Source organism: Mastigoproctus giganteus, chromosome 8, assembly GCF_048544385.1.
Source record: "Mastigoproctus giganteus isolate SK-2022 chromosome 8, ASM4854438v1, whole genome shotgun sequence".
In the NCBI taxonomy this organism is placed as follows: Eukaryota; Metazoa; Arthropoda; class Arachnida; order Uropygi; family Thelyphonidae; genus Mastigoproctus; species Mastigoproctus giganteus.
The window spans coordinates 24,459,552-24,529,747 of NC_143582.1; the positions used below are offsets into that span (position 1 = coordinate 24,459,552).

General features: G+C 36.5%; 1 protein-coding gene across 1 annotated transcript; it reads left to right on the forward strand.

The window, feature by feature from the left end:
• Window positions 1-719: 719 nt before the first annotated feature.
• RpS30 (ribosomal protein S30) lies at window positions 720-33,690 on the forward strand. The gene is made up of 5 exons (XM_090379741.1): window positions 720-782; window positions 17,985-18,064; window positions 22,122-22,263; window positions 28,966-29,021; window positions 33,521-33,690. Exons 2-5 carry the CDS (start codon window positions 17,990-17,992, stop codon window positions 33,647-33,649), a joined length of 402 nt encoding a protein of 133 aa, XP_090235867.1. The 5' UTR covers window positions 720-782; window positions 17,985-17,989; the 3' UTR covers window positions 33,650-33,690.
• Window positions 33,691-70,196: the final 36,506 nt, after the last annotated feature.

The window sequence follows — 70,196 nt, forward strand, 5'->3', positions numbered from 1 at the left end:
GTTATTCCGTGTATCCCTCAAGCAAGTTTTTCGGTTCGCTTATCACTGCCTCAATAGCAATAAATCACAACTCGGTTGTCTCTCTTTATACAGTATCTCTGGGTAACTATCAGCTCACTGATGAGAAGTCAAATAACTTCGAACAGTGTTGTCTGAGTGGTGGAGTGGTATTCAACAGAATGGTAGTCTTCTATAATGGGAAAGCGTTACTTATTTGAAGTATAAGGGGGGAAACTTCTTGTGAAGGATTTCACAATGAGATATTACAGTAATGATGCCAACGTACAAACTTGGTTTTGTCTAAAAAAATTGAACTATGTAGTAATAATGAAAATGCACTAACGAAAGTCAATTAAAACCCTACGATTTCACTATCATGCACTACACCATGATTTTGTTACGTACGCACTAAGGCACAAATTTAAAACAACCAGTGTTAGAATCTTATAAATTGCCTTGTCAGTTATGGATGCGTTTATTTCTGGAAACTTAGGGTTTTGCCCAATAACACTTATGCGGTTTTGCATATGCAGTATTTATGACGGTACGTTGCAATTTTGGCTGAAATTTTTTTGGTAAGTGATTATTACTATTGTACTGCAATCCAAGAAAGGCAAACATTAATATTTTTTGCGGGGCTATTTTATAATTCATTTTTCAATTTTCCAGTAAATTGAAACATTCCAACTGGAGCGCCACATAGTAGTGGTTCACTCTATTTAATGTCGTGTGTGCGCCATTGTTGTATTTAATTTAGTTGGTGAATTCTGTGATTTTAACAGGTAAATTTTATTTTGATTTCTGTACGTTTCTTGTTAATCATGGCTGGGAAATTAATTTTTGTTATGTTTTTAAAGTTTTAGATATAAGACTATTGTTTTATAAGCGTGCTATGATTTATTTTGAATACTGTACTAAATCTCATCAGTAGGGTTATGAATTCGTATACTGCATGGCCGTCTTCTGATAAACGACCTTATCACTTGCACGTAGCCATTACAAATACGCACATCGTAGTTATGCAATATGATTTCTGCTGTACCAATTCAATTTAGTTCATTTCTCCTTACTGGAGAATTGTTGTCCGTAATTGCTAGCTTATCTTTCACGTTATGACCTCCGAATCATTCTAGTGATATTTCTATAACTTATAAAACATACGATGACGTCCTTCAGCACTCGATTTGCGGACATATTGTGTATCACAATTACTTATTTACCAATTATGATACTTTGAGTTAATAAGAATCACATTGACGTGAAATCATGTGGTGGCCTATAGTACTATTTTTGCACATTACAGCATCGTTCAGCGGATCTGTTTGGGTTCCATTCTCATGACAATAATGCACCATGTTCTATGCGAGGTTTTTCAGTGTATAGGTTGAGATAATTAAAAGCAAGTTTCACTGCTTATTTAAGGTCATCGATGATTTTGTACTGCTGTTCTTTCTTATGAACAGTCTCTCTTATGAAGTCCCAAAGGCAATTATCCCAAGTTAATAGGTTTGGATTTTTGAGGTGGTAGTCAAATACAACAGATAGCATGGAAAATTGATTGTCCAACATTTTAGGAAAACTTTGCTAAGCCAGATCTCATTTAAGTACGCTCAGCACCAGGCAACAACTTTATGGCCTTATAATTAAAGTGAACAGTACTATTTTCTGAAAATAGTATACTGACTTTTTCTTATTGTTAAAATATTTTAAAAATGTGAAGTATTATTAATGGAAATGTATTGGACTCTTTTTGTAACTCTTGCAGCAGCAAATTTTGGTAGTTTTTTTAGGTAGTTTTCCAAGGTTTCTTATATCATAGAGCAGAGTCGGTCTTTAGCTTGTCTTGATTTGTAGTTACCCTTCAAAGTATTTTTTAAAATTATTATTATTATTTATTTTAAATAAACAGTGACTTTTTGGCTTTGCCAGCAGAGACTGGTTTGTGTCAGGTAAGGGCTGTCTCACTGACAAACATGCTGCAGAAAATGCCCAATGGGTATGTGCACATGTAGATAGCAAAAGTGCTTGTGAATTATATCCAGATACACAGTTGGAGACCTGCACTAATTCAACACCTGTGTATATGCTTTAAAAAAATATTACTATCATTCCAAAGAACTAAAAATAAAATTAAAGATGGAAATGAGGTTCCTGTGTGCATTAACACTAATTCTTAATGTAGCTTATTAACTACTTTTAGTATTCTGGTTCAGGCTGAATAATTTCTCATGATTTATGTTGCTATCAGAAATACTCCTTTCTGCCACAATATCTAATGTAGGTACAGTATTGGGAGAAAGGTTTCCAGCCTCCTGACTGCATGTCTTTTTGAATGGTCTGATTGCTGGAGTGCTTGCTACCAACTTTAATGTGAATGTAAAAATGAGGATGATTTTGTCTGTGACTAGTTCCATGTGGTGAAAGGGGGAAAAATTTAAATTGTGGATGGTTGATATTAATGTAGTAGCATTTTACTTAAGACTTTGCCAATAAAATGGTTATTTTGCATTTCAAATGGCTCAGTTTTTAGCAAATAATTAGTTGGAGTCCTAAAACAGTGAAATAGGAAAGAAACGTTTAGTAGATTGCTAAGCACAATTTTTTTTCTCGTGATTTATGCCACTGTCAGAAATTGCTTTCTGTCACAGTGCATATCTGATGTAGGTACATTAGAATTTTTTAGTTCATATTTAGTTCATATCATATATAAGATATGACACTCATTCAACTAGAAAAGTAAAAACAAACCACCCATCAAAAGTTTTATTATACAGGTTTGTGTAATAGAAATCAAATTGTATTGGGGGGGGGGGATATGCTAAAAGCAGATGTTCTTTCCATTTGATGATTTTGTACATTTTTATGTATGTCTTTTAGTGAAATGTGAGAAATACTGCAATTTATGTATGGTTATTCTGTTGAACAAAATAAATAGAATAATTTCTGTTACAGTTCATAATAGCTACAATTACACTCTAGTGTGTAGTTTGCTGTTAATAGCAACCTTAAATTAATGTAATTTTCAGTTATATTAGGATATCTAAATACGATAAAGAATTTAGTAAAACTTACTGGGACCACAGAAATAGGTATACATGAGACATTCATTTAATATGGCTATCTGTCTGCTCAAAGCCCTTGAGGAAAGTGGAGTGATGGCCATATGCATTATTGCAATTTTATTGAGCATTTACAGCTCTGCTTCATACCGTCTAATTCCTAATTTTCCAATTTGTTACTTTTTTTTCTCCTCCTTAACTAACTTTTATTCTTTAATAAGTTTACATTTCCTCTAAACTTTTATATTCATTTTATGCTCATTTAAAAATACTTCTTATATTCCTTTTTAACTTTTTTTTTTTTCATTTTAATTTTTCCAACATATGTCTATAGGCGAACCAACATCTGCTAGCACACTAAATTGCTAGACAGCACAGTTAGGTGTTATGCCTCCCATATATATGTGTATATGCACACTGAATTATGACCACCCCTGTGAAAACAATGCGATCCATTGACCACTTGAGGTATGAGAGTGCGGAGTTAGTTGACTCCGCACTCTCAAAATTCTGAGCGTGATGGGTAAAAGGATCTATCAGACTTTGATAAAAGACAGATTGTGGGTGCTCAACAAGCTGATACCTCGATTTCCCAAACGGCTGAACTAGTGGGGTGTTCGAGAGCTGCCGTAGTTAAAGGGTCCCAGGACTGGCTTCAGAATTGTCAAACAACCCGACAGCAAAACTGCAAAGGTCAGCAAAAGGCTGATGTTAGAGGTGAACGCCAGGTCCAATGACTCGAACAGGTGCTGAAGAGTTGACTACCCAATACAACATGGGCCAACCCAGAATAATATCTGGCATGACCATGCGTCACATGCTCGCACGTATGGGCTATACTAGCAGACGACCCCTACAGCATCCTATCCTAACCAAGGTTCATTGGTGTAAAGAGCATGTAAGTTGGACATTAGTAGACTGGAAGAATGTGTGCTGTCAGATGAGTTGCGTTATTTATTCCACACTGTGGATGGTCGTGTATGGATTTGGCATCTACAACATGAGGCTCTTCATCCATCATGCAATGTATCAAAAGTGCAGGCGGTTGTATGGTGTGGGGCATGTTTCACTGGTAGGAACTTGGACCCCTGGTTCATGTGGAACAGTGTTGTCAGTGGTCTCTGCTATTGTCAACTGCTTGCTGACACTGTAACACTGTTGCACTTTTCCTGAATGGTGTCTTCCAAAATGACAATGCACTGAGCCATCAGTCACTTGTTGTGCAGGAATGGGTTTGAGGAACACAGTTATGACTTCCAGCATATCGATTGGCTTCCGAACTTCCCCGATATCAATCTCATAGAGCACTTGTGGGACACTATGGAAAGGCATATCAGGCATCTGGATACACCAATCACCTCCATACCTACATTGCTGATTGCATTACGCACAGCTTGGTTGGCCATACCTCCCAAACGCTTCCGACATATTGTTGAATCAGCGCCACGTCAGATAGCTGCTGTACTGAGGGCAAAAGGAGGACCTACGAAGTATTAGGTAGGTGGTCATAATACAGTGATCACTCAGTGTGTGTGTGTGTGTGTGTGTGTGTGTGTATATATAAATAAAAATAAAATATGCATAAAGTAAATTCCTTCTTATAGCACTATCTCACTTCAATTTTTTTTTTTTTTTTTTTTTTTTCTTCCCTGGTTCCATGTAATAAACTTCTATTTATAACACTGCAGTTTACAGTGCAGTAGGGCCATCCTCTTTATTTATAATTGCTACAATCAAGATTAATAAACATTTTTGTCATGCAAATTGTTATTATATTTATTTTTTTGTGTTCAAAAAATAAAATAATGGGACAAATTTACCACACACATTTTGTCACATGTGGTGAATGGCAATGGGGTTGGACAGTGCAGCTCTAGGGTCTGTCCCTTTGAAAGTGCTATAGTGAAAGTTTATATCGGTAGTGTATAATTTATCACGTTCTAGTGATAAATGTAAGTTCTTGTATTGGTTTAGAAACATGGAGATTTTAACTAGTTATTACTAATTTTCATCTTGTTTTTTGAATAGACAGCGTGTGGGTACAAGAGAATACTGTATGTGAGGAGTGTTTGGAAAATGGTTGCAAGAGTGTGATTGATTGGTGTATGAAGGCAAAATTGATAGCATCCTAATGCAGTAGAACTTTGTCTGTCACCCTATTTACTGTCAGTCTCTATTAACCGTCACTTAATCCCACTACGGCGTAATGCATTGTGATATTGGTGCCATGTGTCACTCAGTCTTTGTTTACAACTCACTGTATACGCTTGTACTTTAACCTCTTGTTTCATATTTTAATAATTTTTATTTAGTAAACGCATTGAAATGACAGAAATGTAAGCGAGTAGTGTTGGGATTATCACAAAAAATTGAAATATCAATCGTCTAAGAAAAGGTGAAAGTGCTACAAGTATATCATCGGTTTATGGAATGGGAAGAACAACAGTAAATGATATGAAGCTTAATGCAGACAAGATTGAAAACCATGTGTTGAAAATGGAAACCACTGACAGTAATGTTAAAAGTCATAAACAATTAAGCTTGCTAAAAATGAACAATTGGATACTGCAATGTTTTAATAGTTTGCTCAAACATGTAGCCAAGGAATTCCATTGTAAGGACCTGTAATAATCCATTGAAATCAATAAAAAAAACTAGGCCAAAGATCCTTCATTCAAGGCTAGCATCAGATGGTTGGACAAAATTTAAGTTTCACTGTGGTATTCGACAGTTGTCGATCCAGGGTGAGAAGCTAGGTGCAGATAGCACATCAGTTTCTGTTTATCATAAAAAACTACAGAAGGAAATAGCCGAATGAAGTTTGGTTAAAGACCAAATATACAACTGTGTGGCTGGCCTTAACTGGAAGGCACTATCTCAAAAGACACTGGCCTCAATGACTGAGCATATGGCACTGGGATATGATACAAAAAAGTTGCATCACTAAAATGGTATGTAAATAATGCCAGCAGTAGTCATAAGTTGCCTTTGGTTGTTATAGGAAAACCAAAAAAGCCTAGATAAATTTAAAAATATTAATTTAAATGCTTTGTCAGTTAAATATTTCCAACAAAATGTGTGGATGAGCCAAGATATATTTCATGATTGGTTTCATAAAATATTTGTACCGTGTGTCAGGTCATATTTGGCACCAAAAGGTTTACCACAATATGCAATGCTACTGATGGATAATGCACCTACTCATCCCATACATGCGTGATTTAAAAAGTCATGATGGCAAAATATCATGCACTTTCTGCCAGCAAACATGACATCAATTAACCAAGGGATGATTGAGAGTATGAAGCATTGTTATTGCAAAATGTTCATTCAAAAACTTGTTTCGGCTGAAAATAAATTAGATGTGATAGTGTTTTGGAAAATCTGTACTATAAAAGATGCAATTTTCGATGTCACTGATTGATGCCTGGAATGATGTTCCGGTTGAAACAATACAAAGAAGCTGGAATAAGTTGTGGCCAGAAATATATTCAACTGATACAGAAACTATTCCAAAAGAGAATTTTTCAGTTATGTTCCTGGTTTTAAAAATATTTTTATGGGGGAAGTAAATGATTGGCTGGATATGGAGAAAATGGATGTCAGATGCAAAATTTTAGACAATGATGAAATTATGCAGAGCGATGACAATTTCGGATGATTCTGAAACTGAAGAAAAGACTGGTCCCGATGGAACAACAAACATAATTAGCCACTGTGAAGCTGAAACTATGTTGTCCAAGTGTATTGAGTGGGTCAGGTACAAGAAGCAGATGCTATGCAAGTGTTATTTTTGTGCAAAATTCGTAACATTGCCTCCCAAAAGGCTTGAGGGGTAATGAAACAAAAATTCAATTATGTAATATTATTTTCTTTTAAATTTCTTTAATGACATTAGAACAATATTTTATGTATGTAATATTGTTTTCTTTTAATTTTTTGACATTACTAGACCAATGTAAGTCAAAATATTAAAAATAGATATGTATATAGATCTGTATCTGGGGCTTAGAGGGGAACAGGTATCCTGTGTGTTATCAGACACTCAGCCTAAAACACTGATGGATCCAATATCTCTCTATTACAGAAAATTTAGAAGTCCGGTTGGCCTGCCTCCCTAAAATCCACTCATGCACACCTTCTCGATGGTAAGCCCTGTTACGTCAATTAGGTGGCAACGAACGTGTAGTGATTCTCTTCAAGACACCTGGTCAGCGTGAAGAGGAAAAGACCAAACCCTCCAGCATATGACAGCACGACAAAATAGATGGCCCTCAGTCCCCAGCAGCTTTCACTCTCCCTCTTACAGTCCAATGTCAACAAATATCTTCTTTCGTCTTCTCAACCTCCAACCCAAGCACAGTACTAAGTACTATAGGTTCTAATACCTCTCGTGTTTGGGGTTCACATAAAAAAAAAAAAAAAAACTCTCCCTCTTACAGCAGTGAGAGGATCAGAGTGGAAGCAGAGGGTGCTAAGAATCTGTGGGTACGACCAGGCTGCCATGCACTGAAACTGAACTTGGCCTGTGGTAACGTAAGATCACTCATCGGTGAAGACAGGATATTAGAGCTGGAAAAGGAATTAGAAAATGCGAATTGGAATATGATCGGTTTGGCTGAAACAAGAAGAAGAAATGAATCACTTATAAGTTTATGAAGTGGAAATCTGCTGTACACCAATGGAAACAGTGAAAGGAGTGAAGGTGGAGTTGGGTTTCTGGTCCATAAAGATTTTAAAAACATTTTGGAATTCAAAAGTACATCACCAAGGATGTCAAGACTAATACTCAAGATTTCTAAGAGGTACAAGCTAAAGATTATAATGATTTATGCACCAACATTGAGCCATGATGATGAAGAGGTTGAAGAAATGTATACTAAAATTGAGTCTTCTAGATGAGCAGAAAACCCACTACACTATTATGGGAGACTTCAATGCTAAGGTGGGAAAAAGACAAAACAGCACAGAAAGGGGAACTATAGGAAATTTTGGAATTGGTGAAAGACTTGTGGAATTTGCAGAATCTCAAGGACTGTCAGTAATGAACACTTTTTTTTTTTTCAAGAAAAGGGTGAACAGAAAGTGGACATGGAAGAGTCCAAATGGATTAACTACTAATGAAATCAACTTCATCCTCACTAACAGAAGATATATTGTGAGTGTTACCGTCCTGAATAAGGTAAATGTTGGAAGTGATCACAGAATGGTAAGATGTACACTTGATGTAGGAAAGGAAAAAACTGACTCGAGTAAATAATACAAAGATCTGAGATAACAGAAGAGGAGAAAAAGCAGTATGTACTGGAAATTAAGAACAAGTTTGAGCTTCTGCAGACTGCTCAGGACCAAGATATCGACGAGGAATATTACAACTTTCTGAAAGTGATAAAGCCCAAGAAACCTATAGGAAAAAAGAAATCCAAAAAAGAAAAAATTAGTCAAGAAACACTTGTCATGATGAACCGAAGACGACAAATGAAAAGCAAGAAAAACACTGAGAGGGAGAAAATTGAGTATACTGAGTTATGCAAAGCCATTAGAAAGAGACTCAGAGAGGACATAAGAAGATTTAACACAAGAAAAGTAGAACAAGCATTACGGGAAAACAAAGGATTTAAATCAGCAGCCATCAGCAGTAATACAGAAAGACAAATGATACTGAAACTGAAGAATGGCGATGGTTTACTTATAAACAGCAGAGAAGGCATAATTCAAATAGCAGAAGACTACTATAGAGAATTATACAATGAGCAGGGGAATGATTCCAGCAGTAGGGAAGATGGATTGCAAAGTAGCAACACATATGACATACCCGATATTCTTCCTGATGAGGTAGAACATGCATTGAAGAAAATGAAGAATGAGAAAGCCCCGGGGGAAGATGAAGTTAATGTAGAGTTGTTAAAATTGGGAGGAAGAGACAACACAAAAACTGGCAAGGCTCTTCACAAAGTGCATTAGAAAAGGTGTGATGCCTAAGGAGTGGAATAATGCAATCATAGTTTTGCTGCATAAGAAAGGAGATAAATCAGAAATTGGAAATTATAGACCAATTAGCTTGTTATCCCACATCTACAAGTTGTTCACAAGGGTCAATACTAACAGATTAGAAAGAATACTTGATGAGAATCAACTGAAAGAGCAAGCTGACTTTAGGACAGGATTCTCAACTATGGATCACCTTCACGTAATATCACAGCTAATGGAGAAAGCAAATGAATATAAAACACCATTATGCCTGGCATTTGTGGATTATGAAAAGGCATTTGACTCCATACAGCATAAGGCAATGTTTTGGGCACTGGAAAGAAAAGGTATAGATACCCCATATATATTATGATTTTGAAGAAAATATGAGAGTGCTACCTCCTTTATTAGACTAAACAAAGACAGTAGGAAATTTAAAATTAAGAAAGGAGTTCGACAAGGAGACACATCTCCAAAGCTGTTTACTGCTGCCCTTGAGGAAGCTTTCAGAAGATTAGAATGGTCGCAGAAAGGAGTCAATGTGAACTGATTTGCAGATGACATTGTGGTCATACGCCAAAGATCCCAAAGAATTAGAGGAAAATCTTAATCAGTTATGCACAGTTAGTAAGGATTTTGGACTAAAGATGAATATGGCTAAAACAAAAGTAATGATGAACAAGTATGCCACAGAAAGGGAAATAATGATTGAAGGAGCAGTAATTGAAAAGGTGGAGTCATATACTTATCTGGGACAAGTTATTAGCTGTAATAATGATAAATGGCTGGAAGTCAAGAGAAGAATAAATTTTGGATGGATAGCATTCAGGAAATATAGTCACATAGTGAAGAGCAATATCCCAGTTTCTCTGAAACGTAAAATAATGAACCAATGTATACTCCCCACCATGACTTATGGAAGTGAAACTTGGGCACTCACCAAAAGAATGGAAGAGAAGCTGAGAACTACACAGCGAAGAATGGAACGAATCATATTGGGAATCAGACTGTTAGATAAGAAGAGAAACAGATGGATTAGGCAGCAAACTCAAGTAAAGGACATTCTTATCAAAACTGAAGAACTAAAATGGTCTTGGGCAGGACACATAGCTTGAAGACATGATGACAAATGGACTAAGAAAATAACAGAATGGTATCCAAGAGGAGCTAGAAGAAAACCTGGAAGACAAAGGCGGAGATGGATAGATGAAATTCATGAGTTTGTGGGTAGTAAATGGATGGCCAGTGCTCAAAACAGAAGGAACTGGAAAGTTGCTTGAGAGGCCTTCATCCTGCAGTGGATTGAAAATGGCTGATGATGATAGATCTGTACTATGATTTTTTTTGATGACCTGATAAAAAAATAAATAATTAAAAGTTTGATTAAATGCCACTTGGTTATATATTATGTAATAAAATAAACAAGTTAGATGATCCAGTCTATTGTATGTATAATGTACATATTCTATTATCCATCTATTTGATTATCCATCATGTTCTTTGTCCCATACCCTAATGGATAATTGAAGTTCTACTGTATGAGTGTTTTCAGTGTTGAAGTATGATGAACTTCTCCCATCACAAGTATCGTATGGATGGTTTTGAGTGGATGCATCTCGCCGATTAGGTGAGCTTTTTGTGTGTGTTTTTTTTTTTTTTTTTTTTTCAACAGCAGTAATTGTACTATTCGTTTCCCCCACCTCTCAGTGCTGGTTTAAAACCGTTGGTCAATCGCTGCCTTCTTCCTTTTCTTATATAATATTGTCTAGTAATGTATGGGTGAGAAGAATCAGTGGTTGTATGTGGTGTTAATTTTTGTTAGTTTTACAAAAAAATTGGCATTTATTTTTCATTTCAGCTCGACATCCTTCCAGTAACGTGCAGGTGAGAAGAGGGGAAAGTAATGGGTGAGCAGAGTCTCCACCCGTCAATCACTGCTTCACCCTCTTCTTGCTGCCATTTTGGAGGGTGCACCCATAACTGAATCTTTACTGGAATTTTTTGTACATGACTATACAAACTATAATATGAACACTGGCCAATTTGTTATTTTCTAATGAATGTTAAATCAGCCATTCACCATAAGGAATATATGGTGAGTGGTACTACAATTCAAGTTCTGAATTGTAGTACCCACAATCCTGTAACAACTTTGTGTTGGATTTTTAAATATAGTTTTTTGAAAGCTCTAGTCTCATTTTGCACTTTAGCAGGATAAATGTAAAAAAATCTGTGCAGTGCATGCTGGAGTAATTTTATAAACCATTGCTCTCCATCTTTTTGGCTGACGTATATTCTTAGTTGGAAGCTGCTCCCAAAAATTTGGGGCTTATTTACCAAAAATAAGCATATATATATATAATGTGCATCACTGCATGTGTTATTTTCTGTTTTGTATGGTCATGTGATTAGTTATACAGTAAAATGTGCAGTTATCCTAGAATTTTCTCCAAATATATATTTTCAGACGAGATGCTTGTTAGTTTGTGGGTGCCACGTTCTGTTGCCCAGTATAGGTTGCATGAAATTACATTGCCGATAGTTCTGTGTAAACAGTGAATTGGCAGGTTTTTTTTTTTTTTTTTGGTACTTTGTTTTGAATAGTATTGCAAATGTTGCTGCAAAACACTAAAAGTATTGAAATATTGTGACAGTTTATAGTGTAAACTTTGTGAATTGGAACATTTATGCATTTTTTCATTACATTACCATTAATGTCTTCATTTGTTGTAATTTTTCAATTTCTGCTCTACACTTTTTTTTCTCTCCCCCCATGGGTTCTACAGGCCCAACCTGTACAGTCATGGGAGTTCTCACCCAGTTGCCCAAGGGTTAAATTAAATTCAGCATAAAACAATGAGATAGACCTGGTGGTTTTAATTGAAATATCTTGTATATGTGGTATTCATGTGTATATGATTAGTTTCTATTATTGGGACTTTGGTTTTTTGCTAGGCAAAGCATACATTTGCATGAGAATGCTGATTATGATAGGGGGTTTTAACTCTGTGTCCCTTACTTGTATTATGCAGATAAAGTAAGGTAGTTACTATTAACCTATCATCAACAATTTTCAATCCACTGCAGGATGAAGGCCTCTCCAGCAACTTTCCAGTTTCTTTTGTTTTGTGCAATGGCCATTTACTACCATGAACTCGTGAATTTCATCTGTCCATCTTCGTCGTTGTCTTACAGGTTTTCTTTTAGCTCCTCTTGGGTACAATTTTGTTATTTTCTTAGTCCATCTGTCATGTCTTCGAGCTATGTTTCCCTGCCCAAGTCCATTTCAATTCTTTAGTTTTGATAAGGATGTCCTTTACTTGAGTTTGCTGCCTAATCCATGTTTCTCTTATCTAACAGTCTGATTCTTAATATAATTCTTTCCATTCTTCGCTGTGTAGTTTTCAGCTTCTTCCATTCTTTTGGTGAGTGTCCAAGTTTCACTTCCGTAAGTCATAGTGGGGAGTGTACATTGGTTCATTATATTATATTTCAGACAAATTGAGATATTGCTCCTCAGTATGTGACTTTCCTGAATGCTATCCATCTGAAATTTATCCTTCTCTTGACTTTCAGCCATTTATCATTATTACAGCTAATGACTTGTCCCAGATAAGTATATGAATCCACCTTTTCAATTACTGCTCCTTCAATTATATCCTTATATATTATATCCCTTTCCGTGGCGTACTTGTTCATCATTACTTTTGTTTTAGCTATATTCATCTTTAGTCCGAAATCCTTACTAACTCTGCATATATATGATTTTTAAGATTTTTATGTATGTTAAGAACTATATAAGAACGAGTACAGAGAAGGGCAACAAGATTAGTGAATGGAACAAAGGGGTGCTCTTACGAAGAAAGGCTTACGTTTTGCAAATTAGTGTCTGGAGACTAGGCACCAGCGAGGTGATCTGATAGAGGTGTATAAAGCCTTGAATGGTTTGAGCATGCTCAATGCTGATGGGATTCTTCCTCTTGCTCAGAATAATTGCCTGAGAGGGCATAGGTCCAGGTTGGGGAGGGACGGGTGTAGGGTGGACGTGCGGAGGTTTGCCTTTAGCCAGCGGGTGGTTGGTTGGTGGAACAGACTTCCATCCCTTGTCGTGGAAGTTGATAGCCTAAATAAGTTTAAGAACAAACAGGGGGGTGAAGTGGAAGTGGTTTTTTTTTTTTTTTTGGCTGATGCTGCATAAGCTTGCTTTCTTGCATCAAATGCCTCTACTAATGCTAATATGATTTTTAAGATTTTCCTCTGGGCTCTTTCTTGAGTGATTTTACATGCACACGCACTAAAACAAAACTGATTTATGGACAACTTGTACCTACCATAGAGTGACGGGTGAAATTAATTCTTCAGGATCGTGGCTTATGAACACAATGTCATCCGCATATTGTAAGTACAGTAGTTTACTTTCCATTCACATTGACTCCTTTCTGCAACCAGTATAATCTTATGAAAGCTTCAAGGGCAGCAGTAAACAATTTTGGAGATATTATCTCCTTGTTGAACTCCTTTCTCAATTTTAAATAGTAGTAGAACGTCAGTTATCCAGAATAAATTTGAAAGCGTGGGATATAGTGATCGCGTTTGCAAATTGAATTTTGATTGTAATAAGCGAAAGATCGATCGAGTACTACCTATTTATAACAGATTGCACAAACAAAAAGCCCAATAAACCGAAAACTGCAAACTGTTTTATGGTTGTGACCTGTAGAATTCTATGTGACCTTCAGAAATGTGCTTTAGACTACTGGGTTTTCTCGGAAACCATGAGTGAATTTCAGATTAGTTTAGCTCCAGATTCGGTAAGAATGATATTGGCCCGAAACTGCGATTTATTATTTTTCTCAGTTTTTTTACAGTAATGTGAATGAAAAGAAATGCGCAATTTTAACATTGCAACATAAAACGGAAATTTTTGAATTAGAAATGTTTAAATTTTAGGAAATCTCTCCAAACAGTTTGATGTGGGGACTTCAACAATTTACGACACCAAGAAAAATTCCAGTGATATAACAGAATGTGTCGATTATGAATAGTGAAGGAGGATCTAGCAGGAAAAAGACTGTTGAAACCTGAAAATGGCACTTTATAGAGTCCACTTTATTTGTGGTTTCTTCAGAAGCGAAGTTTGGGTAAACCAGTGTCTGGCCCTATGTTGTGTGTAAAAGCATTGGATTTTAATCAAATTTAAGAGGTAATGAAGATTTTAAGGCAAGCACAGGTTGGCTGAAAAACTTTAAATTGAGACATGGTATACGTGAACTCCGTAGCCGAGTGGTTAGGAGCGGGAGTGCAGTAGCACACGGTCTTTGAGTAGACCGGGGTTCAAGCTCCTGACCAGCGTGGCAGATTATGGTCCATTTCTCTCGGCATGAGTTGTTGAGGAGGCTTCCATCCTGCAGTGGGTTGGTAATGGCTGCACTTTACTTTTACTTTTTTATACGTGAACTAGATGTTCAAGGCAAGAAACTTTCTGCAGATGAATCGGCAGCTGTGTCCTTTAAAAGTAAGTTTGCTTCAGCTATAGCAAATTACAAGGAAGAAAACATAAGGTTGATGAGATGGGCTTATTATGGAAGCATTACCAAGAAAAATGCCTGCACCAGGTTTTAAGATGGGAAAAGGGCGAGTTACAATTGCTGTGTGTGCAAATGCCACTGGGACACAGATTGTCCTGATAGTTATCAGCAAGTTAAAAAAACAGAGCATTTAAAACTTTCTATTTTTCCCTGTTTTGTATAAAAATCATAATGCCTGGATGAATGTTTTCCAAGATTGGTTTATCATTTTTTTTAAAATTTAATTAATCTTAATTATTTAATTTTAATTATAAGGTAATATTAGATTTATTTAATCTTGCCTTACGTTCGATTATCCAGAAAATTTGACTATCCGGAAGAGGTCTGACATTAATTATTCCGTCTAACTGATGCTCTACTGTCTTTGTGTAGTCTAATAAAGGATGTAGCATTCTCATATTTTCTTCAAAATCATAATGTATGGGGTATCTATGCCTTGTCTTTCCAGTGCCTGAAACATTGCCTTTATGCTATATGGAATCAAATGCCTTTTCATAACCTGCAAATGTCAGGCATACTGCTGTTTTATATTCCTTTGCTTTCTCCATTAGCTGCGATATTACATGAAGGTGATCCATAGTTGAGAATCCTATCCTAAAGCCAGCTTGCTCTCTTGGTTGATTCTCATCAAGTATTCTAATCTGTTAGTAATGACCCTTGTGAACAACTTGTAGATGCGGGACGACAAGCTAATTGGTCTATAATTTCTGATTTATCTCTTTTCTTATGCAGCAAAATTATGGTTGCATTATCCACTCCTTAGGTGTCATGCCTTTTATAATGCATGCATTTTGTGAAGTCTTGCCAGTTTCTGTGTCATGTCTCTTCCAATTTTAACATCCAATTTTAACAACTCTACGGTAACTTCATCTTCACCCAGAGCTTTCTGATTCTTCATTTTCTTCAGTGCATGTTCTATCTTATCAGGAAGGTGTGTGTGTGTGTGTGTGTGTGTGTGTGTGTGTGTGTGTGTGTGTGTGTGTGTGTGTGTGTGTGTGTTAACCTATATGTAATTTTAATTATTGCACCCTGTACAAAGCCAGGTACTTTAGCTAATGATTAGTATTCAAAACTACCATCTTTTTAAAATGGAATAGATTATTCCCTTCCCCTCCAGTTGGGTGTGGCAAAAAAAGATTAAATGTATAGCTTATGTAAATCCCCCCCCCATCCATACACCACCAATCAGGCACCTGTTTAGCATGGTCTTTCCTCGTTTTCTAACAACTGCTTGCATGTTTGAATTAGGTTAATCTTTATATAAAACGTGTTTTACTACTCCTAGCAGAAAATGTGCAATTGAAATCTGAAGCAGTGCATCAAATTTAGCTAAATTCAGCAAGACTGCACCCAAAAAATTTCAATGTGTTGAAAAATGTTTATGGCATTGAAATAGTCTCTTGTTTGTGCATTTGAGTAGCAATTATTTTATTATTATTTTTTTTTTAATGGTTCAGATGTGTGTGATGGTCCAAAATCCAGTTGCCCCACAAACTACAACCTGGTGAAAACGTCAAGAGATTGAATTTCATACACGGTAATTACCATTTAATGATTAGAATAGCTGCTGAGATGATAAACATGAATAATTTATTTGCAAGATTCTTGTGGAAGATTTAGACGTGTGTGTGTGTTGACATGCAACCTAAAAATGAAGGATCAATCTGTACTAACACTCGGGGATAAAGTGGAGAAGCAGACTTTCTGAACAATATCTTCACTGGAGATGAGTGAGTGTTCCGGTACAACCCCAAAGCCATAGGTCCTTGTTGGTAGCACAGTTGGTATAATTGCAATCCCCCCCCCCCAATACCAGGTGGAATAGACCGGAGTTCGAATCCCATCACTGAAGCAAGACATTTTTATGGGTCTTTTTCACAATGTGTCTAAGTTAGTAAGTCTCAGGCAAGGGTAGCGTGGTTTTTCATCCAGAAAACTGGTCAACCACATAACATGTGCAATTTACAGACAATACATATGGTACAGTGTGGCCTAAGTTGCACCAGCTTCTGTAGTTTGATCAAAGCCATTCACTAGCTATTGTGATGCACTTGTGCTACAATTCCACCCTTCTCACCAACTAGCTGTTGCTCTAAGAAATGCATTGTTTGCTTGAGCAGTCAATACAATGAATTATGTAGGTGAAAGCTGCATGGAATGAAAGAGGACAGATAACAAATGATCTTCAACCATCCACAAAAAATTCTCATAAAAGATGGCATGAACACTATCCTCCAAAGTGAATTTGTGATTTAATGCAAGGAACCATAGGCTTCTGCTGAACACTGGCAAAAAAAATGTATTTAATATCAAGAAAATAAATGGCCTTTGCGTGCATAGATAATTATTCACCTAACCTTTTGATTTTCCTCAGTGATATTGTGCACCACTATCTTCCATTGATGCAAACTCAACCAACACTTCAGTAAAGTTGTGAATTGTTTAAGATTAAGTCCATCTTAAAAGACCAGAGCTGTGGTATGACAGAAGGATTCACCATCACAGTGCAGACCTTGCCTGTTGACTTTTTTTAGTTTCATGGAAGGAACCTATTTTGATTATGGTGTTTTGTTACACACTGAGTAATACAAAGCATCTAACACAAATTCCCAAAGAGGGTTTCAAAACAGTTCAGGAAGTATGGAAGACAATGGAGAAGCATGTTGTGGCCAACATATAAAAGTACTCGAAAAAAAGAACCTTTTGATTTCTGTACAAGATCAGTTTTTCAGTGTTTTTTGATCTAGTCTTTTTTTTTTTCTAAACTTGTATTTTAATGGACACTTGCCTTTTAATTTTCCAATTAATGCAATACACTTTTGCATCAACTTTTCAGTTAGCCTTTTGTGTTTGAACTAATTTCTAACACTGTTCACTACCTTAGTATCTTCTTTCTTTCTCTTTTTTTATTTATATTAAGATAAACATTACTTTGAAGTTTTTATAAACTTGCTATTACAATATTTCTCTATGTGCAGTTTTTAAAATAGAACTTGACATTTTTAAAATCAGTTTTCTCATGCTTAAGAAGCACTTCTGTTACAGGTTCCTATACTATAAATATTAGCCATGTGCTTTATTAAAATAGAGTATAATAATAGACTTAATTTAATATTGTAGCAACAGTTTTCATACTAGAAGCAGCAAAATGTGTAGTTAGATTAAGAAATTCTGAGTTAGCCCTTACAAAGAATTTGGTACCTTTGGCAGACATTCACACCATCTGTGAAGGAAATTTGGGTGGAGGGATTAGGTGCTTTTGGATGGGAGATAAGTTTTCAGAATATATTATTTATGTATTTAACTTATTTTCTATAAATAAGTTATCATTGGTCATTTGTATTAATGTACAGTTGAATCATTCCAGAAACAATGCAGCTGTTTGTGAGAGGAGGAAAGATCCATACCCTTGAATTAGATGAAAATGAAACCATCTCTTCACTGAAGGTAAAATATATATTTATTGTTATGCTGTCAGGTAAAAGGATTAAGTTTGTGACAGTTTTAATAAAATTTGTCATGTTATTAAATCATTTGAGCATGCACATTGATGAACAGTGGCAATCAGAAGTTGAAAGTTGTGAATTTTTGTATTCTCAACTGTATCTGCATTATCAGTATATTTAAATTTGAGAAATATAGCCATAAAAAGGCTCAATTTTTGTGGTTTAAAGGATACTGTCCTATTCACTATGGCAGAGGTTCCCAAACTTTCTCAGTTCACAGCGCCCTTGGTGTCCCAGTTTTTTTCATGGTGCCCCCTAGGCCAAAAGAAATACCTAATACAGTGGTTTTCGACTGTGTGTAATATTAAAAAAATGTTATGATAGTTATTGTAATAATATAATTATAAACAAAATTACAGTTTATAATACAAATTATATATATACAGTCAATGAGCATCAAGGGACTGACAATTTCCTTGTTATAATCGTTACTCGCTATAGCAGAGATGGGGAAACCCGGGGCCATTAAACAATGAACACTTTATCTCAGTGATGAGTTAAATCTACCTCCTATTGTTTTAAATTCTCAATAATTTGATAAAAAGATAATTCAAAAAACAAGAAATATTAGAGAGAGAAAAATAAATGTATACCTACATATTATTTGTATTAATATGCTTTTTATAAACTACAATACACTTAATATTAAACAATTTATTTGTCTGTAATTTTAAAACCATACACTTAATACTAAACACAATTCATTTCTCTAATTAAAAACAATACTATTTAATAATAAACACTTTCATTTAGTCTTTATTTATGAATCTTAAAATTGATCTTTGTTTTAAAGATTTCACTTTGATATTTCTTAAGTTTCCCCTTAAAACAGTGTTAAGTCTCATTACTTGCCTCGGTTCCTTCCAAAAAATTGACTGTTTCCATTGAACCTTGAGCTTGTGAGATTGTTGGCACTGGTTTTGATTCACTTTCAATTGTCATCGTATCATCACCACAATCGTTGTCGTTATCGTCTTTGTCACTCTGTAGGAAGACCACTACTTAATAAGTTGTCGACTGACAAATTCATTGATGTTATCTGTATTAAAACCCACAGTTGTTACTTAGCAACCATTTGGATAATGGTAAGTTATTTTCTTCATCTACAATTGATTTCATTTGAATTTAATTTTGATTTCTTGAAGCAATTCGATATGATTGTCGAAGTAACGTTCCACGCATCATTCAATAAATTTATAGCATCCAATATCGATATAGACTAAGTTTCTGTTCTCTTTGATGTAGAACCGGAAATCCTTTCAAACTCTTGATTACACCTATGTCCATTGGTTGTAAAATTGATGTCGCATAGGGAGGCAGAAACACTAGCTTAATGTTGGACAAATTTTGAATCTGTGGATGTGCAGGACAGATATCAACTAACAATAAAATATTTTCTTCTTTTTAAATAGCTCCTTATTCCAATTATTTACGTATTGCCAAAAAAAAATATCCGAAGTCATCCAAGCCTCCTTGTTTGCAGTATAATTCACAGGAAGTTTCCTTACATTTTTTTAAACAGAGGTTTTAAGTTTTCTGATAAACAGTTCTTTTTTTTTATCAGTTCCTGTCATATTTGTGCATACGAGCACCATCAAGAGTAAGAGTGCCTTTGATTTTTTCCACCAATACATTTTTCCCATTTGAATTTAAATGCATTGTCAGGTGTCAAATTATAAAGTCCTGTTTCGTCAGCATTGTAGTAATAGAGGCAGGCGTGCGATTCAAGAAAGCAAGTATATGAACTTATGTAGCATCAACCAAAAAAAAAAAAAAAAAAATTCATACAACCATTCCCTCTAAAAATTTGTCCAGTTCCTCCTTGAATTGATTTAAGCTATCAACATGACAGATGGAAGTTTGTACCAGCTATTAACCACCCACTGGCTAAAGGCAAATTTCTGCACATTATTCTACAACAGTCTTTCCTCAGTTTGAATTTATGCCCCCTCAGGTTTGTAATCTGAGCAAGTGGAAGAATCCCATCAGAATTCAGCATGCTCAACCCATTCAAGGCCTTACACCTCAGTCAGATCACCTCGCAGGTGCCTAGTCTCCAGATGCTGCAATTTGCAGAACTTAAGCCTCTCTTGGTAAGGGGATCCCTTCGTTCCTCTCACCAATCTTGTTGCCCTTCTCTGTACATGCTCAAGCAATTCTACATCCTTCCTAAAATGAGGCCTCCAGAATTGTACACAGTATTCTAGGCGTGGTTTGACCATTGCCTTATACAAAGGATAATTGCCTCCTTTTTGCTGCTAGCAAAATTCCTGTATATCATTGACAAAACCCCATGACCTGCTCTTACAGCCTGTCTGTAAGAGGACAAAGAAAACTTTTTACACACTTCAACATTTTTTGCAACACATTCTAACTCGATTAATTGACTTTTTCACGAATCGAGGGACACCTTTCTTTTGTTAGTAGACATGTTTCCGGAGGAAGGGTTCATTTATAACTGATTTTACTTTAAAATGATAAAGTGATCTGCGTACAACGTTCCTAGAAGTCCTGAAATAAATTTATGGTTCAGTTAAATCAAGACAATCTGTTAATAGGGTAATGCGACAAGCACAGCACCAATGCATTATTGTATAGCCCTGTCCCCGGAAGGACAAGGTCATAAACCGGCTCCTAATCCAATGCAGGTGGTCATAAAGCTAAGTTGCCCTTTTCATTTTCGTCTATTCCAAAAATTGAGGGTTTTTTTTTTTTTTTTTGAGTACCCAAGCAATTAAGAACGTTTGCATAGTTACCAAAATTTGTTCAGTATATCTGTGTGTACTCTCGTTATAACAGTGAGCAATTGTGTACGAATATGCATAAATTAAAATCATTATGGCTTTTTGCTCGTTGTAACCAAGTTCAACTGTACTTATGCAATAATTTTATTCTTTATGTAGAGGTACTAAATAAACATCAATTATAGATCAAGAAATATATAGATCAATTATAGAACAATTATAGATCACCACAAAATTGAAAAGATACGGTACAATGGATACCATATGCATTTTTTTATAATGAAATAAATATATACATTTCAAAAAATAAGTTTAAGTAACTTAAACCCAAATTACATGACACCCCTGGAATGTTGTTGCAGCACCCTAGTGTGCTGTGGCATCCTGGTTGAAAACCACTGCGTTATGGTAATCAATCACAAATTTTGACCTCAAGGCTGTTGGTAAATTTTTATTTATTTATATAAAGGGCTTTTTTTTCTGCTGAAATGGCATTCAAGTTAGAAAGAGATAAATCACATACTCAGTTGCATCTTATCATTTAAGAGTCTATTGAAAAACAATTGTTATCAGCTCAGGATAAAGAATTGCCTCAATGGACCAAAGTGCTATATCCTAAAAATTGGCCAGATAATGTTGAACAGCATTAAATAAGAAGGAACTGAGATTCAAAATTTAAGCAAAAGATTTGGTTTGAATGAAAGGCCTACTCCAAAGTTGGGGCAGGCTCTGTGTGACTGTTCTTCAGTTGTAGCATATTGTTAGGTGGAATAGCATCATTTGGACATCCTAGTGATGTTCAGATTCTTGGAAAAGAATATAGGTGGCAGTGTTGCAAGTGTTAGAAGGGATGTTTAATTGGAAACATGCTTCAACTATTTCCTAGAAATATACTACGAAATAGTTGAGGTAGATCTACAGCATAGGTGGGAAAATGTGGCATGGTGTTGGGAGACTACGGGGGGGGGGGTGGATACATATGGTGGAATGGAGAATAGTTTTTAAATTTGGTATCAGGCTCTTGTGTTTAAAAATTGCCAATGGTGGCGTAGATGGCTGAAAGCTAGTGTGTTATATAAATGTATCGTGTTATTTCAGTATAATGTAGTTATTGAACAATTTCAGTGAATGTTTTAATTTTGAAATGGTGTCATTTTATTTCACTTTATCATATATGCTGTGGCAATTTAACCAGCATTCAAGAAATGAGTTTAATCTGATATGGAACCACAACTTTTTTTTCTCACCTTACAGATTGCAGTTGAGGGTGTTGAACAGATTCCATGTGGTGAACAGCTTTTGTACTACTGTGGGCAGCCATTAGAAGATAGTCATCCCTTGACATCCTGTCTTACTGATGGAGCTACTGTAGATCTTTGTGTTAGACTGAGAGGAGGTAGGAGTTTTTTTAATATTGTGTTACTGTATTAATGAAAAAATAGTTAACTGTAACTTTCCTAGAGTGAGAACTACCCTGAATGCATTAGACGTCCATTGGATTCTAAACAGTTTTGGTAATATCTTCTCCACCTGCATCTGTTGGTTCAGGCAGTACTAGATTCCTTATCCAACAAGCTCAGGACTTCTGAATTCATTAAACTAATATACTTCTTAATACAGGCTTTCCTGATTTACACTGTGGGATATATCCTTAAAAAACATGACTAGTTGGAGGAAAGTTGTAATTTTCCATAGTTGCAATATTATAAACTTAGGTTATATTCTCAGTGGTTCAGAAAATATATATAAATAGAAAAATAAAGCCTAATTAGTATTAGCCATATGGTGCAAGAAAGTTGCAGGCCTTTGCTGTGCTGGCCAAAAAAAAGTAAAAAGTAGATTAAAAAAAAAAAAAAAATATATATATATATATATATATATATACCAATTGTTTCCCTTCTCGTGTAGGCTAGGTTGGGTGACCTTTAAATTTCTTCGAACTGTCAGCCTCACGTACCTGTGGAGTCAACTTTTTCTGACAATCAACAACTTGCTGGCTAAAAGAAAACTTACAATCCAGTCTAAACCTCTTCCCCTGTAATTTGAATATATGGCTCTTAGGTCTGGAATTCTTTGTAAAAGTAAATTCTGCCTTCATTAATTTTACTAACCTCTCTCAGAACCTTATAAATCTCAAAAGTTTCCTCTTAGGACCCTTTCAAGAAGTTCAATATCTTTATTTCAGATGGTCTCCATAGTTGAACACGGTATTCCAAATGCAGTCTTACAATTGTTTGTACAGTGGGATTATCACCTCCCTGGCTCTGCAGGATATTGTAAGTTATTTTTAGGTTTGCTGTTCCCGAAATGTTAGACTTTGCGTTTTGCTGCACTAAAACACAGCTGCGACTTTTCTAACCATTATTGAGGCCCCTTCGAGTAATCCTGAAGGAGTGCTGCATGACACTGAGCATTAACAACTCTTCAAATCTTTACATTGTTTGCAAATTTTGACATCACACCCTCTATCCTTCATTAAATAGTGTGTGAAGAATATCCATTAATCACAGCCTTCTGCCCTGCAGCCACCCTGTGATCCATCTTAGAATCTTCTCAGTAATCCAAACATGTTCCAGATTATATAGTAACTTCTGAGGGACTGAGTCAAATACTTTGCTAAACTCCAAATAAACTGTTAGAATTGTTCTCTTCATCTAGCTCATGAGTAACGGTGTCAAAATAGCCCACCAGGTTAGTTAAACATGATTTTTCCCTTAACAAAACTGCTTTTTGTCCTTCAGAATGCCATTTCTATCTAAATCCTTGGATTGCACCCTTGATCATTTTACTTAACACTGAAATCAGACTTATTGTTACCAACTTCACCTTTAGAACCTCCTTTATGTATTGGTGATCCATTTGCACTTCTCATATCCAAAGGAATCTCTCCTAAGTCTAATGATGTCCTCATAATTAATCTCAGTGGTTCAATACACTTTCTTGCCTTTAGGCTTGAATGCTTTTCTAATAAACAGTCATCTGTGATTTCATGTCTCAGCCTCACTCACATAGTCTCACCACAGCATGAAGGGTGTCATTGTGAGTGAACACCAATGCAAAGTATCTATTCAATTCATCAGCTGGATTATCTGACTTTCCCACCCAGTACACAAGGGTCTGATCCGATTCATTTTCTTTTTTTAATTAAAATTCTTTGTATTGACATGCATGAAAAGCTCCTTGTCCCCTTCCTTCTGGTTATGGCAGTGTCTGTCTGTAAGATTGCCTACGCAGATGATCTGGCCCTTTTGATTATGGGAAACTCAAGATTAGAGCTAGAGCAAAAACCAAATAACATCTTGGATGACCTTAACTCATGGTGCAATGTGCACAAACTAGTTATTTCTGTTCCCAAAACAAAACAGTTTAACTTAAATCTAAACAGACTGCCTGTTATTAAACTTAATAATCAAAGCATCAAACTAGAAAGAACATACAAATATCTTGGAGTAATGTTTGATCATAAACTCATTCAACATGTAAAGTATATTTTGAACAAGATTAAAGCTTTAACAAGTAAAATACTTAAAATTAGTAAAAACGTTTGGGGTATAAAATCAAGTACATTAAAGCTATACTATAATTTTATTTTTGTCTATCATATGCTATGTGGCTTTAGGGTGGTTAATAGCATGGTGAAAAAATTATCTTATCCAATCTGTTTTTTCCTTCTTGCCACCTCCAGAGCATTTAGAACTGTTTCTACTGTTGCTCTGAATGGCTGAATACCTATTTACTATGAAATAATACTGCAGTATCTATTATATCACCAAAGAAGGGATCCCCCAGCTAATATTGGTAACTATATGAACATGGATTTATCTGAAAAGGAGAATGTTGCTAGATTAAGATCTGAGTTTATGAGAAACTGGCAATTGGAATGGAATGCTGTTCTTTTGGGCAGGGTTACATATGTTAGAATTCAGATTTTGACAAATGTATATAGTCCCACAGTTCTGCAGTTGGCGGAAACAAGGGAGAATTTCTTTTATTTCTCTGATTTTGCTGATAGTGTGTTTAGGAGATGAAAATGCATTGTAAATGTTAATACGTAATGAGGGGCTACACCACAGTTTTGTTTTTTTTTATTATTTATAAGGTTTTCTTGGCTCTGAGTGTCACTGAGTCTTTTATTTTAAGTTGTTCATAAGAACTGTTGTTGAAAATTAAATCTTGTGTTTGAGAGGTTAATGGCTATGTCTTGCAAGAAAATAAGTCCTGTTAATGATATGCATTATATGTATCAAATTTTAATGACTATGTACAAGACCAAAGGCATTAACTTTCAGGAAACTTAGTTCTAGAAGATAGTGTTGAAAACACTGTTTTCTTGCTGTTGACATTTATTGTGAATATTTTTCTTTTGGAGACTTGCTGTTACCATTACTTCCTGTCTATAGGCTGTAGACTTGTATATAATTTTCATTGATACTGTTTGGTTGCTAGCTTTGCAGCTCTATTCAAATATGTCTAAGTATCTTTAGATTAGTTTAAATGTAATAGAATATAGTTCACTATACACTTTCTTTTTACTATTAACTTCTCTCTTCTATTTCAGGGGATGTCTGTTCTTCTTCCCCTTATCCTGTCTTATACTTCCTGTCTATAGGCTGTAGACTTGTATATAATTTTCATTGATACTGTTTGGTTGCTAGCTTTGCAGCTCTATTCAAATATGTCTAAGTATCTTTAGATTAGTTTAAATGTAATAGAATATAGTTCACTATACACTTTCTTTTTACTATTAACTTCTCTCTTCTATTTCAGGGGATGTCTGTTCTTCTTCCCCTTATCCTGTCTTATACTTCCTGTCTATAGGCTGTAGACTTGTATATAATTTTCATTGATACTGTTTGGTTGCTAGCTTTGCAGCTCTATTCAAATATGTCTAAGTATCTTTAGATTAGTTTAAATGTAATAGAATATAGTTCACTATACACTTTCTTTTTACTATTAACTTCTCTCTTCTATTTCAGGGGATGTCTGTTCTTCTTCCCCTTATCTTCTATCCAACTTTCCCTTTCCTTCCAATCCCCATACTTCTCATTCTTATCTTCACTTCCTTTCCCTAAACACCTTGGGACTCCCAGGCTTGCCTGATAGCCCCAGTAAGTGTCTCTGGTAATAAAGTTGTCCCTGGCATGCCTCCTTGTGGCCAAGGTTGGGAGTCAACGCTCAACATAACACCACATATACATGCACACACTTGCCGGCCTTGGCTTTTTGCCTTTTCAGATGCTACTGCAATTAAAACAAACACACCTTGTCCCCTTCCTTTGCTCTTATCCAGTGTTTTGTCATACTCAGCCTTCCTTCCCTAACCTGCTAAAAACCTTATGTGGTAATATTAGATAAACTTGTAGCTGTTATATGTAGGCTTCAGTACTTTTCATCACTGTCTTTCCTATGCTATCTTTTTCTGCTCTATTAGACTGGCATGCTCTGTATTCATCCATCCCACTTGTACTATATTATCTTAATGGTATACTAGGGAGCTCTGCCCACTTCTTGCTTTGCTTGCCAACTGCCATGAACACTTTTCTATGTAATATGCAGAGGTATGGCGGGGTGAGTCAAATTTTTTTCTACGTAAAAGAGACACCTGTCAAAACCACTGATCGATATCCAAATGACCTAGGTAATTATTTACCTGCGTGTTTTGAAAATGTTTAAGTGCTGTTCAGATATTGCCTGAACATGGTTCTGGCTGAAGCTGGATCTCTAAGGCTTCTGTTTTCAATTTCTAAAATCTGGTAGGTTTCATTAAGCAAGAATGTGGATTAATTTAAACTTTAATCCAGATCCACTGGCCACAACTTTAAAGGATAGTTCCCCCTGAAGGAAATTTAGTTTTGCAATTTTCTCTTAATTATTTCTAAAGGATTTTTAACATGTATAGTATATCCAATGTAGACAATTGTTTTAATATTTTTATTGCAAGTTTTTAGCACAATTTGTTACATAGTTGGCAAAAATATTTGCACAGTTGAGTTAGATAGCTTCTGGTCTACCCCCTAGGCAGTATACAGTGCATTTCCAACATGTGTAATGCTATAGGAAATGGTTTGTCACCCCTGGGTTAGAATTGAATAAAGTTGTTGTTTTACAGTAAATAACTGTTGTCTACTTCTCAGTTCGTTTAAAATTGCTACCATCCCTCACAGAATAGTCATACTTTAGGCAAATAAAGAAAGAATGGGGAACAGTACAGTTCTTAGATATGGGTCCATAGGGAAGCTTTGCATTTGTAAGTTAAGCTTAACATGACATTTGGGAAGAACCATAATTTTATTTGTATATTTAGATAAGTGGGGAAAATTTGCTGTACAATTCCTATCTCAAAGTAAACAATAAGGGTAAGTGATATTGCATTCCTGCTATCTTGTTTGCTACTTATGGAATACTCTAATGCTACACAGGCAAAAGTATTTGCTTTATAAATATTAATTCCTTCCAACTCTAACATCATACTTCCAGATGCTCCACCAATTCATTCATCACTACCAAACAGGTCCACCATTACCAATCTCCTTGCCACCATTCACAGCACCCTTGCAGCATTTGAGAGAAAAGAACTCCTCATAACCTCCCTCGACATCAAAGTAGCATTTGATGCTGTCCAAGTACCTGCTCTCCTATGGCTGCTTGAAGACCACTACTCCATAGGCAGGGATGCATTGCACTTCCTCTCATCGCTCCTTCAGAACTGTACAATCATACTCCATAATTCTGACAAAATCTATACTAAACAAATATCTACAGGAGTACCACAAGGCAAGTCCTCTCTAGCCTCCTGTTTACCGTTGTCATCTTCCCTTTTATAAGCCAGAAACCAGATATATTGTATTATGCTGGCGATTTGAAAATACTGACCTCCATCCAAACAAATGCAAATCCCAATATGATCACAGCGATAATTAATAGTGTGCTTCTTGCACTAGCAGGCTACCTCAAACAACTTAGTCTTATCAAACCCAGCCAAGTGAGTGCTTTCTGTACTCCTTGAAGAAAGAGCCAACAACTATCTTGTCAAAGATCAGCAGAGCTTCCGTACCTCCTGTTTCATATTATTTAGATTTGGGGTTTTGTTTTTGACACAAAACAGATTTAACCATCACATTGACACTCATCAGGCAGGCAGTGCACTTAAATGGAGAGTGAAACCACATGCATTATGTTTCAGACAAGGTCACAGCAACAATGTCAGGACCATCATACACCCACCTGCCACTTTATGCATCAGAAATCTGGACAGAATCCATGAGCACAAAACCTATCTGTGCAGTGGAATACTGGCTCCTCAAGTGGGTCACCTGCAAACACGAATACCACAAGCCCACTGACCCTGGGAATTCCCGGGCTGCCCTCTTTCATTGAAGAAAGAAGACTGGTAATCATGATCTGCTGATCGGACTCATCACATCTCCTTAATTCTGGGATCTCTGTGGCTAGAGGATTCCACTCCAACAATTTGCCCTCTTCACTCACATCTCCATTTATCAGATAGCTTCCTGCCCTACCAGATGCTTGGACAAATCCAGGACATTAATGCTGCCCTAAAAAAATTTGCTCTCAACTGACTATAGACATGGGATTTTGAGCCCCACACATCCCATGGTCCCCAATTACTCATCACTGACTGCTGGCATCATTGCGGCGCCTCCGTAGCCAGGTGGGCAGGAGCAGCAGTGCGTAGCACACGCTTCTTGATTAGACTGGGGTTCGAGCCCGTGACCACCAAATACGGAGGATGCGGAAAGGTCAGGGAATGACCACCGCATATCCCCGGAGCAATATGGCCTTAGTTGCTAATGCTCCTAAAATCCAAATAACAAACAAACAAACTGACTGCTGGCATCATTGCAACGATCAAGACATGTCAGGTTAATTATTTTTTAATGTCCTATATCACTTAATGTCAGTTTATTTCTGTAATGTATCTGGTCGTCATACCTCTTATCTGTAAACCCCTGGCTTTTTGGCCATGAAGGGACATTGCAACACTAGCCAATCCTGTAACTGCTTACAAGTGAAGGTGGTGCAATAAAAGATTCTCTCTTATTCATTGGTTCTTATGGTTTGTTTTCTCTTTTAACAGGTAAGGTCCATGGTTCTCTTGCCCGAGCTGGTAAGGTAAAAGGACAGACACCGAAGGTAATGCTGTTTTTAAATATATTAGCATATACTATAATGTTTTGTATGTATTTCATTGTAAAAACTTATTTATGCATATATATTTCTTAAATTGCATATATTAGGGTTTTTAGAGTTAATTGGTTCATTTATTTTAAGATGTTGAAGACAAATCAAGACAAATCAACAGAATACATTAGGTATACAATCTTTTGTGAATTTAAGAATGAGTGCAGCCACACATGGTGAGGAAGCTCTAAATATGAGAAAATGCCATTGTTGGCCCAGGATTTCATGTCTGACGAGTACAATTTAGTCGTTGAAGTGCCTTCAGGCTTAATTCGCTTTGGAGATGGTTGGTTTGATAGCCATGCTGGAAGGACTGGTAACTGAATTTTGCCAAACGCAATTCAAGGGATGAAAATAGGCAAAAAAAACCACAGCCAAGAGGTAGTTGTCATACTAGCAAAGTTTGCTATGCATTTGGTAGTGATGTTTGGAGCATGGTTTACTTTGAAATACTGCAGCCAATAAAAGCATCATTACTGAAGCCTGCTGCCAGCAACTTAAAAGTTTGGAACATTGTTGTAAGAAAAGTCCATTGACCAGATTCTGCAGTACTGTGATCAGGACAACATTCATTCATCTTCAGATCACATCTGGAAAATTGGTTGTGGAAAAAATTTATACATTTATAAATAAATACACACACACTACATCTGCTGTATTCTACTGGCCTTGTGTTATCATGCTATTTAGAAGTGTAAAAAAATATCTATGGAAACTTCAAGTTCAAGCCTGTTAGAAGTGCTCTTTTGTCATATGCTTCAAAGCTGGAGAATTTTGTATGGTAATGTTTTGCAGAAGGTTGTGGAGAATAAAATATACAATAGCAGATTTTCCCTATTCAAAAATACATTGGAATAGGGATAACTACTATAGCAGTTAACTAGCTAAATTAAAATTTACCTGTTCAAAATTATTTTCAGTCAAGGAAATTTAGCAAAGAATTATTTACTTGTATATCTTTGTGGGTTAAAAAATAAATTCAATATGAAAGTATTTTATTCTTTGGAAAAATTTACTCAAATTGGGCATATTCAGTAATAAACTTAAGACTGCAGAAATAACAAACAGCCTGGGAAATGTGGAAACTTAATATCTTCCCCATCCTTATAAGATAAAGGCATCCTGCCTAGATAAATTCTTTTAACAAGGTTCTAAGGATAATCTGTACAAATAATTACTTACTAGTGTTAAAGTAATAAAATTTGTATTTTTGAGATGCCATTAATATGGAAAGTATTTAAAAACAGCTGAAGTGTTTTAATATTTAAAATCTTTAATGGCTGAAGATTTTTGATAGCTACTGAGTCAGCAAGTTAGTGATGAAGGTTTATAACCCCATTAAAAAAAAAAAAATTGTTCCATGCTTTTGTTTTGCTTTTCAGTACTTTTATCAGTCTTTCTGTGCTTTAACCCAATTTGCATCTGTTGGGGTGTGTACCCACCCCAACTGGGTTCAACAAGTAAATTCTAATTTTTACTCTTATCTAGAGAGCTGAAAGTTGCTATAGCTGGAGCCAGAACTGTTTTCTTTGATTTTCCCACTTCAATTTTTGGAAATTTCTATTCAGTTTCACGCAAAGGAAAAAAATGTGCATTTTTTTAATGCCTTTTACAGTTATTTTTTTCACCCCTGCCCTAACTAGCCTAGGGCTTATGAAGCATGATTCTTGATTCATTTGTTGTTTTAGAGAGCATGCCTCTGTTTATGGAGCGAAGCGTGAGAACAATTCACTCCGGCATTGCTTCACTTCTCCATACAGCTTTATTGAGAAGACAAAAAAAAAAGACAAATGCAAAACTGTTTGTTGCCATAAGAAACAATAAAGCAAAACAGTAGTAACAATTGTTTCTTAAAAGTGAAAAAAATCATATTTCCTTTCTTCATGTGTATTGCACCTACTAACAGAAAATCAAGGAAATTCATATATTTGAAGCACACTGGAAATGGGAAAAACTGGTGTAAAACTGATAACCCTGCAGTATGCTTTTGATTTTTTTAAAAAAAAGTTTGCTGTATTATAATTGTTTTTAGAAAACAATATTGGAACAGCAGTTTCCTGGATGTATATTTGATTTAACCAAATTTCAAGAAAATTTTATTGATAGCTGCATTATAAACTTTGAACACTGGTGTGCAAAAGAGTGGAAAAAATCATCCACTACGAATAATGGATTGTTCATCCACTATGAATGTGTATTGCTCACAAAACTGCAATATTTTCGAACATTACAACACTAGTGGATTATGGCTAACTGGCTGTTCAAAAAGTATTGTTAGAAAATATTTTCTTGGTATGCATTTGATGTTATCACAAAGAGAAATTCTGTTTTAGTAACACAAGCCAAATAAATTCACCATCCATGGTCATTTGCTGTTCCGAGCTGCAATAAAAAGATATCCCCACTGAAAAATAGATTTACTCCCTATTTCTTCTTTTGTTTTACTGGGAAAATTATTTCACACAATCAAGCTGGTGACTGCTAAATGCGGTTTCTTGTTTTTCTCTCTATCTTGGGATCTCCTCTGACCATGTGCTGGTCCCAGAGTATAAACAGAAAATTTGTTTGTCGGAATGCTGCCCACCGGTGGCATCAATTATCAACTCTTTTACTGTCCTTCTAATTTACATTGTGTTCAGATAATCTGCTTTGGGAAAATTTTACATCAGTTAGGAGCAAAAACAGTTTCCCCCAACATAACGAATTACTTTAGGTACAATGAAGGACTACTACTACTGATGATTTTACTGGAAGGAAGTATCCACGATAAAACATCTCTACATGCGGTCACTCGAAAGAAACCGTAGTCATTTGCATTCAAGGACAAGCTATACAGCAATGTTTGAAATTTATAATGCAGTTCACTTGCTAATATTTCCACAGTGATTATTGCAAAATATTGTTCCCTAAAACATATTACATAAAGCAAAGTGGTGTGGTTTTTTTTTTTTTTTATAAATCAAATGTGCACCAGACCAGAATTGGATATTAGAACTTTGGCACCCTAGGATGAAGCTGATTTAGAGCTATAATGCAAAATATTGTTCCCTAAAACAATTACAGTGAAGCAGTTTTTTTTTTTTTTTTTTCTCCCCTGTTTCCACTCTGGCTTCCAATAGATTAATTTCCTTGATTTTGTGTTAGTAGATATAATACATATTAAAGAAAAATATTTGTTTTTCAAAAACAATTCGTTGTATTTCTTTCGTACAATTACGTAATGCAAAATATTGTTCGAAAGTAATGATGCCCAACTGTTCATTTCCCAAGAAAGTTTCTTACATTTTTTTATTTTCTCCTTGGATCACCTGAAAAATGCCAATGACCGTAAGCTTGATCAGTCAGTTATGGCTCCGTGTGTGTTGATTTGGTTTAGCCAGTGGCACCACAATTCAAACTAATGCAGTGATGCGTTATACAATCAAAGTGAGCTGCCGCTGTTTTTTGTGGTCGTAATTATATAAAATGATGTGATCATATATTTTTGCTGTTTTCGAGTGAATTAATAGCTTTTGCTGCTTCAGATTATTTCTAAAAATAACTTTTTTAAAAAAAAAAATTGGTTTGTTTCCGAATTGTAAGAAATCTTAATAAATTAGTTGATACTTTCTCCCTTCAGAGTGGTAAAATGGAGTAACAGCAGGAGGAAAAACACAATGAGCAGAGCTTTTTTAAGAGTTCTATGAAGACTTGAAAATCAACCTTTTTTTTTTTTTTTTTTAATAAAAATCAGTGTTCATTTTATAAAAAAACTGGCTTTAAGACATTTTTCTTTTTCACAGAAAGAAAGTGGACCTGTGTATGGTACTTGTGAGAAAAAATTTAGCAGAAATTGGCGGTAATCTTTGTATTTTAAAGATGATTGTGTCATCGGTTATTTTAATAATAAATGTGTATAGTTACACTTATCTCAAATCTTCAATCTCGAGTTTTCCTCAAAATTATAAAATTTCTTCAACAGTGATTGATTTCCTTGATCATAACTTACCATCTTCCTTTATATTTTCATGAGTAATGAGAATGGTGTCAGAAGCACACAGGGAAATGGTGGGAATGCAACCCCACTAAGTCTATCGGCCGTACATAATGTTGCCTTACATGTGTTAAATGTATTGCATGCCCTTGGGTAGTCATTACTCACTGGTTTGTTTACCTGCTAATGTTTATGCATGTTTTTATAGTACTTCAGATTCCTATGTCAGGGTGGTAATAGATATTATTGGACTTATATTGCACTGATTGGCTTGATGTGCTAATTGTTGATATCCATGTTTAGTTGTAGTGCAAATCTTCAGTTAAATCTGTGCATTCATTCTAGGTGTGGATTAATTTCAGTGATGAGTAGCATTTATTACTTTTCTCTCTTGGTGAATTATTGCAAGTATGCCATTCTTTATAAAATTTGGAGATAATGAAATTTTGTTATTAATCTTTGAACTTTATGATTGCAGGTTGAAAAACAGGAAAAGAAGAAGAAGAAAACTGGCCGTGCTAAACGCCGTATGCAGTACAACAGAAGGTTTGTGAATGTTGTTGCCACATTCGGCAGAAGGAGGGGTCCTAATGCAAATTCATCATAAACTTGTATGAGTGGATGTCAATAAACATGTTTGCTCATTGATGCACTTTTTTTAACATGTGCACACATACACAGGCAATTACTTTGTTTAAAAATTAACTAAAACTTGCATAACATTATTTCTAGTGTTATTAAAAGATTTTGAATGTGAAATTGTATTCCAATTTAATTAATGGTGTTTGTTGTGAATGTGTTTAAAAACTAAAATTCAGGACTGTGGGAAATATACTTTTGTTTATTCTGTGTGAAAACCAAGTTTGAATACGTCTAAAGATTGTCAGTATAACATATCTTACCATTATAAAAATCTTTTGAGTTTGGTTTGACTGCTGTCACTGGAGATGAGCGATAGGTATTTTAGTATGGTCCAGAAATGAAGCAAGAGCATGAAGTGGACTTATCATCACCAAGACCTAAAAAGTTTTGTTTACTGAGTTTTTTAAAGTTAATATTTTATAAGAGTAAATTTGTTGAAGAGTCTACTTAATGCTGTGTATGAGAAAACACTGACTAGAGAGCAAAGAATGGGAACAAGGAACATTTCATGTATGTGAATACAAGTAAAAAGCGAATAAGGTTTAGGACCCTTGTGCACAGTGTTGGAGTCTTAAGGCAACCCAGCTGATGTTGCAGGTGAATTGAGCAGGTACTTTGCATCTGTTTTTACTGAAGAAAGACAGATGCAAAGCATTTGACTCAGTCCCTCACCACTGGTTATTGTATAAGCTTGGACCATGTTTGGATTGCTAGAAAGATTTTAAGATGGACTGGGTGGCTGCAGGACAGAAGACGAGAATTGTGATTAATGGATATTCTTCATAGTTGTAAGGTTATAAGTGGGGTTTCCCAAAGGTCAGTTCTTGAACCACAGTTGTTTCTGATTTTCATTAACAACAACGGTGGGATATGGAAGGCTGGTGTAAAAATTTGCAGACTACATACAGATTTGTAGAGTTTTATCAGTACTAAGCAGCACTCCACAGACTGCAAGAATAATTGGAATTAAGTGGCTGCTCTTTAATGTAGCAAAATGTAAGGTCTTATGCTTGGGGAATAGCATCCCAAAAATAAATTATACACTTGCTGGGGTTGAATTAAAAACAGGAAGAAAGGGAGCAGTGTAAACAGACAGCCAGGAAAGCCTGTGGTGTTCTATTGGTAATTTATTGAATATTATCCTGTAAAGATATGGAGATCATAGTCCCACTGTATAAGGCAGTTGTAAGATCACATTTTGAAACTGTTCAGGTATTAAGACCTCAACTGAAAAAAAGACATTGAGATTCTTGAAATGGTCCAAAGATGGGTAACTTGGAAGCATAAATTCAAATTACAGTGGGAAAAGGTTTAGACTAGATTGTAGGAAGTTTTTGTTTAGCCAGAAAGTTGCTGATTTCTGGCCCAGGTTTTCTTCGCACGTAGTTGAGGCTGACAGTAAAGCAACTGGAATTGTAGTTAGTTAATTATTTTCTTATCTACCCCCCTCCACACACACACACACAGCAATTGCAGCAAAAGCCTGTGACATCCTTGCACTATAGCTATACTATTATTGATGCCAATAGCCACTTAAAATTGAATTCAAAAACATTTCAAAATTTTACAGGAATCAAAAACTGAAGATTGAGATAGAATCAAGATATCTTAGAACTATTTACAGCACTTTGCAGATAATTTAAGAATCATTTTACTTTGCTTCTAAGGATGTATGCATAAAAGTTTATAATATTTAAATTATTTTTACAGGAAACGACCAAAACCCATGTGTTTTAGATTATATTGAAAAATATGTGAATACTTTATTCTGCATGTGATAAAAATCAGTTTTTTTTTTTTTTAAGGCACAATATTTGCTATTCATCTGCTTCATTGTGGGCTCCTTCAGTTGGACAGCTGAATATTAAATTTTGGTGCTCGTGTAGGATGCTGTTTTTCATTAATTTTTTGTTTAGTGGTAGTATTATTGGCATCTTATGCATCTTTTTGATGGCAATGAAATGTCACGTTCTGGTGACAGTTTAAATAAACTGAAATGTTTCCACCAGTAAAAGCTACACCATTACTTTTTTTTTTTTTTTTTTTCTCTTCCCATGCTTATATTCAGAGAGCTTGTACAAAGGAAAGCAAATGTTTTAACTTTTTTTTTTCACTAGTTCACTCAGTTTGAAACTGATTCAGAACTTCTCTGTTTATCACTTGACTGTTAATGAAACAATCAGTGCACAGTCTGATAGTCACCTAAAATGTTTCCAAATGTATGTATTATTCAAGATATTTAATTTTTGCTTTACAATGGGAGAATCTCCTCGCCCCCTAGTGGCAATGGAGCAATATCGCCTCAGTTGCTAATGCTCCTAAAAACCAAATAACAAACAAACCTAGTGGCAAAATCCCCATTATATATTTTAGCAGCTTATGAAGCTGACAGCCTTTTCCTGCAGTATACCTCCTAGGAATGGATCCAAATGCCATTGGGAAAATTCCCTTACTGATCCACTCCTGGCACCACCAAAATGTTAACTATATAAAGGAATTTTATGCTAAGTGCTTGTGATTAAAAAAATTTTATAAAATTAAAGGTTGTGTTTATCCTCAAAATCTATTATGAGGTAATTTGCTAATGCCCCAACTTCCCTGCATTGATTTGGGTTAAAAAGGCCATAAATATGAACTATTCATGTTGAAAGCAGTCAAAGTCTGGCAATAAAAGTGGAATTGAAACTGTGCCTTGTGTTTAGCTTCATTTATGATTTTTGAAATTTAGTTGTTTTTGAAAACTTCACAATTTCTTTAGGTCCCTCTTTAGCAATAATTTGGATTATGGTCCTAATAATGTAGCTGTGAAGGGTATTAAAAACAAGCAAGAGGTCCCAAAACTAGTGTCACTCATTAGTTCATGAAGAGCAGTACACTTAGACCTCCAAATCTTGCAACTAATCTGAGAAATAGATTTCCCAGAGTGGCCACTTGTTACAGTAGTGTATTAGAGCTGATTGTATAGGATACAGATTTTACCTCAGAGAAATACATTTCACTGTGCTTCTAGGAGAAATCTGTTAGGTTGCGGAATTAACTAATTGCTATTTGTGAACAAAAACGCTCAATAATTGATTGATTTAAATTTTCACAATACACAGATGAAACATTATTGTTTGCAGTCAACTGGACTTTCCTAGAACAACAAGAAACAGGCCAGTATATAAGGAAGGCATATGAGCTACACATCTTAGTTGACATGCCAGGTGGAGCCAAACCGAGTGGTGTTATTGTCAGGTGTTGTATTTGTCACCTTGTAGGCAGATTACAAGAAATCTTTTGCAAAAGATGCTAAGAAAAACAGCAAGGATTTCTTTACTTATATAAACTCTAAAAGGAAGGGGATGAATCTGATTGGTCCACTTGATATCGATGGTTCGACTGTTGATGATCCTGCTCAGATAGCAAACAAACTGAATGAGTATTTTGCATCTACATTCACACATGAGTTAAGGTTTGAAAATGGCAGAAGGTTATCAAACTGTAGCAGGGTGCTTAATGATTTTGTAATAATTGAGCAAAGTGGAGGAGAAACTGTTGAAGTTAAACATAAGGCACCTGGAGTGGATGGGATCTATCCAGTTATATTAAAGGAGGCCGCAAAGCAACTAAGCAAACCCTTAGCCATAATTATGAAAGCATCCTTGGACTCAGTGGAGGTCCCCACGGACTCGAGATGTGCAAATGTATTCCCAATTCACAAAGGGAGATCGAAGGGTGATACAAGTAATTACAGACCAGTTAGTTTAACTCCTGTTCCAGGTAAAATAATGGAGTCGCTGGTTAAAGATGCATTGGAGGATCATCTAGACTGCAGCAATAATTCAGACACAGCATGGGTTTGTTAAGGGAAAGTCTTGTCTGACAAATTTGATAGGATATTATGATGTGATTACAAAGGAACTGGATGCAAAAAATAATTGTGATATATATTTGGATTTCAGGAAAGCTTTTGACACTGTTGTGCATGGAAGACTATTGTACAAATTGGAGCAGAATGGTATTAAGGGTAAGTTGTTACAATGGATAAAAGGATGGTTGAGTGGGAGAAGACAGTGTAATTAATGGGTGCTGCTCTTCGTGGACTAATGTTATTAGTGGAGTCCCACAGGGTTCGGTGTTGGGTCCTCTGTTGTTTTGTATATTTATCAATGATACTGATGAAGGTATATCAGGCTTATTGTCGAAGTTTGCAGATGATACAAAGGTTGGCAGAGTTGTTAATGACAGTAATGCAGTGTGCTACTGCAGCAGGATCTAGATAATTTGGGCAGATGGGCTAAGAAGTGGCAACTGAAGTTTAACCTTGACAAATGCAAAGTACTGCATGTGGGTAGAAGTAACCCCGGAGAAACGTACCAACTGTGTGGTACTACACTTAAGGTGGTAGAAAATGAAAAAGACCTGGGAGTAATTGTGCAGTTAGATATGAAGTTTTCTGAGCAATGCAGACAGGCTGCCAGGGCAGGTCATGGGATTTTGTCAATGATTTATAGGAATTTTGCTAGCAGGGAAAAGGAGGCGATTGTCCCTCTGTATAAGGCAATGGTCAGGCCATGCCTTGAGTACTGCGTACAGGTCTGGAGGCCTCATTTTAGGAAGGATGTAGATTTGCTTGAGCATGTACAGAGAAGGGCAACAAGATTGGTGAGGGGAATGAAGGGATCCTCTTACCAAGAGAGGCTTAAGTTCTGCAAATTGCAGTGGCTGGAGACTAGGCACCTGCACGGTGATCTGATTGAGGTGTATAAGGCCTTGAATGGGTTCAGCACACTGAATTCTGGTGGGATCCTTCCACTTGTTCAGATTACGAACCTAAGGGGCCATTAATTCAAATTAAGAAAAGACAGATGTGCGGAAATTTGCCTTTAGCCAGGGGGTGGTTAATTGCTGGAACAAACTTCCATCTGTTGCGGTGGAAGTTAATAGGTTAAATAAATTTAAGGAGGAACTGGACAGGCATTTGGAGGGAATGGTGTGTTTTTTTTTTTTTATTTTGGCTGATGCTGCATCAGCTCACACACTTGCTTTCTTGCATCACATGCCACTACTACACTGCCCTCTTAGGGAGCACAATTGGTATAATCATCACTCTCCCCACGCCGGGTGGAAAAGACTGGTATTTGAATTTTGATAGTGACACCATTACTATTTAGGGGTCTTTTTCACAACATGCCTGAGTTGGTGTGGATAGCATTGTGTTTTTTTTTTTTTTTTTTTTTTCCCCTGGAACCTCGGGGGGGGGGGGTTTGTCCAGCAAATTGACAACTGAACATGCAATTTACAGATGTATTACCTACTAAGTTGCTGTTACAGCTAAAACTCAACCAGGGGTTGTCCAGCAAATTGACAACTGAACATGCAATTTACAGATGTATTACCTACTAAGTTGCTGTTACAGCTAAAACTCAACCAGCTTATGCCATCTGCAGTTGACCATGGATATAAACAAAATTATGTAAGATTGCTCAATGTGCCAGAGGGACTCAGAAAGGGAGTACAGCCTCAGAATCCTGGAAAATATGATGGTAGACCCAGGTTAACTGGAAGATAGGGAAATTAAATTCCCTGGATAATCCACAATAATTAAGAAATCATGATGATGAACAATATACATTTAGCATAAAAAATTGTATATTGCCAGCACTATTTGAAACTCCAGCAATCTGATTAATTTAACTTTATTCTTTATTAAATCTTGTACAGTTTGTTCACCAACATTGTACTCTCATTGAAACTGACACTCCAGCACCTTTTCCATGTTTATTAGCAAGTTCAAATGTTTGTTGTATTGAAAGAACCTTTTTTTTAACATGATGGGTAACCTTAAAATAAACATAATAAAAAAACTTAATGAACAACTGTGTGAGCATATGCCTAAAGACTGAAGGGATCCCTAAGGAAAAATATTGTACAGTAGACTCCCTGTGGCAGATTCAGGTTTTGTGAGCCTGAAGTGGTTTTTTTTTTTTTTTTTTCAATTCACAAAGGGGAGAATCTAAGAATGAGTAATTACCAACCTGTTCCAGGGAAAATAAAGGAGTCACTAGTTAAAGAATTATTGCAGGACCATCTAGATAAGGGTGCAATAATACCTCCGTCACTGCATGGATTTATTAAGAGGCAAATTTAAGTCTGACAGATCTGACTGGATATGCAGTAACAAGGAACTGGATGCAAAAAAATAAGAATTATCTATAGGAAAACTTGATACTGTTGTACAAAAATCCAGCTGTGCAAATTAGAGCAGTGTGACATTAAGGGCCAATTTTCTGCTATGGATAAAGGGATGGTTTAGTGAAAGAAGACCAGAGTGGTGATTAATGGACATTGCTCTTCAGTGACTACTGTTATTAGTACAGTCCCCATGATTTGGTTTGGCCTGGCCCATTTTGTTTTCTATATTTATCAATGATATTGAAGGCATATCAAGCTTAATGTCTAAGTTTGCAGATGATACAAATGCTGGCAGAATGGTTAGACAGTATGCCATCAACAGGATCTAGAAAAGTTAGGCAGATGTGCTGAGAAATGGCAATTGAATTTTTAACATTGATAAATGGAGAGGGTAGTAGTTGGCCTCGCAGTACATTACCCCAGAGTAATATACAACTGTGGGGTACTGCATTCGGGGTAGTTGAATATAAAAAAGACCTGTGGGTAATTGCAGTCAGATATGAAGTTCTCTGAGCAATGCTACCAGGATAACTTGGGGGTTTGTCAATGATATACAGGAATTTTGCTAGCAAGGGTAAGTAGGTAATTATCCTATTTTATAAGTGATCATGCCACACCTTACAGAGAAGGGCAACGTGATTAGTGAGGGGGGGAAAGGGGTTGTCTTACTTAGAAAAGCTTCAGTTTTTCTAGGTAAGACAACCTGGAGACTAGTCACCTGTGAGATGATCTGACTGAGGTGTTTGAGGCTTTGAATGGATTGAGCATGCTCAATGCTGATGAGATTCTTCCTCAAACTACACACTGGCACAAATTCAGGAAGGACTATTGCAGAATAGGTGTGTAGAAGTCTGCCTTTAGCCAGTGGGTGGTTGATTTCTGGAAAAAACTTCCATCTGTTGTGGAAGTTGATAACTTAAATACATTTAAGGAAGAACCAGGCAAACTTGGAGAGAATGATAAGTGAAATGGGAGTTTTTTTTTGTTTTTTTTTTGCTGGTGCTGTTATAAGCTTGTTTTTGCCTTTGGTTCCTCAGGAGATCAGATGCTGGCAACGAATTCTTTAATGTTGATAATGCTGAAACCAGACTAGTTTCATGGTGGCAAAAAAAAGTTGAACTGAAATTTGCTCATGGTGATGCAAATGAACACACATGCACTGTTCACATATACATATTTGGGGGGGAGGGGGGGGGTAAAATAGAAAATTTAAAAATATACTTATCTGAGTATTTCAGGGTCCACTGGTACGAAGGCTATGTGATTTGTCTACTACAGATGAAAGCAGATAGCATGATGAAAAACAATGAATATTGGTAATAACAGTTCCCAAGAGTGCCCTCATAACTAAATGTTCCACGTCAATAGAAGTATGTGTTTATGGGACGATTTGCATGTTGTGTGTGCTGAAAAACTTGGGGAAAATGCTATACCTATCTCCTAGGTTCGGCTAAATACAGTCTTAATGAATAGGACTAAAATTTCCTGCAGCCTTCCACATAAATTTAGCCTAGATCTTTCCAAATAAGTGGCAGGCGACTGTATCGTGTCAACTACACTGCCACAGAGGGCTTAGCAGGATGGAAGTAAATGCACAAACAGGTGGCAAGAGTCCTGAATGTTCACCAAAATGTGATATCACCTTTGGAAAGAATAGCAGTACTCACCCCAACTTGTGTACGAAGGTGATTCAAATGGTAAAAGCAAACGTTTCCTAAAAATTTAAAAAATCCTTATCAAACCCAAAGACCTTTACAATTTTTTAACAATCTCATTTTCTTGTACAAGTCTTCAGTTGCAAAAGTAATTCCTGGCTACCATTCCAGCAGAATTTGTTGCTAATTAGTAATACATTTTGTATTACTAATTTTTGGACCTCATAATCTGAGTGGAAGTACTCTCCATCAATCAGGAAACATCTTTCCAATAGGCACTATGCCTAGGGCCTATGGAAAAAAATATAACAGCGGCCCAAAAATAGAAAAATGATTTTATTCCAACAAAATTCTACAAAAAAATTTTAAACACAGATTTCTAAGATATCTGTGTTTAAAATTTTTCATGGAAATCTGTTTAAAACACAGATTTCCATGGCTTTTCCTTTTAACAAAATCAATGTCAAAAGTTCCTATTGTGAATTAATGCTGTAATAAGTGTGTAAATAACTTCAATATCAACTTTCGAATTTCTATAAATAAATTCAAAATATAGAATAACTAGTGTACAACCACCATATGAATAGTGCCTGGGCCTATGAACAACAAAAGATGGCTGTCCCAATGCCTTCTTCATTGGTCCAAAAAAGGTAGAGTAACTTGGAACCAATCACAGGAATGACAATATATAGCAGAGCCATGCCTGTGTGGCTAGCTATTTTAGTACTAAAGCCAAACACTTTATACTGTGTCCCCACAAATTAAAATTTATTTCATTTTTGCATCCTGTCCCTTGTGGTTAGTAGGAACTGGGAACCCTTGAATTGTCAATATTTGCATGGGTACTGACAATGGTTCATGATGTGCAGCAAGTCAATACATAGCATGCACAACTTATTTCAGCTCATCTGTAAGTTGATGAGAGGCATTTATTGCTATTTAGTTTTTAGGCATTTCAGCGATTTAGACCACATTGCATTGTATATATGTCTGTAAATTGGGTTTATTAAGTGGTCGGTTTGCTGGACGAGAAAACCATGAAACCTCACTTGGGATAAACTAACTCAGCGACATTGTAAAAAAAAAAAGCCCATAAAATTCCTTGCGTCATTACAGCAATTAAAACCCGTGCCTTTTCGACCCAGTGGTGAGAAGCCAGTGCTTGTAAGCACTTTGCTACACACGAGGGCGAGTTACGTGTCTTATTTTTCAGGTTCTCACTTGAAGAGTTTCTAGTAATTTTGGGCACTGTGGAAAGGCGGCAAAATTTATCTTGCCACATTCTTCTAAATGCACAATTACCTTAATTTTGTTCATCTAGATAAAACGGGAAGCTCATAGCAGGGGACTTGGATGATACACTACAAATTTAATGAACAGGAGAGTTTTCATTTCTTTGGAATTTGCCTATGAACTCTTCTGTAATGAAAGATTTTTGTGACTTCTAAGGACGGAATTCCGTTCTGCAGATGTGAGATTCATTCAGTGTTGTGACTGTTGCTTTGTGGCTTTTCCCCTTTATGTATTTATTGCCTTAAAAACGTTTTTACTGGCGTTGTTCCCAAAATTTTGTAACGAAAAATTGTCATCCGAAATGCGTTACGGAAGTGACATCTTCAGCTTTCGCCAGAAGCCAATTATAGTAACTTGTATATTAGCAACAATAATTCATCTTCTACTGGACCAAATTTAATGAAATTTTGCACGGAGTTTCATCTTAGCTCTATACTAGAAGAAAAACTTTCAAACCTCTGAAAATTGCAGTAGTTTTTTCATGATACTGGAAACTGAACAAGGAAATTTCTCACGGGATAATGTGGACATATAGCATATTATTGGAAAGCTAAGCAATTTTTTGTCATTGTAAACGTGCAAGGCCGAATTTACCGTGGTGCATTGGAGAAGTTGCTCCAGGGCTACCAATGTCATGGTAGGGCTTTGGGACAATTCAGTTACTATTGGTTTGAGGGATGATTTATGGTTTGATTCAAAGTTAATAAAATCTCTTTAATTTGAAATATTAATTTATATACAGTAGTCTCTCGATTTTCCGGGATGGATGGTAAAAAAATATTCCCGGTTAATCCAAATACAGTAAGTTCCCGACATACATAAGAGATACGTTCCAGGACTTCTTACGTAAGTCGAAATTAAAACCACATATCCTCAGAAGAATGAAGAAAAATAGTTATATATTTTTAATAAGTTCAATTAAAAACTATCTGGGGACAGTGGTCAAGTAGCCGGAGTGGCAAATAAGAAAAGAAACATAAATGGAAGAAAAAATGCATGTTATTGTACTGAAAAAACGGTATATGTATTTTAACGGTATGTATTTCATACATAGCCTTGGTTCAAAACGAAATTTTCTGAAAAGAGCTTCACAGAAATAAGGCGAAAACTGACTATTATCACCCCACGCCAGCACACATTTTACTAAAGCACATTTCTGGAGGTCACTCAACAATAAAGACAATTTGCACTTTTCGAGTTACTAGGCAGTGCAATTAATTACAAACGGATAGTAAACTCGATCTTATTGTATTTGCGATAATACCGATAGCTGGAATTCTGTGAGTTGTAACATTATGATGAAATGTGTCCCCCTTCACTTGAAATCTTCAGTTATATTTTTAAAAAATTATAAATAACGTAATGTAAGTCCGAAGTTACGTAAGTCGGGGACTTGCTGAATCGAAAAATGTTCAGCAACCTACGTAAAAAGTATGGCGATAGATAAAGAACTTACCACGCACTACTCGCGTGTCCAATACGATGCTTCTCAACATTATTATTATTAGCCATATGGTGCAAGGAAGCCTGAAGCTTATACTGCAACAGCCGAAAAAAAAAAATCTCTGAATTACCCTGAGAGAGAGAGAGAAGTAGAAGATAATCACCAAAAAAGAGAAGAATGATGATATCCAGCTCAGGACCCTGGGTGTGCCAAGCCCATACTCACCAGATATGAGCCCCTGGGGTTATAATGGTTCTTTAGAGATTTAACGAATGCACTGTTTTCAAATTTTTGAATAATTTCAAGTTTTTGTTTAAACGAAAGCACAACTCGCGTTTTGCCCATCATTTTCGCGATTTCTAAAAAAAATTTACTATTAAAAAAAAATAATGCATGCATAACGAAACAAAATTTCTTCTTTTGCCCGCGATGTTTTTTTTTTAAATTTGGAATCTTGGGTAAATCGAGTCTGCTGTGTGTATGTATATATATATATATATACATACACACATATACATATGTGTGTATGTATATATATACATATACACATATACATATGTATGTATATATATATATATATATATATATTAAAAGCAAGTAATAGATAAGTTATATACATACATACATACACAGCAGACTCTCGATTATATATATATAATCGAGTGTGTGTGTGTGTATATATATATACACACACACACACACACACACACTGAGTGATCACTGAATTATGACCACCTACCTAATACTTCGTAGGTCCTCCCTCCTCTTGCCCTCAGTACAGCAATTATCCATTGATTTAACAAGATGTCGGAAGCGTTCAGGAGGTAGGGCCAACCAAGCTGTGTGTAATGCGGTCAGCAATGTAGGTGATTGGTGTATCCAGATGCCTGATAAGCCTTTCCATAGTGTCCCACAAGTGCTCTATGGAATTGATATCGGGGAAGTTTGGAGCCCAATCGATATGCTGGAAGTCAGAACTGTGTTCCTCAAACCATTCCTGCACAAGTGCCCAATGGCTCTGCGCATTGTCATCTTTGAAGACATCATCGCCATTCGGGAAAAAGTTTAACATAACGGGGTGTGCACAGTCATCAAGCAGTTGACGATAGCGGAGACCACTGATACGTTGTTCCACATGCACCAGGGGTACAAGTTCCTGCCAGTGAAACATGCCCCACACCATACAACCGCCTCCACCGGCACGCACTTTTGATACTGTGCATGATGGAATGGATGAAGAGCTTCATGTTATCGACGCCAAATTCGTACACGACCATCCACGGTGCGGAGTAAATAACGTGACTCATCTGACCAGCACACCTTCTTCCAGTCTTCTAACGTCCAACTTGCATGCTCTTTGAACCAGGCGCCGATGAACCTTGGTTAGGAGAGGATGCCGTAGGGTCGTCTGCTGGTATAGCCCATACGTGCGACGCATTGTCATGCCAGATATTGTTCCGGGTTGGCCCATGTTGTATTGGGTAGTCAACTCTTGAACAGTGCTGCGCCTGTACGAGTCGTCGAACCCGGCGCTCAACCTCTAACATCAACCTTTCGCTGACCTTTGCAGCTTTACCGTCGAGTGGTTGTTTGACCATTTTGACGCCAGTCCTGGTACACTTTAACTATACACTTGCTGGCCTTGGCTTTTTGCCATTTCAGAAGCTACGGCGGTATATAGGGGGAACCCTGGAGACAGACAGCAATTAAACAAATACACCTTAACCTTAACCTTTAACTACGGCTCAACACCCCACCAGTTCAGCCGTTTGGGAAATCAAGGTACCAGCTCGTTGAGCACCCACAATCTGTCCTTTATCAAAGTCCGATAAATCGTTCCTTTTACCCATCACGTTCGGAATTTTACTGCCTACTGAACCACTGACACCTTATCTATGCTACATAGGTCGACTAACTGCGCACTCTCGTGCCTCACGTGGTCAACGGGTCGCATTGTTTTCATAGGGGTGGTTCATAATTCAGTGATCACTCAGTGTGTATATATATACACATATATAAAAGTATTTTGGATGTGTTTATTAAGAATAAAATATTCATCTAAAAAAAAATTTTTTTTTTGCTTGTTTGGTTTTTATGAGTATTAGCAACTAAGGCGATATTGCTCCGGGATATGCGGTGGTCATTCCCTGACCTTTCCGCATCCTTCGTATTTGGTGGTGACGGGCTCGAACCCCGGTCTAATCAAGAAGCGTGTGCTACGCACTGCTGCTCCTTCCCACCTGGCTACGGAGGCGCCTTTTTTGCTTGTGAAAACGGTAACCAGTTCTACAGTAGTAGCGCAGTTGGTATAATCAACATCCTCCCGAAACCGATTCGCAACGTGGCTGCGTTAATCGGTCTCAGGCGAGGGTAGGATGGCTTGTCTCCCGGAAACTCGGGTTTTTCGTCCAGCAAACGGCAAATCGACCACAGAACATACTCAAGTTACAGATATATACTTCACAATCTGGCCTAAGTTACTAATGTGTCTAAAAAAATCCAACAACTGTTAGTGAATCTTATAAAAAAACACTGTCTTACAGTGGAAATATTTAAAAATATGTGTATATATATATATATATATATATATATTTTAATATCAGTGCGAACCTCACGGTAATTTGCCAATTGCAGTCTTACTAGTTACAATCGCCTCGAGCCGGCCATGCAAAGAAGAAAATAGCGCCGTTCCCATTATATCTGAGAAGATGCCAATAATACTGTATTCCTATTTTACCATTTTCGACAGCTAGCGCTGGATGTGGTTGCTTCCATATTAAGCACACTTTTGCATATAATGGATTGGCAAAACAATGCTAACATTCCTAAAACCTTGGTTTATTGAGATCGCTGGCGGAGTTGAAATGACATTCAAGTGCCACCCTATATAAGATACTATACATGTCTACTATTGAGGTAGATGGATAAACCTTTTTTAGTTTATTCACGTTTCTATATGTAGCTACTTATAGGTGCAACGTAAGACGTCAGTAACTGTTTTCTGTACACGGAAATCAGTGGTCATTGGCCCTCAATGCTGCAGTTATTCTTCCTGTCTAAAACAGAACTGGTTCATCATGCGATATTCTTCGATGCCATATTCTTCGAGTCTTGATATTAAGGTTAACTATTTCAACTGAATGTCACATGACCAACAGTCAGGAAATATCAGCCTTCAGTCACACCCGCTAGGAAATAATCACATCACTTTCACAAACCGGCTCCTATGTTTTTGAGATCTCAACGTATTAATATTAGTAAAGCTGGGAAAAAAAAAAACTAACTTGATTCAGAAAATTAGGTTTTTTTTTGGTTTTTTTTTCCCCTACATAGATAAGCTGCACTGATGAAATAAAAATGCTAAAAATTGTACTGCTTTGGTGAGTGATACAGTTAGTATAATCACCGTCTTACTCCCCTAACGGTTGGAAAAGACTTCAGTGCAAATCTCATCAATGACGCGAGAAACTTTTCTATGGGTCTTTGTCACAACGTGGCTGAGTTAGTCGGGCTCGCATAGGATGGCTTTTTCTCCTAGAAATTCGGATCCAGCAAAATTCCAAATCGACCACAGAATACACTCAATTTTAATACACTCAATTTACAGACATATTATACGACCATTCGGTGCAATATAGCCTAATTTGTTGATGCGCCTAAAACTCTACTTCTATCCTTTACTGTAAAACTATCATTTTTCATTCTTCTCTTAGGATAAATTTCCATTTATCGTAAGAGAAGTCAAACCGCAGGTAAACTAGCATTTATGAAGGTTTTGAAAAAAAAAAAACAGGATGAAGAGCTTCAATCGGATATCCCCTTCCAACATTGCCAGACGTTCTACACCCTGGACATTGATTATCATCCCCAGGAATTCACATCTGGTAAGTATGGGCTTGGCACACCCAGGTCCTGAGTCTGAGTCTCTCTCTCTCTCAGGGTAACTCGGAAATTTATTGTAACTGGTGCAGCATAAGCCTCAGGCTTCCTTTCACTGTATGGCTAATAAGAATAAGAATGACCGATTTTGTGAAAACAAGCCTACAAGTCTGAGGTAGGGTACCGTGTGTACATACGTTTGCCTAGCCCCTAACCAGCCTTATTACTGGACGAACAAGAAAAGCGCTACTTATGTTATTAGCCAACCTGACATTATTTAATTATAAACATAATCATCTTTATTTTATTTTAACCGCTGAAGCATAATTTTTATTAAATTTCAATTTTATCTTTAATATAAATAACATAATTTTGTGTACTCACGTCTCATAACCTCCTGGCACTTTAGGCCGGTTTTGGGACAGGATTCGCACCTCGAACTTTATATATCAAAATAATAAAGTTATAATTTGAATATTTAGCCAATGTATTTATACTTAAAGTAAAAGTATTGTGAATTTACACATATTTTCAAATTAGATTTATCACGAAGAAAAATAAATCAAGTGTGAGAGTAACAAATTAACATAAAACAATAAAATTATATTACGAATCTTTTTACCAAATAATATAGCCGTAAATATATACGTAATAAAAATATTACTTATCACAATATACAATAATAGGCATTCAGTTTTCATTTCTTCAATTAATTGAAATTTTTATTTTTCTATGATTAATAGAAGTGAAAAGTAAAAACTAATTATCTTGTTACCAATTAATTTTTAACTGATTAACTAATAATATATATAAAAGTAGTTTTCACTTCACTGAAAAAACGTACCTCACAAAGTAGTATTCAATCAACATTCTGTAATACTTTTAAGCATTCTCTCCTGTATTTTTGCTATAATCAATGCAATGCACTGACCTAATGTATGGTCGGAGTATGAACAGAAAATTTATTTTATTTTATTAGTGAACTGATTGATAATGTATCTAGCTAGCTAGCTTTACAAAGCAAAAAATTTCTCTTCTTATGGTATTGACTATACTGTATAATAGGGAATATACAAGGTTGTTATAAAGTCCTTCGCTATTTTAAAAAAAATAAATCATAAAACGGTTTTATGCATTGTAGTTAATACGTGGGCTTTAAAACACTAAAAATTATTACAAAATTTGGCAGCCAGGGATCGCACAAAGTGATTAATTTAGAAAAAAAATTTTCGATGGAACGTTCTCTAGCTTCCGACAGATTGCATCCTTTAAATCTGAAAGTTGTTGCTGTTCTCCCTCATCAATTCATTGATTGGTTGTTGTAGGGTTTTAGGAGCATCAGCAACTAAGTCCATATTATGCTGTATGTAACACGTCTATAAAAATTGCGCGTGTTCTGTGGTCATTTTGAAGGAAGAAAAACCCAAGTTTCCGGGAGAAAAAACCTGTTATCCTCGCCTGAGACCACCGGTCAATTTTTTGAATCACTTCTGGTGATGCTGACGAATGACTACTTCTAGGCTTAGGAGTTAAGTAGCCTTCTTGGAAACGCATTACAATATTTAATACTGTTCTTCTGGAACGAGGAAGCCACTAGAAATTTTTCTACCTTTCATGCGCTCTAAGGGTTACAATAACACTATCACCATTCTTGTAATAAAGTTTAATTAAAAGTACTTCATCTTTAGGTAACACTTTTAAAACGAACTTGAGCGGACTTGATTATTTAAGTTAGGGCTACAACTTCAAGCTTTGGCGATGAAAAATAAGACCATAACGAGCAATACCCAAATTCTCCGATCTCCAAGTCATTCCTTTTTATAACGAATACAAAAATTAATTTGTTAATTGGAATGAGTCTGCGCGGTAGCACAGTGGTATCGTCACGGTCCTCCCCACACCGGGTGGAAAAGGCCCGGGTTCGAATCCCGTCGATGATGGGAGGAACTTTAGTGGGCTTTTCCACTCCGTGGCTGAGTAAGTCGGTCTCAGGCGTAAATAGCAAGGTTTTTTTCCGGCAGAAATTGGGGGTTTTTTTCGTCTAGCAAACAGACAAATCGACCAGAGAACACAAGCAATTTACAGACAAATAAATATATAGGTAGATGTAATCATTTACGGGGACCCTAATATCATAATTTGGTGGTTTTTTTTTTTTTTTTTTTTGTTAATTGGACACTTAATGCCTGGTGATCACATTCCGAACTATTTTATATTGTTAAAATAATCCCACGTACACTGATTACATGAAAAAACCGTTTTTCGATACGACCTACACTGTGCTGCCACTTTATTAGGTACGCCTGCCTAGTAGCGTGCTGAGCCTCCTTCAGCCTTCAAAACAGCCTGAATTCGTCTAGGCATGGATTGAACAAGATGTTGAAAACGTGCAGGAATGGAGTACCATGCCGACATGAGTGTGCCACGCAGTTCCTCGAGATTCGACGGAGGTATAGGCCTGCAGCGAACAGCCCTTTCCAGCTCATCCCAAAGATGTTCAATATGATTGAGATCCGCAGACTGAGCGGGCCACTTCAGCAAAGAAAAGTCATTGTCGTGTTCGTAGAACCATTCCATTGTGATTCGGGCTTTGGGCACCGGCGCATTATCCTGCTGGAAGTAACCATCTGACTGAGGATAAACTGTTAACATGAACGGATGCACCTGGTCAGCAACTTTATGGCAATCAGTCGTGAATCTATGGGTATCATGGACCAAACGTGTGCCAAGAAAACATTCCCCACACCATAATACTGCCCCACCACCTTGCACAGTAGTTGCCAGACATGACGGGTCCATGGATACATGTTGTTTTCGCCAAATTCTGAGCCTTCCATCAACATGATGCACCAGGAACTTCGACTCGTCAGACCAAGCAACTGTTTTCCAATCCTCGATAGTCCAGTGCTGGTGTTGCTGTGCCCACAGGAGGCGTGCTCTCTTGTTCTTCATTTATAACAAAGGTAGGCAATGTGGACGTCGGCTGTTGTAGCCCAATCAAGACAAAGTGCGACTAGTGGTCCGTTGCGATATTTTGTTCTGCGCACCAAGATTATATTCTGACGTGACGGGCGACATTGTGGCCCGTCTGTTTGCTTGCACAATTCTAGCCATCCTCCTCTGACCTCTCTCATCAACGAGAGATTTTCTTCCACAGGAGTGCCGTTGAGAGGATGTTTTCTGTTCGTTTCACCATTCTCGATACAGCTTTGAAACTGTGGTGCGTGAAAAGTTCAGGAGAACTTCCGTTTCAGAGATGCTTTGTCCAGCACGTCTTGCACTTACTACCACGTTCGAAGTCCGTTAGATCACTCCTTTTCCCCATTCTTTCTGCGGCTTGTTCGCTTAACTGATACTAAAAGGTTGTTCTACTGCATTTATGTCCACAACTGTGGTCATGTGACTTGCAACGTTGTGGGACGCACCATTTGTGTGCAGAGCAGGGGTGTACCTAATAAAGTAGCAGCACAGTGCATAGTTTTTACGCTATTAAATTTTAAAAGTGGAAAATGGCACTATAACCATCCTGTACATAAAGAAAATTAAAAGAACACAATAAAATGACGCCCACCAAAAGGCGCCTATTTTAAGGGGCAAAATTATAACAGCACATTCATTCGAAAAACAAATTCTTAAGTGCTGGTTTAAATAAATGTAGAAATCCAATCATCAAAACTTAACAAGAGGTTTCCTCATTCTCCTCAGCAGGGGCAGCATTAATATGGACAAGAAATGCCACTGTCCCATTACATGAAAAGGTCCCATCAATAATATTCATTTTCCTGCTTCTGAGAACAGGCGCCTCAATACTCTCAATTTGACGTTTTCGTGTAGTGGGACAGCGATAAAATGAATGCAGTATTGATGATGCATTTTCTCGTTCGAATCTGAGAGTCTGACAAGGCCCCAGTTACCGGCAAGGACGAGACAATACCATACCTGTCCAGGTGGAAATGATGTGCTTTATAATGTAATTCAAGGAGATCCGGCTGCTTTTCTCCTTCACACAGTTTGTGCAGGTACCGTGGGTTATTTACTGTTTTGGCTGGCCAGCCAATGATGTATATGCGTCATACGACTGTTTTTACGATGGATGTTCGATTGAAACACATTTCTTTTATAAAGTTTTATTTTTGAAAAAAAAAAAAAAAAATGCTACCTTTAACAACATTTACACATGCAACCCATTTGTTTCACAAATGTATACTTACAGTATTTTTCAAAAACTCGAAAAATGGTTGTAACCGTTTTTAGAGCTGTTTTGACTTCAGCGTCCGAATTGAAACCAGGTCCTTTGAAAGTTTTTTTTTTTTTTTTAACGGAAGCGAAAACAGGAAAGCCATGTGGTGACAAATTTGAACTGTCTGTAAGCCAGTTTTAAATTTGTTTTAAAATATACGCCTCCTTGCATATCTTGTTTTAAAAGATATGCCTCCTTGCGTATCTTTTAAAACGTCCTGAATTTGGCTGGCGAAATGTGGGCACTCATTTTCACAAAGCTTATGATTGCTTCCATTAGTTAACCTGGTATCTTCTGTTTAATGTTGACGCAGGCGAATCGAAGTTTCAGTTAACATCAGGTTCTTTGGAGTATCAAAGCAAGACTACGTTGGTCAAAGAAAGTGGTCATCTCGTAACTTTTTCTGTAGAAATTCGGGATCGATTCTTTTTTTCTTTTCTTTTCTTTGAGACTGAGGGTATTTCTACTGCATATTGACAAACAAACTTTGATTCAACATGTTGGTCCCTGCAATCTTTATGCAAAAATTCACAATTTTTGTGATAGTTTTAGAAGTTCTCGAACGATAACCTATTATTTTTGTTCTTTTTTCGGTAACTTGGAATCACTCAGTTGCGACTTTATGGTAACAAGGATCAGGCATAATGGAAAGGACACTTCCTGTTCTGGTATTCAGCAATTATTAAAGAATTTTCATAACTGCTAAATTTTCCCGACTGATGTTCAGCAGCTGTGAATGTTCATTAACCGTTATGTGTCTGTTATTGCATTGCACAATTTTCACAAGGTGAACATTGTCGGTGAATTTCGCGTGGCGGGGTTGGCCTGACGCGGTCCTTTCTTTTCCTTTTTCGAAAGTTCCTTGAATACTCTACGACAGCGGGTTTTGAGCAGCGAATCATCACAAAACACTGCCAACATTCTGTTATGATTTATTATTATTATTTATTTTATTTTATTTTTTTTTGTGGTTCTTACTCTTCAACAGTTAAAATTGAATAACAGCTCGCTAATCCGTTTTGAACGCAACATCTGAAATGGTACACGAAGAAGTTTTTGAAGGGAGCAAACTGTTTAAACTTCCTAATCTCTAAGAGACTGGAAGCTAATTTTCGTACATATCTTGGAGCCACGAAATTTAATAACAACAGCTTATATATAACAACGATAGTAATAATAATAATTTAGAATTTAGAAAAAAATAATAGCACTGACAATCGCGACTTTTTGAGCAGAATGACACCTTAAACAGAGATCTTATTAAACATATGCTGTTTAATAGAGTTCCTCTCCACATGAGTAATTAAGTTCGCCACTTATTACTCGTGCAAACAAGCCTTGAGTTTGAATTCCGTTGGGTATTTGGCGGAATTTTCAATTTTTTTAGTCCACAAAACATGCAAAAAGCGAACACACATTTGTGAAGACGTAATTCACGATAAAAAAAAAAAAGAAAAATTATCGCATCTAGTACCATATGAACCAAAGAACTATGGCCAAAGTAAATAAATAAATAATTTTCTGTTTATACTCCGGGACGACCAAACGGTCAGAGGAGTTCACAAGATAGACAGAATACAAGAACTCAATACGCCAAGGAACAAATAACCAACCGACAAGCTTATTAAACAGGTTCAACTGTGTATTTAAGACCTTTTAATATGGGTAGTAAAATTTTTGCTACCACGTTTTTCCTCTTAGAGCCTTATGTAAATATTCCAGTTTGCAAATAACTAATTCCTACAGATGGCATATCAAAAACATCCGCAAGAACTAATTACGTAGTTCAGTGGTTGCAAATTGGGTACCGCGTATGTTTCGTAGGGGTGCGGGGAAAATTTCTGAAAATTTATTTTTCGATAGATTCATTAAATGCATAAACTTATTTTAACAATCGGTTGTGAGAACTGCGTAAATGAATTTCCATTCTCAGAAAGTTGTCTAAGTTGAGAGCCAAACTTCTTGCAATTTAAAAGTCTGGCTTTTCAAATCGGATAACTGGTCGTTCGGTTAACTGGCGTTCTACTGTAAAAGAAATTCAATAAAAATTCCATAAATCCTTCACTTTAAAAATTAAAAGAACGGTTACTGTAAAAAAAAAAAAAAAAAAATTCAATAGAAATTCCATGAAATTAAAAGAATGGTTTTATGTGTTTCGTAAATTTAGGGACCTACGTCACCTTGCACAAGTTATGGTCATTTTTAAAAGGGTGCCGCGATTCATAGTGCATCATTTTAGGATGCCGTCAGCTGAATAAATCTGACAACCACTGGGCAGTTGTTGGTATTTTGGTCTTAGCTGGCAAACAGCCAGAGAATGAGATTAGCCAGGAATCAGCAATATCAATCAATCGGTTATCAATCATGACCTACCATTTCCATTATTTCATGAAATCATGTTCACTTAAACCTGCATGTGGCACTTTTCAAGAGCACATCTGCCAATTAAGCGGAGTACTGATGTATATACATGTATACATTAAATAAGGTTTTAATCTACTTGTTGGAGCACGTATACATATGTGTATTATGCCAATTAATTCTTTAGAGTAAGCATACTTTAGTAGTCACTGCCCATTGTTTGGCATTTTTAAATATCAGACAATGAGTAATAATGAAGCTCTAATCAGTTCTTGGAATCTTAAAGGTCACAGTGGCCTAGAATCAAAACAACAATGCATATATAATATGAGTAAATGCTATTGAGATGCCATACAAGTATTATTTATTTAACATAAATAGGTACATTGACCAATAGACAATAATGGATATATCATCAGATTCTGCTGATGTGCTCTTAGGTAGTGATTCACCACTTGTCCAAGTAAATAACCATTATGAGACTTTGTTATTACTCCGGAAACGAGAAAGACCGGATCTTTACTAAACGTGTCAAGTCAAGCTACAGGAATAAATAGTCATTTTATTTGTGGCCATTCAGCATAAGAATGGCATTTAATACAATCACTGTTCTATAGTTGGAACAGAAATTTTGCAAAAAATTTGCTAATAGTAGTAGTAGTAGTAGTAGTAGTGGCATGTGATGCAAGAAAGCAAGTGTATGAGCTTATGCAGCATCAGCCAAAAAAAAAAAAAAAATCACACCATTCCCTCCAAATGCCTGTCCAGTTCCTCCTTAAATTTATTCAACCTATCAACTTCCACAACGACACATGGAAGTTTGTTCCTGCAATTAACCACCAGCTGGCTAAAGGCAAATTTCCGCACATCTATTCTACATCTGTCCTTTCTTAATTTGAATTTATGCCCCCTTAGGTTCGCAATCTGAACAAGTGGAAGGATCCCATCAGAATTCAGCGTGCTCAACCCATTCAAGGGTTGAGCACGCTGGCCAATTACAATGGCCAACGGAAAAAAAAATCTTTTTTCGTACATTCGCAGCAAAAGTTGCAGATTATAAATGAAATTAATCTGCTAATTCCAAAAATACGTCTATCACGTCTGTAGTGAAAGATGAACGACGAATTTCAAATCATACAATATGCATATGCTATCTTAAAAATGAGTCTTTATTCATTTTAAAATACTTCAATCAAAAAAATAAAGTACTAGATACATTCCATCTTCTTGGAAATGTTTTCTACTAGGAGAGTTTTTCTTTGAATCCATTTTGCTTTCCTTAAAAAAACAGAATCTCCTATCATGGCAGTATCCAAACGACCTTGTTCACGCTTTTCCATTGTGGATAAGTCCTAATGAAAGCGCTCATTGTTCATCACTTACATCTCACAAATTCTGAAGGGAAAAAAAACTGAGGTGGGAATAAAGAAAATGAATTTTCAAATACATTCAGCAGCCCGCATCTTTATAACACTGATTAATTATCTTCTTTCCTTCTTCCAAGAAATTCATGCACAACTAATTTAAACGATCGTCAGGCTGCTAGTTCAGTACCGTATAGCTTCATTTCAAATAAATCGTCTGTGAGGAGTTTTTTTATTTGTCCCAATGAAAATTCTTTCTTTCAGTTTACATCTGTTAAATTGGAAACACTTCCCTCAAGTAGCTGAATTCACTCCCTTCTTTATCTAAAGTCTTAACAAAATTCTTCATTAATCCAAGTTTTATATGCAAAGTTAAAGAACCTTTTTTGGTTCAACCAGTGGAACATACTTTATATTACTTTTCTATAGTAAAAATTAAAACAGCACATTCATTCGAAAAACAAATTCTTAAGTGCTGGTTTAAATGTAGAAATCCGATCATCAAAACTTAACAAGAGGTTTCTCATTCTCCTCAGCAGAGGCAGCGCTAATATAGACAAGAAATGCCTTGTTCCATTACATGAAAAGGTCCCATCAATAATATTCATTTTCCTGCTTCTGAGAACAGGCGCCTCAATACTCTCAATTGGACGTTGTCGTGTAATAAATCTTTATTTGTCCTACCAAATTTAAAATATAGGTGTACATTGGTAAGTGACAAATTCCCTTCACGGCAGAAAATGCCAGGAGATTATCATAAAATGCGAATAAAAGAATGTCTAAAATATACAAGAAAGGTTAAATATACACGAAAAGATGACATTTAAACTACATTACTCTTCACTACATTTCTGTCTAGAGTCCTGGCAATTGTAATACAAAAGTTCATCTTAACATCACATCCACTGATCAACTTGTGCGAGATATACATTATTCAATTGTGTACACACAGTTCTTGACAGAAATTCACACAACTACTAGGCAACAGTAGCCTCAGCGAGCCACACTGCGGTTTGTTTCCTATATTTCGGATCTTCTATGAGCCTTAGCAGGTCAATTCCGATATATGTTAAGCACTGAATTGATTCTAACGCACTGGCGGGTATAAACCTGTCGGCCATCTTCAGTCTGTTGGTCTTCATTCTCAAGGATTTTGTGTCTCTTAATGCAGATGGCGGGATGTGCCACTCACAAACCTGCCAGAAGCATGGTGATGATATCGTGCCAGTCATCATTTTGATTGTGACAGCGATAAAATGAATGCGGTATTGATGATGCATTTTCTCGTTCGAATCTGAGGGTCTGACAAGGCCCCAGTCCCCGGCAAGGACGAGACTATACCATACTTGTCCAGGTAGAAATGATGTGCTTTATAATGTAATTCAAGGAGATCCGGCTGCTTTTCTCCTTCACACAGTTTGTGCAGGTACCATGGGTTATTTACTGTTTTGGCTGGCCAGCCAATGATGTATATGCGTCATACAGTCGTATGACGCATATAAACTAAGTCATTTAACTCTTCTTGCTTAATTAAGTAGTGCGTTGTAAGTTTTGGGGTAGTCCAAATCTCTTAAGGTGGACGCCCAGCAAAGTCTGCAACGCAAGAGTAATCGCTATATTTATCACTGCTTTCTTTATCCCATGATTTTTGAGGATATGGTATTGGCAGGTCTTGATTGTGGAACAGGCCTTATTGCAGATGATATATTAGGATATTTGATGCTGTGCTTACTTTTTTGTCATATATAAATAGGAATAATCGATGTGGTTGCTTGGTTCTCATCACGCCACAGGAACAGCAAAAGGCATATCCTCAGGTCTTGGGTTCCACATATGTGCTTACAGTACGTATGTGGAGCCCAAGTTTTATCCTGATCACCAGTCTTGCAACCAAAGTACGAAATATGCACTTTTTTTTACTATAATTTTCACAACTATAGTAAGATTACGTATTAGATATAAATACAAAATCCTCTATATGTAGAAATTGTGACGTGATGCGAAATTTTAAGATTTGCGAAAACACCCGATATACGCTTCCATTAATATCCGCACACCCCTCCATGGATGAGGAAACAGGTCTTATGCATGCAACACGTCACAGAACCTGCTATAAATATGTACGCTGGGGTTCAAACAGACAAAAGTGGGCATGCAAGATGACACTTTCAGCAGAACTGATCATCTCAACAAATGCTAGACACCGATTAACATGGTGTACAGAGCGCGAATCCTGGACTGTAGAGCAGTGGAAAACAGTCCTATAACAGAATCAAGTTATAGGACTGTTTTCCAATCAAGAATCAAGTTTTGCAATCTACCAGTCTGATAGCCATTCCTGGGTGTGGCGAATGCCAGGGAACAGTTCCTTCCTGATTGTATCCTCCCAACAATGAAGTTTGGTGGAGGCAGTGTCATGGTTTGGCTTGGGCCCATTAGTCGTTATCGACAGAACCATGAATGCACAGCATTCATGGTTCTGTCGATAACGACTAATGGTTTAAGATATCCTGTGCAAAACCAGGATATCCTGGACAATTATGCACTTCCAACCTTATGGCGATACGTCGGAAAAGGCCCAAACCTGTATCAGCAAGACAACGCGCCATGCCATACTGCTCGGGTCGTAATAGAGTGGTTTGAGGACATGGGTGTGGAAAAGTTGGATTGGCCAGCCCAGAGTGTTGATCTGAACCCTATCGAGCTTGTTTTGAATGCTTGGGTTGGATCGTCGGGTACGTGCACGTCGAAATCGCCCAAAGAACAAGGCCGAACTGGTGGCTGCGTTAAAGGCCGAGTGGAGGAACATATCACCTGACATTTATAAAAAGCTGGTTGAGACTATGCCGCGAAGACTGAAGGCTGTCATAAAAGCAAAAGGTTTCAGCACAAAATATTAAATGACACAATAAAATCTTCTTTTTTTTTTTTTTTTTTTTTGTCTAAAGGCAGGTGTCCGGATGGATATTAATGGTAGGACAGTGTATAAGTGGAGAAAAATAATACTGTTGGCCAGTATTATCAATTTCAATCGACCTAAAATAGTTTCACGCATCAGAGATGACTCACTCAGTGTTTTCTGATTTTATTCCTGACCTGTAAACTGAATTGCTCATAGATTCGAATTGAAATGAATTTAAACACGTTATTTCTCATATTCAATGTCATTGAAATGATCATTAAAATTACTATTCGTATCACTGCTAACGTGAATTTTGGGGCCTTTTAAACATGGAGGGATCTAGTTGCGATTAAATTTATTAAATTTTCTTCAGTTTTGCAAAACACTAATTACATGAATCCGAGCCACAAATGCAACCAAATTTGACAGGTACGTTCTTTGGAGGACGCAGAAGAGAATTAGATGAAAAACAAAAGTTAGTTCCAAAAATTACCACCAGGTAAAACGGTTTGCGGTGAACGATTAACCTGTTACATGATCTGTGTGCAATGCAAATGAGACCGCAACGTTAATGTCACTTTACTGCTTGAGATTTTCATGTGAAAGCATTATCGGCAACACAGAACATGTGGTATGACTGTTGTCAAGCACATTAACAAGACATTAACGGTATAGTACCTCTTGTTCCTAGTGGCGAAGTTGGATTCGTCAATGATCGATTTGTGCCATTATGTGGTCACCACCGAGGTTGTGACCACATCATCGTACAACTGCAGTGGTGCTAGGACAGGAATGATGCCATGATACTCCCTGTCCTTCAGATAACCTCAAGCAAAAAATTCGCACGGGGTGGGCGCGAGTGAGGATCAGGAGGCCATGCTATGAGAAACGAGTGGCTGATTTACCCCTTCAATGGTAAAATGCTGTCTCGGCACTTGTACAGATTTGATGTGGAGATGCTCAGCCTTGCACAAAACCCTTTGTTTCCAGGCGTCCTCGCTGTTACAGTTGTTGCTAACATGTCTCGATAAACGTTTGTGTAACTAAATATCTTAGACGTCTGGTAAGACGGTTTTCTTCAAAAGAGAGAGAGAAGACGGAAAAAAAAAAATGCATCGCTTCCACTTTGGTAGCAGACTTCACAAGCATGCTCTGGCGAGGTGACAAGCGCTGTGCTCTTACTACATAATCCATAATCATGAGGAAGTGAAGTAGGGTATGCAAATCGCTCACAGCACAACTTTGTGGTGGTTATTCCCTTGGTTATTTTTTAAATTAATTTTGTTTTCGTGTAATTCTTTTGCGCACCATCCGAAGAATACATGTGTCAAATTTGGTTGCGTTTCCTCCATTAGATAGTCGGCCTATTGGTCCTCCAGACAGCAATAAATTGGGGATATTTTAACTGTGACCACCCAGTACATCAACATAAAGAATAATGCTTAATCAACTTTCCACGTCTACTATGTCATTTAAGATATGGCATTAAATGTGTTAAGCTTGGCTTAAAAATCCAGTCTGTTTTTGATTCAAAATCCGAAATTGTGTTTGTTTTACAGAATTTTCTTTTTTTTATATACTCTGAGTATCACAAAGTGAGTTACTGCAGATTTTTTTAATGTTAAATTATTTTTGTAGATAGAGTAATGTAAACCAGATCACATCTAGTTTTATTATCGCTTTTCAGAAATATTTTGTTTCGGTGTGAACATAAAATTAACGGTTGCTACTAACGGTCATACGAAAAAGTATCCTGAATATTAAATTATTCGAAATTTTACTGAAAAAAAAAAAATTAAAATTTCAAATTATAAAAAAATTTTGAAATCTATATGAATAATTAATTTTTTAAAAAAATATATTTTATTTTGAAAATTAACAAAAACTCAAGCTTAAAATTAAAAGATCAGCAAACTCTATTGTTCTAATAAAATGTTAAACAGTGGGAAGGCTAAGTAAATTAAATGTCTTTTTAAATATTCTTCGCAATAGCTCCATTTCCTAAGAACTCTGAGCAGCACGACAAGTTTGTTCAAGTGGGCTGATGAGCATTACCGAAGACGATGTCGAGGTAATTGTTAAGAGTATGACGTAATCTTGTTCCTGTCATGTACTTGTCACGACCTCTTTCCTGCCCATCTCGGCCTATTGGTCCCCTAACGTCCTAATTCCACACCAATTGTATTATTTTCTCTTCCCCCTCCACCTAAACTCCTCAAGTTTCAGGGGGTATTGTAAAGAGCTCCACTGAAATCTGGGAAAAAAGATAGACATAATGGGGACTCCATTATATCTCAGATTACTCCCCCCACACAGTTAAATCCCCTATTCCCTCCTTTTAACCTAGCAGGAACGCAATGCATTGATAAGTGTTCTCAGGTTGGCAAATTCAACTTTCTACCTATGCAAGTTTTAGTAGTAAGTTTAAGAATGACCTCTATATTACAGGGTTCAGTAAGCCGCAAAGGCTAAAACAAGTTTCACCGGTGCGCGGTTAAAAGAGAGGGCAATCGTTTTCATTTCTTTTTGTTTAATGCTAAATTCTTTAGTAACACCGTAATAAAATAAATCAAATAATAAGAAACAGTATGAAAACTAGAACTGCAAGTTACGATGCAGTGTAATTAAACAAATGGTTTAAATTACGGTACCAATTTTCGTACCCTGCGTGAATGCTGAGGTCTTGTTACTTGAAGCGTTATATATCACTAATGATACGATGGCCTATCTAAGGTTTTTAAAACAGCCGGGGGCGGAGAAAACAAGCTTACTGATGAACTCAAAAAATTTTTATTGAAAATAATAATAATAATAAAAAATAAATATATATATATATATATATATATATATATATATATATATTATGTGAGGTAAAAGTTAGGCAAAAGTAATAAAAATAAATAAATATGGCTATGTAGCTATCATTAGAGGCAGCAAATGCACATCCTCCACATGATGCCTAATTATATCTGATAACCAAAATAAATATGATATTTAAAATAAAAACATCAGCCAGTAGTACGGCAATAATGCAGAGCGAAACGAAACGCAAAAAAAATATAAAATAAACAAACAGGGAAGGGAAAGTAAAGATAATAGGACAAAAAGGTAGTCGATAATCCCCTGTATAATTTAGTCAATTAAGTCATTAAACCCAATTAATAAAATGATGTAAATTTAAAATAATGCCAATTATAAATAATTTAGCGGTACCCCCCTCGAAGGTACCAGTTCCAAAAGACGTGAAATATCACCAAAAAAAAAGGGTTAAAGAAACTACCAAAAAACTAAAATATCAAAATGATAGACTGACCATCATGCCCCATATCGACAGAGGACCAATTATCTTTACTATTATCTTGTCCTATTTTGGTCCTATTATCTTTACTTTCCCTTCCCTGTTTGTTTATTTTATATTTTTTTGCGTTTCGTTTCGCTCTGCATTATTGCCGTACTACTGGCTGATGTTTTTATTTTAAATATCATATTTATTTTGGTTATCAGATATATATATATATATACGAGGTGTGGCAATAAAGTTTCCGGAATGGTGCAATAAAAAGAACACAAAGTGACGGAGCTAAAAGATGGTTTTATTTTTATTCAAAGTAATCACCTCCTGATTGAATGCACTTATTACACCGTTCTAAAAGTTTCTGAAAAGAGTCAATGAAGACTCCAAAGAGATTATGTTCATTTCAGCGGTTATGTTTTTCGTTATATCCTTAACACCCTTAAATTTCTTTCCTTTGAGGTCACTTTCCACCTTGGGAAAGAGGAAGTCCGCTGGTGCCAGACTGGGAGAGTATGGTGGATGGTTGGATCTGTACAATGCCATGTTTTGTCAGAAATGTCTTCACAACAAGTGCGGAATGGGAGGGAGTATTGTTGTGCAACAAGACCTTTTTCTCAAAATTGCGGCTTCACCCAGGAAGCACCCATATGTAGAACGTAGCACTGACTCTCTGCTCTTCAAGTAAAAATTTCTTATGGATCACACTGTTTGTTGAAAAACATGATCAGTATTATCTTGATCCTGGACTTCTGTAAACGAAACTTTTAGGGCCTTGGTGACGATTTTGGAGTCCACTGCATGCTTTGACACTTCGTCTCTGGGTCGTACGGAAACATCCAACACATCTTCAGTGACAATACAGTCGAAAAAATTAGGATTGCCTTGACAAGTCTGAATCAAGTCTTCACGTGATGACACTGTTTCTGCTCACTCACCCTGGGCAGCTGGGGCGCCTCCGTAGTCAGGTGGGCAGGAGCAGCAGTGCTTAGCACACGCTTCTTGATTAGACCGGGGTTCGAGCCCGTGACCACCAAATACGGAGGATGCGGAATGGTCAGGGCATGACCACCGCATATCCCCGGAGCAATATGGCCTTAGTTGCTAATGCTCCTTAAAAAAACAAAAATAACCAGCTGGACAGCATACATTTTGCACAGACTTTCCTTTTCCTTAAATCTTCATGCAGAATTTAGGGAATCGTATCCTTATTCATATCCACCTCATCAGCCATCATACTGAGAGTGAAAGGACGAATCTCTTGCCACAATTTCCCGAACATTTGCAACTATATCCATATTTCGAGAGGTTGATGGACGCCCATTTCTTGGGTCATCGCGAACATCTTCACGTCCGTCTCTGAACCGCTTATACCATTCAAACAACCTGGTATGACTTAAAACGTTTCATCACCATAAAGGATTTTTGATATTTCATACGTTTTTGATGCAGATATTCGTTCGTTGCTCCACTGCAAAATCGTGACACGGAACGTTAACGCTACTAACGAAACTGGTTGTTACTTGCAATCTATCAGCCTACTGGAAAATCTCTGTACCACCATCTGTTGTAGGAAGTTTGAACTAACATACAAATTCCGTTTATTTTCGAACTCATCGAACATAACAGGCAATAATAACACCAGTACAGGAACTTTATTGCCCATCTCGTATATATAATTATACATATTGAAGAGAATATATATATATATATATATATATATATATAACAAGAAAGTGAAAACAAGGCAGAAAAATGGAAAAAAAGAGGAAGCAGTCTGGTGCAGTCAAAGACAGCAAATGCTAAACCTATGCAGAGCATGGGCAATAAATTTAAAAAAATGAGGGGGCTAGAGAGTGACAGAAGGGGGACAGAAGGTAACAAGAAATGTATAATAAGAGATAAATAATTACAAAAATGATAATTTTTTTTCACTTTATATATATATATATATAACGTCGAACATTGAATAGTTTCAAAATATAGTTTAACATATGTCATTTATTTCAGTGATTCTCTGTGAAAATCAAACTTTGAGAAATTTAAATTCTTCTGCAGAAAAACACTAACGGCTTTTTTCTTAATTCAAATGCTTTTAGTTAGTTGACACAGTATGAAAGAAAGTATTTACTTATGGAACGACAACTGCTTTCTTTAGCAATGATTCACCGCGGGGGCATAAGGTTATATGAGCAGTTGTAGAAGCTGTTTGGTCGGTTTGTATAATTGTTTTTATTTAAACTTGCGCTAAACTCACTATTTCAAGTAATTTAGAAATAAGCGATTTACTAGTTTTCAGTCATCCTGAGGTGTTAAGAAAAGCTTTCATTCAAAAGTCATAGGTGACAGAATAATTTTCTTATTTCTTCGCCTATAATGAAACAAGTCTTCCCGGACATTATTTGATGCTTGCCATTCTGACCAAGTCTTTGATTTCATTATACATGCCTGCCCAAACTTTAACAAAAAGGATGAGGTTGTCGTTGTTATGATGATTTATATATGGCACTGAGTATCTAAGGCCATATTTCGCTGCTTGTTCAGCAAGTAACAGATTGCCTTCACGCAAATTTGAAGGACACCTGTTATTTCTTCAACTTTGTCTTGATAACAGATTTCCAAAGATGGATCCTGAACGTAGACAAGAATGCAATATTATTTAGTATATACTGGGCTTGAGTTTCGATAGGAAATACTTCTGTCTTTTGTTCTCAGTTCTCTAACTTCTACTTTAGGGTCTCAGCAAGCATTTAAATTGCACAAAAAGGTGGATTCAAGTGTATAACTTTTTAAAATTAGAGTCCTTATTCTTAAATTCTAGTTTTGACTATATGATGATATTGTGCGAATGCACAATCAAGTGACTTGAAAAAATAGAAAAGGACAGTTAAAAAAATAAAATATTTGCATATCAGGAATGATCTTTAACTCCATATTGAAAACTTGGAAAGGCTTGTTTTTTCGATGTTGCGTCAAAACAATGAAATCAATGAGATGTCATGTCAGTATATCTATAATTGCCTGTATTCTACGAACTGTTTTGGCTGTTTCTCGGAATAAATATGTTATACAGTGACATCTTAATTTACAAGAGGGTTACGTTACAGATCGTCTCGGCAAATTAAATTCACGCGTAATGTAAATAATCACCAAAAAATGCAATAATAGGCCTATGAGAGTAACTCCTGCATCTAGCTACGTCTACGTTACCCCTATCGATACATACCTTCGTTTTCTTTGGTTGGAAGACTGCGCACTCTGAAGAAAATGATGAGCGACCAAAGAGATTCATACAATTTTATTAATTTATGTTTTTTTTTTTTTTTTTTGTACAGTAATAAAAAGTATTTTCACTATAATCAACATATACAGTACAACACAAACAACAATTGAGAGAGAGGAGAGATTGGGGTGGAGGGTGGCCTTAAGCAGATTGATGAGAGGGATCGTCATGGTCAGATTCCGTTCCCTCGGATTCGTACCAGATAGTGTTTTTTTTTTTTTTATTTATTATTATTAGGAGCATTAGCAACTAAAGCCATATTGCTCCGGGATATGCGGTGGTCATTCCCTGACCTTTCCGCATTCTTCGTATTTGGTGGTGACGGGCTCGAACCCCCGTCTAATCAAGAAGCGTGTGATACGCACTGCTGCTCCTTCCCACCTGGCTACGGAGGCGTTCCCTTTAGCGCTTTAAAAAGGAATCCAGAGTTAGATGCTTTGAACGTTGCCTCTTCCCACGCAACAACTCACAGTAGCAACCAAGTCCTAGCGTAACTTTACGTTGCACTTTAGAGCTTCGTTCAAGATTTGGGTCTTCATCAGCTAACAGATTTAGGCATTTATCTATAAGATTTAATGCTTTCGATATTCCTTTCACTGTCAGGCTCTGTTCTTCTTTAACCTCTGGGCTTTCGCTCGAAGCTGCCTCTCTTGAATGCGATGCTGCTCCAGTGCAAACAGATAATCATTTGACAATTCTCGATGATGCCAATATATTATATCATCGACATCAGTTGTCTCCACTTCAGTGAAAGCTATGTTTTAAGCGAGTTTCAAGCATTTGTCTTTAGTCTGTGCATATCTTCATCGGTATCAGAGCCTTTGAAGGAGTTGCTAAGATCTGGACATAACTTATGCCACGAACTTTTGAATGTGGAATTTCACGTCATGTAGCATCAATGGATTTTAAAGCACCTTTTATATTGAAGGCTAGCCAATATTGCTGCACACTTATCTGTTCGTGGTCGGTCTTGTCAATTATATCAGCCAGAATGCGCTTTAAATACTGAGCCTTAAAAGATTTTATCACATGTTGGTCCATAGGCTGGAGTACTGAGGTTGTATTTGCCGGGGAGAAAAAATAAACAATCTTGATATTGGAACAGACACCAACAATAGTGGGTGGATGGCTTGTGGCATTATCAAGAATAAGTAAGATGTTGAACAGAATTCCTTCTGGCTTACAATATACTTCCAATTCTGGTAGTAACTGAGATCTAATATAACTTCTGAAAATGACAGTAGTCTTCTACCCTTTAGAGTTTGAGTATCAGTACACGGGCATTTACGACCTGTCGTAACCTTTAAGGACACGAGAGTTTTGATCGTGGTAAATGCACACAAGTTTCAGCTAACGATCCTCCATATTAGCACCAAATAGAAGAGTTAGCCGATCTTTCGCCACCTTAAAGCCAGACGCAGTCTTTTCAGCAATGGAAATATAGTGCGATCCGGCATTTTTTTCGATATAAACCTGTTTCGTACAGGTTTAATATCTGTTTGGATATGTACTCCGCCCCCTCCTCACGTAGCGCTTTCCATAAATATGGTTGCCACGCGTTATTTTTAAATTCGCGTAATTTACACATGCGTAACGTAAAAATCCACTGTAGTAGTAACAATATTGTTTTTGTCATATCGTTTTCTGATCGCCCCCATCAGCATAAAATAACGGGGACTAGAATTCGTCCCACCAGCCGTTTTACCTACCTTCTTGTTATTTGCAAGAACCCGGTAAGTTATTCGACTGCAATAATCTACCCATGACAAGGTACGACGAGTTATGCGTCCTGAAATGCAACACTGTTGTACTGGGTTGTTATATGGCCAGAAAAGTAAGCCTCCGTTGGCATCTCACATCAACGAGCCTGTTTCTGAACAAAGGATCGCCGTTGACTGGATATTATTGGACCAATCTCGATACACCTGAGATATAGTCGTACGGTAAAACTCAGCAAAGTTGTAGTTTCCGATATATTTATATCGATAAGTCTGGCACCGACTACCATGCTTCGTGCAAAGTCACTTAAATCTTCTCGTCTTGTCTTGTCCATTGTCGCACTGAACTGCATACATACAGCATCCCTAAGTATCTCGCCCTCCTAGCTTTTACTTTTGGGGTTGCTTCTTCCCCACTATGCTAATCCCCACTCCTTTTAACAGTATTTCAAGGGTTGCCCACCATCCGCCTATGCCTAACAGTGAACAGTACCTTCAGAGACGGAAGACTGTGATCGTTAGCACCCTTGTTACTAAGTGGCCAGTCATACAACACAACACTGCTAATACACAATACATTAACAACACACCTGAGTGGTTTGCTAAGAAGCTCTTCTTCTTGGTGACACCACGGCAGAGATATGGGAAACAACTCCCGAAGCCTGAGACACAAAACACTAATCCTTGCGTATCTGTTCACCAGCTTTATATCGCATGGTACGAATAGGTAATGCTGAAGGAACGTCCCATTTCATTAAAAGGGTACGTGTACCTAATAACGTGGCCACGCAGCGTATATTTTCAATAACTGTTACAGAATTTACTAGTATTTTACTTATATAGTAAATATTGGCAAATCTTATATGCAGACTCGTCCTGAAAATTTTTGGAACGAATTTCTCCTATTAATCGCAAATGGCTGGAACTTTATTGAATGTGTCTCCCACAAGTTTATTTCATTATTATTTTTGTTATAGAAATAACTCCATAATAATACCATCTAATAACTAAATTAAATGTCAAAATTTGGAGAATAGTTATTGCCTAGTAATCGTTGCAACTACTTCAAACACTACTTAAAACTTAATGACAAAATAAGTAACATGAGGGATCAAAATAGTTTCAAGTTGCTCTTTTCTTCTTCTTCTTCTGCTATTGTATTTATTTAATTTTTCTGTCATTATGATCTATGCCCTGTAAACTTTTGAAGGTAAATCTCAGCAAGTAGTTTACCAGAGCGACGTGAGGCAATTTTAATTATATGGAAACGACGCGTTGTATTTTCGTATCCGTTGTTTCCTACATGTTTTTATCCCTCTTTGAGGGTTCTGGAAGGTCAACTTTTTTCTGAACTATTTCCTTATCCGTAATAGAATATGTTGGAAAGACTTAAATGCAGTAGTGTCTGCTGTAATTTCCTGTTTTTCATTCTGTGTTTATTTTAAGACCATTCCATATTCGTGAATGGGGTACCCTCTATTAGGATTTCTTCCTTTTGAAAATTGACATTAAGGAGATGTTTAAGATTTAACTGGCAGCTCATCAAACTTGAAATGTTATTTTAAGGTTGTATGCACTGGATCGTCAAGAGGAAGTCGGTAGAATAATTCATGAAAATAACTTCTATGAGGTTCATTATAGTATTTTAAAGAAACCTAGCACTTTAAGTAATATAACAGAAATTGTGGCTGCTTTTATTTTTGGGTGGAATTAAAAAGTCTAAAAAGTTAATACTTAGAAGTAGAAGAGATTAAAATAGTATAAATAGCATAAATTACACAAACGAAATTTATAATTTTTGTTAAAAAAGTAATATGGAATTAATATTATAAACACGTTCCTACAGCTCACATAAGTGAAATGCAGGAACATGTAATCTTTAATGAGTAACATGAAGCTCAAATAAAAGATTAAAAAAAAAAAAAACTACTGATGATGTTGAGAAAATAGAACAGGAATTAAAATAGCTAAATACCCAATTCCAATTAGTACAACATACCTAATGGTAGATCAATCACCTCAAATCATACCACGGTCCTACTCATGTCACAACTTTTCTTCCACAAATGAATCCCATCTATGTGGGGTAAGCTTTTTGGGTCATTCTATACCATTCCTTTCTACCTTGGGTCAAGTCCCCTCTAACTAACTCCGCACTCTTCCATATCCCTTTCTACGACCTCCATTGATTGGCCTCTTAGGTAGTCATCGCCTTCGTTTATCCTCCACACACAAATCCAAGATCCTATTTACTGGTTCATCCTGACCATTTCTCTTTACATGTCCGAAGCATCTCAATTTATCTCCAATTGGTGCAACCTCTAGGCTTCCTCTAACACAGCGGTTCCCAACCTTTTTTGACTCGTGAACCCCTTTCAACGTAATATTTTTTATCGCGCACCCATTTCAACATTATATTTTTAAAACGAACCACTAAGCCTATATTCTCTGAAATCGTATATTTCTGAATTTTTATTATAAAATATTTTCAGTACCACGTTTTTATAAGCGACATTGCGTAATAATAAAAATTATTATTAAGTATTATTTATACTTTGTAAAGCAGTTATTAATCAGTCCAAACCAGATATCTAACCGGCTAAGAGTAAAAAACTTGCTTCTTGTCCAAATCGTAGCCGAGCATTCTGGTCCCTTCTCAAAGCTACTGGCCGCAATTTTTGTCCATCTCTGTTCCCACCTCTGTCAAAACCAGATGGTTCTGTTGCCACATCAGCCAAAGATAAAGCTGACCTGCTAGCATCCTGTTTTTCTTTCAACTCATATTATTGATGATCTTGATAAATCACCTCAAACCATTCCCAGTACACTCCATTCAATGTTTCCTGTGATCTTTCGTCAAAAGGATGTCAGAAGGATTTTGATGAATCTTATGCTAAGAAAGCT

Bases quoted from the DNA above. Each gene is read 5' to 3' on its own strand.
- RpS30 (XM_090379741.1), top strand. From the start codon at position 17,990: ATGCAGCTGTTTGTGAGAGGAGGAAAGATCCATACCCTTGAATTAGAT. The intron at 18,065-22,121 runs GTAAAATATATA...CTCACCTTACAG, and splicing joins AAACCATCTCTTCACTGAAG to ATTGCAGTTGAGGGTGTTGA. The intron at 29,022-33,520 runs GTAATGCTGTTT...TTATGATTGCAG, and splicing joins TAAAAGGACAGACACCGAAG to GTTGAAAAACAGGAAAAGAA.